We start from the raw sequence: 63,595 nt of genomic DNA on the forward strand, positions 1-63,595 counted from the left end.
GGGGGGAAGCATTTGGGCAGAGGAACAGCTGGTGCAAAGGCCCTGAGGTGGGAGCGTGCCTGGTGTGTTTGCTGAACATTGAAGCCCACGTGGCTGGAGCAAACAAGTGAGGGGAGCTCCAAGGGAGACCCTGACAGAGACCCTGTTTGTAAAAGGCTTAGGACAGGATCCTGTGCACAGTAGGCCCAGCACATAGTAGCCCTCGATGTCATTGTCACTGTTGCAATTTGGACCGAGAGATGACAGGCACACAAAGCCAGCCCCGCACCGGTCTCCACGCCTGTCTGACCCGCAAACCAGTGCTTTGCTGCAGGAGAGCTCCTACGGCCTGAATGAAGCTCCCCACCCTCTTCCCCCTGCAGCGTCCAAGCGGAGGATCCCGGTGTCCCAGCCCGGCATGGCCGACCCCCACCAGCTCTTCGATGACACGAGTTCGGCCCAGAGCCGGGGCTACGGGGCCCAGCGGGCACCCAGCGGCCTGGGCTACCCTGCAGCCTCCGCCTCCCCCCCGGCTGCCTTCCTGGCGGATCCCGTGTCCAACATGGCCATGGCCTATGGCAGCAGCCTGGCCGCACAGGGCAAGGAGCTGGTGGATAAGAACGTGAGTGGGCGGGGCTGCTGGGTGTGTGGGGAAGGCGGGGCGCAAGGCCAGGGCTTCAGGCTTGGGCGCTGCCTCCCCCCAGATTGATCGCTTCATCCCCGTCACCAAGCTCAAGTACTACTTCGCTGTGGACACCATGTATGTGGGCAAAAAGCTGGGCCTGCTTTTCTTCCCCTTCCTGCACCAGGTCAGCACCCCGCCCACTGAGGTGAACGCGGCCTCAGGAGGGGCAAAGTCCGGGGTGGTGGTGGAGGGTTGGGGGCAGAGGGTGAGTCAGAGGCCTGCGGTATGGGGGGGAGGGCAGGTCTGCCCCAAGAGAGGGACTGGATGCAATGTGGTTGGAGCACCCCCTGGGGGTCCTGCCCGCTCCCCTCACTCTCCCCCACAGGACTGGGAAGTGCAGTACCAGCAAGACACGCCGGTGGCCCCGCGCTTTGACGTCAACGCTCCTGACCTCTACATTCCAGGTTCTCCTCCCCGCCAGTGCCCTGCACCCTCCTCCCTCTGGCCCGGCGCGTCTAGGGCAGAGGCTTAGTGCCTAGTGGCCCAGGGTGGTCTGTCTTCCTCTGACCAGTGTCTGTGTGTCTGCCTCCCACAGCTATGGCTTTCATCACTTATGTCTTGGTGGCTGGCCTGGCGCTGGGGACCCAGGATAGGTAAGGGAGGCCTGGAGTAGGCAAGAGTGGGGTGAGGTTTGGGGGGCTGAGGGGCAGTCAGGAAGGTCTCTTGGATCTCCTGACTCGGAACAGCCCCACCGTGCTCCCAGTTGGCCCAGGACAGAGGCCTTGGGGTCACAGTCAGCGTCACCCTCACCTCTTCCCTTGCTTTCCACCCCCGTGCAGCCCATCACCACACCTGTGGCGGGTGACTCTTAACTCCATCCTTCTTCTTAGCCTCTACCACCAGATCCGGCTCATCCTCACTGCCTCCTAACCAGCTGCTTTGCTCACATACTCTCACCGATTCCAACAGCAGCCAGGAAGATCTGGTCTGAGATGTGGGTCTGGCACGTCCACCCTGCTCAGAAGCTGCCCATAGCTCTTCCGATCTCAGATCTAGCCCTGGCTCCTGAGTCTCGTGCACCACCCTGCCTCCGTGCAGCCTCTCTCTGCCCCTCCTCTTCACTCTGCTTCTCCACTCTAGGCCTCTTTCATCCTCCAGAGTGCCCGGTGCTGCCATCCCTACCCCAGGGCCTTTGCACATCCAATTCCCTCTGCTCAGGAGTATGTTCCTCCCCTGCATTACCTGCGGAGCACCTGCTCACCTGCAATGTCTCCATTCTGGTGTCACATACTCAGGGAAGCCTTCCCACCCCCCAACTGGGTCAAGCCCTCACATCTTGCTCCTCAGCCCCAGTTCATTCCTTTTGTGGCATTGAAAACTATTGTTGTTAGACTCAATTAATTTTTGAAGCACTGGGGATATGGCAGAGGCCGTCCGTGGTCCTTTGCCAGTCAGCTCCTTATTCCTTCAGGCCTCAGTTCAGATGTCTTTTCTTCTGGGGAGCCCTCTCTGACACTGTCTCCCGACTGGGTCAGGCACCTCCCCTGCCCTGTGCTTCCCTCATCCCAGCCCTGACCTCTTGGGGCTGTCACTGAGGACTGGTCTGCCTTTCCTGGCATGAGCTTTCCAGGAGGACAGGGTCCAGATCCATCTTGGTCACTATTGAGTCTCCAGCCCCACCCAACACAGGCTGTTCCCAGGTGGATGCTCTGGGAGGGGGTGGGCCGGCCATCGGAGTGACAGCTCGGTGCCGGCAGGTTCTCCCCAGACCTCCTCGGGCTGCAGGCAAGCTCCGCGTTGGCCTGGCTGACCTTGGAGGTGCTGGCCATCCTGCTCAGTCTCTACCTGGTCACTGTCAACACTGACCTCACCACTATCGATCTGGTGGCCTTCTTGGGCTACAAATACGTTGGGTGAGTACCCCCTCCCCCTCCCCCCTCCAGCCCCAGCCCCGAGGTCTCTTCCTCAGACCAGCCTTCCCCTCTCTTCCCAGGATGATTGGCGGGGTCCTTATGGGCCTGCTCTTTGGGAAGATTGGCTACTACCTGGTGCTGGGCTGGTGCTGCGTGTCTATCTTTGTGTTCATGGTGAGCTGGGGCTCGGGAGGATGAGGCTTGAGGGCACAAGCCCTCAGAATCGGGGTCCCTGGAGGCATCCAAGCAGAGGATGTCAGGGAAGGAGTTGAGGCGAGAGCCACATTGCTGAACTGAGGAGCCTTAAAGTGGCTGTCCCAGCCTGAGGGTCAGGAGGGCCTCCTGGAAGAGGGGGTGTCTAAGCTGGGGCTGGAAGGAAGAGAAGGAGCCTGCTGGGCTGTTAGGGTGGGCCCTCACCCTCACTCCACTCTTCCGTGGTGGGCTTTCCTGCCAGAATTTCTGTTAGGATGAAAAAAGGTTTGGTACCGCTGGAAGTAGCTTCTCTGGGTCCCCAGCAAATCCCTTGCTCTCTTTAAACCTGCTTCCCCTTTTGTAAAAAGGGGGATGATGATGAATGCACCTCAGGGCCCTGGGATGAGGCAGTGTGAGCATATGTGAGGAGCAGAGGGCAAAAACTGTGGCCAAATCTGACCCTCAGATAAACTTTGACTTAGATGTCGTTATTTTAAAGTTAAAAAAAAAAAAAAAAAAGCCTTTCTGGCTTATGTTGGAAATTGTCGTCCGGCCAACGTAAGCCACGGCTGAGCCTGCCACCCTCCTCAGGCAGGTATTCACCACGAAGCTCCGCATCTCACACTGGGCCTCGCCTGCCGCACGGGCTTGCAACCCGCACATCTGCTCCCAAGCCTGGGGGAGATGCAAGCCCTCAGCATCTATTAGAGGAGATGTGGGGGGAAACCTAGGCTTCCTGCGAGCAGAGACTGAGCCCAACCGCCCCGGTGGAGGGAGAGAGGCAGGGCTTGGAAGTACGTCCAGGCGCTCCGGCCCGGCCCGGGACTCAAGGGTGAACCCCCCTTCCCGCCCCAGATCCGGACGCTGCGGCTGAAGATCCTGGCGGAGGCAGCGGCCGAGGGCGTCCCGGTGCGCGGGGCCAGGAACCAGCTGCGCATGTACCTGACAATGGCCGTGGCGGCGGCGCAGCCCCTGCTCATGTACTGGCTCACNGTTCCGGAAACAATAAACCGTGATGGGCACGGCGTGGGCAGCCTCTCCTTGGCGCGGCCGCCCGGCAGGGGGCAGGCCGGGCCCGGGAAGCGGGGCGGGCGGGGTGGGGCGCGGCCGGTACCCTACTTCGCGACCAGAAGGCGACCCGAGAGCCGAGCAAAGGTTTAATGAGATTCGCCCGGGCCCGTCAGCGAGGAGCCTCCTTCTTCGCCTTCCCTTTCTTCTCCTTTTTCACCTTGGGCTTCTTCACCTTGCCCGGCGCGCTTTTGTGCCCTTCCGAGGCGGCAGCGTGAGGCTGTGGGCGGAGGGGACGGAAGGGGACAGCGAGGGTTCTCCCGCTTAAATGACTGCCGGGGACTCTCCCGCATCCGGGGCGCCTGCTTGCGGGGAGCCTTACCTTTGCTTCCACGTCGGAGTCGCTGGAGCTGCTGCTGCTGGAGTCCGAGGAGCTGCGGTGACCGCGGCCCTGCTAGTTGGAGGCGGGGCAGTGAGGCCCGGACCCCCGACCCAGCCCCCGCCCCCAAGTTGGAAGCCCCGGGGCTCGGCGGGGGCCCGGGTTCCAAGGCCTACCTCCCGCCCCCGGGAGGAATGTGCCTGGTCCTGAGGGGACTTACCCTCATTTTATCAGCGGCCCCCGCCTCTGACGCGCCCTGCACCTTGGAGGGGCTGTGTTTGTGGTCTCCCACCTGGCCCGTCCCCTGGGGCTTCTTGGAGTCCAGGGCTGTGGAGAGAAGTTGGGTGGGTTGGTGCCGGTGCAGCGCATGCGCCTTTGGAGGTGGGTACTGGGTTTTCGCCTGGCCCCCTGCACCTCAAATGCCCCACTTCCCAGGAGCGCACCTGCGGCCAGGTCGAACTCCGTGGTGGTGAGAGGAGGTCTGTGGGAAGGGCCGAGAGTGCCCGGAGGGCAGGGGGGAAGGGCGTGCCCAAGGATTTCTGAGGAGCCCCACCCAACCTGGCTCAGAGTCCTTAGCCTTGACTCATAGCCCCTCCCCAGCACCACCCAACTTTTCTTCTGTGGGAAATAGGGTGGGTGGACAGGTGATTGCTAAATTTCCACCCGGTGAGGCTTGGCAAGTGAGGGGGGACTGTGTGGGCAGCTGTAGATTTCTGGGGAGAGGGCTGGAGCTGTCATCCGCTTCCCCCAAAAGGGTCAGATGCCTGCGTTTTTTTTTTTAACTGAGGTATAATGGACATGTTACACATATTATATTAGTTTCAGGCGTAAAACATGATTCAACATTTGTATGTGTTATAAATGATCATCACAGTAAGTCTAGTTAACATCCATCACCATACATAGTTACAATGTTTTTTTCTTGTGGTAGGATCTTTTTTTTAAAGATTTTATTTGTCAGAGAGACAGAGAGCGAGCACTAGCAGGGGGAGCAGCAGAGGGAGAGGAAGCAGCAGACTCCTGGCTGAGCAAGGAGCCCAATGCGGGACTCGATCCCAGGACTGTGGGATCATGACATGAGCTGAAGGCAGACGCTTCACCAACTGAGCCACCCAGGTGTCCCAGATGCCTGTTTTGAAGAAATGAGGGTGGGTGCCTCCCTGTGCACTATGTACCATCATAACGCTGACACTGTGTATACTTACTGCGGGCCAGGCACTGTTCCAAGGGCTTCATGCACATGAACTCACTTTAACAACCCTTGACTGGCTGCATGAGAAGCTAAGTCTGAAGGGGTGAAGAGCATGAACTTGGAATCAGCCTCCTGAATTTGAAGACCTACCGTATCACTCAGTAGTGGGGTGAGCTGAGGAAAGTCACTTTGCCTCTTTGTGACTCAGTTTTTTTCATCTGTACATGGCAGCCACCATATGGGATTGTTGTCATGGATTAGTTTCCTAGAACTGTGCCTGGCACAGACTAATTGCTTATAAGATAATGTTTTGGCTTCTTAAATTTGAAGGTGGGTATTGTTACTATCCCTGTTTTACAGATGAGAAAACTGAGGGACCAAACAAGATGACGGGGGGGGGGGGGGGGGGAAAGAGGAGCAATGTAGTATGAATGGCTAGAGCTGGGATTCACACCCAGAGGGTGTGGATCAAGTCTAAGGCCCCTGTGGCTCTCCTGGGAGGGTGCTCCCCATGCTGGGCTGGGCCAGTCAGGCCATGGGGGGTAAGGGGAGGCCTGAGCCATCTGCTCCTTTTGCTGTGAGGTCAAGTTTCCTTGCAAGTCCCTCCCTGGCTAGCCCTGCCACCAGCAGCTGGCTCACCACACCTGCAGGAGCAGGCAGGCAGGCAGGAGTGATGGCTAGGGTCTGGGGATGATGAACGCGTGCACTCAGGTCTCTGCTCTAACGCACATTCCTCAGAGAGGTGTGCCCTGACTGCTGGCTCCACACTGCCGGTCACTGCGACCTCTTTTCCCTGCTTGGGGAAGGGCTAGCTTACCCCTTAAGGATAATAAAAAGTTATCTTTATCAGCAATTCCTTCAGCATATATTTGTTGAGTACCTACTATGTGCCCGGCACAGTTCAGGTGCTGGGAATACAGAGGTTAGCAAAACCAGCAAAAATGCCAGCCTCGAGGGACTGATGTTCTAGTGGGGGAAACAAGGTGTAAAATGTTCCATCCCATGAGATGGTAAATGGATAGACAAAATGTGAATGTGTAATGGGACACGACTCTGCCATACAAAGGAATGGATACTGCATCGTGCACGAACATCAGCATCACTGTGCTGGGTCAAGGCCTGACCCATAGACTACATAGTGTAGGGTAGCATCCATCTCAAGCGTTCAGACGAGGGTTATTGCAACAGCAGGTTAGGGGCTGCTGGGAGCTGCGTGGGGAGTGGGAATTAATTGTAATTGAGCATGAGAAATCTAATTGTGGGGGATGAAAACACATTCTAAAACTGATTTGTGGTGTTAATTGCACCACTTGGTAAAAATTATTATAAATGGAGGCGCCTGGGTGGCACAGTCGGTTAAGCATCCCACTCTTGGTTTTGGCTCAGGTTGTGATCTTTGTGTGGTGGGATCGGGCGCCGTGTTGGGCTCAGCACTCAGTGAGCAGTCTGCTTAAGATTCTCTCTCCCTCTGCCCCTCCCCCCAACCTCTCTAAAAATAAGCAAATTTTTTAAAAAAATTATTAAAAACCCCTGAAGTGTACATTTGAAATGGGTTTTATGTAACTTACACCTCAGTAAAAGCTGATTTTAAAAAGTAGTATGTGCTAAGAGAAATACAGCAAGAAGGGGGCTAGGTAATAACTACGTGGTATGTTGGGGAGAGGTTGGATTTTAGGTAAAAGTTACCAGGGAAAGCTTCACTCAAGTCTTTTTTGAATAAGATCTGAAGATGAGGGGTGCCTGGGTGCCTCAGTCAGTTGGGTGTCTGCCTTTGGCTCTGGCTGTGATCCCAGAGTCCCGGAATCCCCATGTCAGGCTCCCTGCTCAGCTGGGAGTCAGCTTCTCCCTCTCTGTATGCCCCTCCCCCCACTTATGCGTGCTCTCTCTCTCCCTCTCAAGTAAATACAATCTTTAAAAAAACAAAAAAAGACCTGAAGATGAGATAAACCATGCAAACACATGGAGGAAGTGTTCTAGGCAGTGGGAATAGCAAGTGCAAAGGTCCCGAGGCAGGAATGTACCTGAGTGAAGAAGAACTGCGAGCACTTCAGAGTGGCAGTGAGAATGGAGGGAAAGACATAGGAGAGGAGGAGGGATGGTAGGGGTGAAGGGTTGGGGACTTGTACATCGAAGACCTTTGATCTTTACTCCGAGTGAGAAGAGTGGTGAATGATTGTGGCTTTACCCACAACTGGATCCAGGATATGAGGAAAAGTGTTTTTCCAAGCAAAACAAGTTCCGTGAGGGTTAGGGACCTTGTCTGCTTTGCTCAGCACCCAGAACAGTGTGACTCAGAATTTGGTGCTATCATCTGGTGAATTAGTGAGGTTACCTGATGCCAGGCCCTCTGCTAATGTAATGGTGGGGTAGAGCAAGCACAGAGTGGTCAAGACTTTGGGTTGTGGAGGTAAGTCTGCTCACAGGTGACTCCCGCCTCTACCTCTTACTGTTCTATGGATAAATAAATCAACCAGTCTGCACCTCAGTTTTGTCCTCTGTAAAATGGAAGACATACCTCATAAAGTGACAGTTGTGTCTGGAGCCTGCCTGGCACACGGTCAATGTGAGTTTTTATTACTCACGAACACCATCTCATATGATTACCTGTGAAACTGGCAGTAGGATCCCATGTTCTGTATGAGGCAGCTGAGCTTCAAGATGGTTTCGTGCTCAAGGACACTGGGCTAGTAGATGCAGATCCGTAGCGGGAGACCTTCCAGACCCAAGACGAAGTAGCTCTTTACTACTTTGCTAAGATTGTGGGGAGGGTGAATGGGCCTGGGGAAGAGCACGGCCTGATCCTCCAAATTCCCCTCTATTCACTCCTGTATCATAGTTAGGATGTGGCGGCTTTCAAAGAAACCAGAAAGAGCCGTAACAAGATAGCTTCACTTTTTTTGTCCCATAAAATCATCCAGGGACCTGAGATCCTAACTCTGGTTTCTCAGCATCCTTCCTGGGTGTTGCCCTGAACATAGAGGGAGGCTGGCCTCCACCATCGGATTCTTGGGAAGGAAAAGGGCAAGTAGAGGGCACAACAATTCCTTTTAAGGGCTGCACCTGGAAGCAGCATCCTTCTGGCCAGGTCAGACACATGGTCACATCTATCTGCAGGGGAAGCTAGAAGACCACAGCTCTGAGCTGGGCAACCGTGTACCTAGCAAAAACCTGGGGACTTCTTTACTGAAAGGAAGAAAGGGAAAATGGACATGGGAGCCTGTTGGTCACTACTTCCTCTTGGCGGCGTGAATATACCCTCATGCCCTTGCTCTAACCCAAAAGACTTACAAATGGAGGCCAGATTAAAGCTGGGAAGGTGACCCCAAATGCTTGATGCAAACCAGGTGTGAGGGCCTAAAATGAGCACGTCCAGCCTTCTGCTTTTCGGAAAATACCCCTCCATTCAGTACTCACCTAGCCTGCTAAAAGGTGCAGGGACAGTAGCTTATATCCCTCCCCAGGCCTGGCCTGCCCCTGCCCTCTAACGGCTCTGCCCTCCTCTGCTTGTTTCCTCATTATTTCTGCCTAACGTAACTCAGTCCTAAGGGTATAAGCAATGCCTCCTCCTTTGAAGGAAAAAGGGACTTATGTTCCCAACTGGCCTGTGATGCTGCCATTCACTACTGGATCAGCTTCCCCTTTCTCTAGCATTTCACCAGTGGACACTCTTTGGAGGTTCACCCCAACCCTGAAGTTTGTACTAAATCCTGAAATTTAGGAAGAGATTGCTGGACGCCAACTTCAGTGGCCAGGGAAGCCAATGTGGGGTAGGACCAAGGAATGGGTCGCTGGGACACAGTCCTGCACAGCTGAGGGCTGACACGGCTCCCTGGAAAAGCAAATTGCACAAAGCCTGCTTTTGTCTCTTTCCTGAAGTTTACATGAATGGAGTGCCCTGGTCCTATAAACATAATCCCGGTACTGGAATGTTTTCTTTGAACTTGACCACATCCTAGGAGATGGATGGCTTTTAAGCACACAGTAGGTAGGGACTCAGTTTCCTTTCCCACAAGACCAAAGTGCTGCCCTGGCCCTGGACATTCTGGAACACTAAAGATCAGAACATCTTGAAAGACCACCCCTTGGGATGGGCCAAGGGGCGGACAGCACGGCTGGGGAAAGCCAAGCTTGGCCACCACCCAGCTGACGGCTGTGTCTGGGATTTGCTTTTCTCTATTTGCAAGCTGACAAGTTAGCCGGTAACTGCTTCCAAAATGCTGGCAGAGGCCTGGAGATTCCTGGGTCAGAGACAAAAGCTTTACTACTCGCACCAAGCAGCTTCGGCATCAGCGTGTTGGACTCCTTGGCTCCGTGGGGGCAGTGGGTGGTATTCCAGGAGCGGGACCGGAGCTGGCGGAACCCGCCACTTGCTGGCGAGCAGCAGGCAAGCCTGCTCTTTGTCCTAGAGGGAGCCATTCCCTCGTCCCTCAAGGTGCTCGCTGCAGACCCAGCCCTGAGAAACGGCCAGATAAACAGCTGTCAGGGTCACACACTCTTGGCACGCCCAGGAAGCCTTGTAATAGTGTGAGGCAGACCCTCCTGGAGGCCTGTCTCTGCCAACAATCCCCCCCCCCGCCTCCTGCCTCCTGAATTTTCACACGGGTAGGCCACTCTGATTAATCTAACAGAGCCCGAGAGCGAATTCATTCAGTTTCTCTCACACATTTAATTAAAGCAACCTAGGAACAGGACTCCAAGAAGCAGCAAGTCCTGCAGATCGGCCAACCTGCCGTTCAGGGTCCCGGAGGTTTCCGGCCGTGAAGGAGCCAGGATGTAGTCGGAGACTCGTCTATCATCCATTAGGACGCACACAAGGGACTTCAGACTGACCTGCAGCTCTTTGGTGTCATTACCAATAATTACAAGGCCCCAAACACCCCTCATGCCCAATGGGGAGACACTGTGCCTCATTCTTTCCCACGTGCAAACACAGAATGCTGGGGCGCAGGGTTGAGGATCTGTTAAGCCTGACTTGGACCACCACAGGGCAGTGCCACTGAACAGTTGCAGCCCCAACCACCATCCGTGGCATAGCCTGGGGCTGCTTAGGCATCAGAAGTGTGATTTTGTTATCAGTCAATTTGGAACAAGGCTGTGCAGGTCCACGAGCTTGTCAATGTCTAGGCTGCCGCTGATGGTGCCAGGCTCAGTGGACTAGGTGACTGGCAGGTTGTGGTGTTGGATCTAGAGGATAGAGCACTGATTGCACTTCCTACCGTCCCGGATCTGAGGGGCTCCCCCTATCTCCGAGGACTTCCCATCCCAGTAGGTAGAGCTGCACCTCTTCTATCACCTACCAACCGCACCCCCCACCCAGACCTTTTGTTTGGAAGGGTCATGTGTGAATGCAACTGGCTGTTTACGAAGCTCCACACACCATGCGGACCACTGGAGGGAGACTCGGCAAGCAGGTCAGTCACTGTCTTCGTGATGCAGGACCAGTCAGTCCAAGGAAGAATCCAGGCAGATTCTTCAAAATTAACTTCAATCCCTGAGCCTCCCCCCCCCCCCCCCCCCCCCCCNCCCCCCCCCCGCCATCGGCGGCCACCCAGAACGTGCACCAACCAGGAGGGCCTGGGCTTGACGCTGGAGGGGAGAAAGATGCATCATACGCAGGAATGCAGAGGAAAGAATCCCAAATTTTCAAAATAGTCTATGTAGCTCCCAACCCCTTTGACCTGATCTTTATCCCAGACATGGCCTAGAAATAACCCCTTTCTAGGGACAGCCACAGTCAGTGAACAAACTCCTTACTGAAGTGTATGGAACAGGAGAGGACAGTAACAGGTCTTTGTTGAGGTGATTTTTTAAAACTCCATTCCACCTCTTAGTGAAATGGCCATTGAAGACCTTGGCTATTGGCCCACTGCTGGGCAGTCTTTCCAACAAGAGCACCACTGTTAGCCTGTAAATGGTCCAGAAAGCCCCAAACAGGCAGTTTAGTTTCAAGGGCCACGGTGGCGTGGCAGGAGTTGGCTGCCCAGACAGGAACAGCAGCCCCACCGCCTGAAAAAGCACAGTGGTGAGATGCCACTGGCCGGCCAAGCAGGGGCCACAGGTCCCATGTAGTCCATCAGCCAGGAGCAAGTGGACCACAGGGCCTGCAAACCCGTGAGACAAACAGGACATGTGTTGGCAGAAGTGAGTTGGCATGATGGCTTTCTGCATCGGAAACATGAAAGGACTCTGTGTGAAAACCCTAAAAGTTCCACTGATCTTGATGGTGTAAGATACTTCACTTGATGATCTTCCTACTGCAGAATTACTTTAGGCGATTCCCAACAGTTTCTTCTAAAATCCAAACACCGGGGCGCCTGGCTCAGTCACTGGAGCGTGGGACTCTTGATTTTGGGGTTGAGTTCGAGACCCACATTGGGTGTAGAGATTAAAAATAAAATATTTAAAAATAAATAGGGGCTCCTGGGTGGCTCAGTTGGCTAAGTGTCTGCCTTCAGCTCAGGTCATGATCCCAGGTCCTGGATTGAGCCCCATGTCAGGGCTCTCTGCTCAGCGGGGAATCTGCTTCTCCCTCTCCCTCTGTCCCCTGCCTTGTGGTCTCTCTCTCACTCTGCTCTCTCAAATATAGTCTTTAAAAAATAAATACAAATAAAATCCACTTTTTATCTTTGACATGACTAAGTTATGGAGAGACAGGTCTTGCTTGAGTAGGTGGAGAAAGGCCCCCTGCTCAGCCAGAGGCATCACTGGGCTCAAGGTCCCCTGGAGGGAGTTTGAGGGTGGCCATGGGGTGGCAGGATGGGTGTACAGGAGAGCTGCCAGCTACTGAGGAGGAATAAGGAAACAGGCAGGTAGGCAGAGGGGGATGCAGCCCCCTGAAGGAGGCTCCCTTGCTGAGCGCTTCCCTTGGGCAACCTAATGCCTATGATCTCACGTAACCCTCACACCCACCCAGAGTCCAGGTGAGGAAACCGGAGGTTCAAAGGAGCTGAGTGACCTGCTCACTGCTGTACACCTGGCATGGTGGGTGGAGTCTCCTCCCAATGCCTCTGTCTCTGGACCACAGGCTCTCCCAGAGCGGGGGCCTGATCTCTCTGGGATGCGGCCGCAGGTTTCATCGACACACCATCATCTCTGAGGCTAGGCTGCCAGGCTGCCTAGAAGGCTTGGCAGGGAGAGGGCCAGAATCCCCGAGTAATGACTCCACAAAGGAGGAAGGCTGCAAAGGAGGACATGAGGTATTTGCCCAAGTTGCCTCTGGCATAGATTTCTAAGCCCTATTGGGTGCAAGTCTCTCCCCCAATGCACAGAATGTGACCTTTTTGGTGTGAGGGGATTTCTAAGAAGGGTGAAGGGAAGGAGGCCTGGCCCAGCTTCCTGAGTACCTATGCAAGTGGAGACCCCAGGCCGCCTGCCTGACCCCATGGGTTCCCCCAGTGCTCTTCCACACTCAGGACTACATGTGTGGATGACAGAGAGGAAGAAAAGAAGAGCCTCCAGAGTCTAGAGGCAGGAAGGGAACACCCACAGGTAGGCAGCAGAATTGGGGCCAAGCCCGGAGACCGAATTCAGGCAGGTGGTACCCTGTTCCCATTTCACTGCAGAGGCACGTGGGAGACCAAGAAAGATTGCAGAGCTGCGGGGAAAGATGAAAATCATGGATGCCAAAGTGATTCTGGTCCAAGTCACCCCAGTCTCAGGAAGGTCTCGGTCTTCCCCTGGACAGGGTGCATCCTCCTGTGCCCTCAAAGGCAGTGTTTCAATGTGTGGATTAGTCCATAGTGGGTCATTATTTAAGCAGCAGCAGCAACAACAACAACAAAACAAAACAAAGCAAAAGCCAACTGAGTGGGGTATGGCTAGAATTTTTCAAAAGTGACACAGAAGAAGAAAATGCCAGAGGTTAGCACAGGTGTAAGACTAAGTGTTGTTTGGTGAAACTTTATGGGCATGCACTTGCAATGTATTTCACTCAAAAAGATTGGAAAGATGAGATTTTTTAAAGGAGTCCATGTCTAGAATAGGACATCTCACATAGTGTCTGTCCTGTGTTAATTTTGTAGTGTTTAAATCAGCGACCCCATAAAGAAAGAAAGCACTTGCTTAAATTTATTTTAAAAGGGAAGGCCCTTTTTATTAAACTTGTACATTTTCTTCTCTTCCTTTCAGAATCCTAGTAAAAAAAAAAACCTTTTGTTTCTGCTTACTAAAAAAAAAAAACAACAACAACAACAAAAACACACAAATCAAACAAGGAAACTATTAAGACATTACTTTTGTGATGGGAAAGGATGCTACAGGATTCACCATAAGCCAAAAAAAACTAAGACCTGGAGCAAAGAACTAAGCTGAAGAGCAGCCGACTCTGATCTGGGGCCAGGGCACTTGCAGGGTGAGGCAGAGCCCTCCTCCGAGCGGATTCCCAAAGCAGACCCAGCCGGGAGAGCAGGAAGCAACCCTCTTACCTTCTGCAGTAACAAACAGACCTGAAGCCCTAATGATCGCACAAGTACAAACCAATCACTCTATTTTAAAAAGCACACACGCATGCTACACTTGTGTCCCCTCCCTTCCCAGGTTCTCATCATCAGCAGGGAGGCCTAAGGAAGGGCGGCCTCTGGCTGGTAGGGCCTTCACAGGACGTAGGTGTTCTTCACCAGGTGCTCCTTGTCGTCCCCAGAGCTCCAAACTGTGCGGAGGGTGCGCTCCTGGTTCTTCCGGGCCACCCGGATCAGGCAGACCACGGAGGCGCCCAGCAAGACGATCAGGACCATCACAAAGAGCCCCACCAGGACCACCACTGGGGAGGAGAGAAAGGCTTCAGAAGCAGAAGGGCGAGGAGCAGCAGAGCCAGCGCACAGCCGCACAGGGCTCACGAAGGACATATGCACGTGGGCTCAGGGCGAGGACCTCCCCCGGCCTCAGCCTGGGAGGGTCTGGAGAACAGACACCACCGGCCGGGGAGATCATCGAGCAGTCTACAGTCCCCCAAAGCAGGCTACTGAGAAAGGGAGGTGCCGCACTGTGTGCACAGTGGCTATTTGTGTTCCCTCTTTTTGAACAAAAAGAATCCCTCTTCACACTGTATTTCCACCTCTCAGGGGCAACCCATGCAGGAGTCCCAAGCCACCAAATGGGTACCAGGATGTAAAAAGCACACCCCTCTGGCTCATGTGTAAACATAAACCCCCAACGTTTTGTGTTCACACAGCACTCTGACCAGCTAGAGAAGGATGTGGCCGGCAGTGGCCATGTGGCTGCCTGTGGAATGAAGTAAGGGCGGAGGCAAGGGTGTGCTTGGAGCAGCACCGGGAGGGGACACTTGTGCTCCTAACTGCCCAGGTAAACTGAACAGTGGTTGGCCCACCGCCGTCTCACTGGTTAGCTAAGATGCTTTCCTTCAGGTGGGGCTCCAGCTAAAGAACGTGGCCTCCTGTGGCAACTACCTGGCTTCCTCTTCTCATGTGGCTACAGAATGGGCAGGGGCGGTTCCTTCTCCACCCGCAACCCTCCATACCTGGGCTGCTTTCTGCCCCGTGCCTGGCAAACCAGATTCTAGCTTTGCTCCTCTAAAACAGAGCAGACATGCAGGCCAGGTCTGGGCTCCTGAACAGGAAGATAGGCGGAAAGAGGCCAAACCAGTGTGGCCGGTCCTTTGTGCAAACACTATCATCCATGACTCAGGCTCGGAATCAGAAAACAAAAGCGAGAGGAGGCCCGGGGTCTTGTCAGACCAGCCTGCTTAGGGACAACAGCACTGGCCCTGCCTCACTCTGCCCACACACAGCAAGGGCTCTCCAACTTCCTGTCACCCATGACCAACTGAGCACACCCCACAGCAGCAAAGTTCCCTCCAAACCTGGAGCCAGTGTGCAGCAGACCCCACAAGCCTAATGGCAGAACTCATCCTCCAGTCACCCCAGAGCTGCCCGGGTGGAGACTGCCTCCCTCCAGCACACATGATTATACTATCTGGTGGGACAAACATCCACCATATGTTCCAAGCTGTCTGACCATCCGCGTGCAGAAACATGACTTTCATCCCAAAAGATGTTTACGGGAAAGGAGTATGTGTCAGAGACAATATGTGCCTGCAAACACACAGCTGAGCTTCGTCAGGGAAGGCAGGTGGAGGAGGGCCAGAGGCCTCTTACCTTTAGAGCCATGGGGCAGGACAGGATACAACTGCTTGCCTGGAACAGAACACACAACCCTAAGGTCAGCTCATGGCCCTCCTGCCCTCTGGAGCTGCCACCAGCGAGGTTTCACAGGAGGCTCTTTCTGAGGGACTTCTTCCAGATCTTTGGAGGGTTCTGAGGCCTTGCCACCCCAGTGGGGACCTAGGACATGTTTGTGCAACAGCCGGGCCCAAAGCCCACCTCTTCCCCACAAGGGAGCCAGAGAATGGTAGTGTCCTAATGACAGCATTGCCAAGCTCTTCATTTTAGGGACGGGGAAATGGACCCGTGTCCTCTCAAGAGGCCTCATCCACCCACCATTGTTTCTTGCATTTAGGAATCAGGCAGGCTCACCAAAGCAGCTGTGCATGCACTCCTCCTTAGAGAGATAGCTGTTTTTATTGCCCTGGCACCCTCCATAGATGAAGCTGTCACAAGAGTTCTTCTCTGCATCAAAGTACCAGCGTGAGAAGGACGCACGGCAAGGCCCAGTGACTGCTTTGGCAGTGCAATATTCTGGGAATGACACAACCCAAGGAGTACAAATCAGCAGGGCTCAGAAGTGAAATGGAACTGGAAACAGCTCTCTGCTAAAGGAACTTGTAAATTACAGACGTGGCCAGTCTGGCCCACTTGACAGTCCTCCATGTTTCTGGGTATCTTTCTCTTTACAGCCAGACTCCATTGGTAAGGAGATCACTCCATGTCAGGCACTGTTCTAGGCACTTTACATGTATTAACCTGGTCTCTAAGGGATCTGTCCTAAGACCCTCATTTCACACTTGGGAGGCAGAGACACAGTAACCTGCCCACAGCCACACAGCTGGTGAGAGGCAGAGCCAGCACACTGTACTGCCTTTCCAAAGTAAAGCTGCTCTGCCTGCGTCTGGGGCATGTCCACTTCCTGCAGCCCTGGGGCATTCTCATGAGATCTACCACCTGAGAAAGGTCAGGAGGCTCTGCTCTACACCTTCCTTAATGGAAAGACTCAAGTGTGTCTCAATTCCCAACTAAGGAAGAAAACATATTTTTCCCATACATAAGTATTTTTAAAAAGTTATACCTTCATAGTCGAAAACATCACTGGAGAGGTCATCAGAATCGTGCCTTCTGGAAACTAAAGCACAAACATCCACGTCAGGGAGGCTGGGATGGACACAGTACATGTAGCCTGGCTGGGGCTGAGACTAACAGGGCCCACTGAGGGAGCGTGGACTCTGGCACCTAGGAGTGGAGGCCCCTCCATGGGTAGGCTTGTCACCTCCCAGTCCTCACGGGCTCTATCATACACACTGGAATAAATGCTGGATGGGGAGGCCTGCCTGTCACCTCAGGGGTTACTATGGAAACTCATCCCAGCCACAATTTCTGGGGTAATGAGGAAGATGGTCTTGTTCGTTCTCTGACATAGTGAGGAGGCCCCTCACTCTCCTGGAGATATTTTCTTCTAGAACAGGATGGAAACTAGAGATATCATGTCAGTGCCTGAGGGTTCTCGATGACCTTGGAGGCCAGCTTGGGAATAAAGAGTGAACCCAGGCAAAGCAATGGTCAGGATAGTCACAGGATTCCTGGCCTAGCAAAAGTGGAAAGTGATTCTAACAAGCCAGCCAACCACTGAACTAATAAATACTCACTCTCACGTGAGCACTGATGTCAGAACCAGAGGACCAAAGCCAAGGCTACAATTGGTGCAGAGCCACTGGCCAACTGGGGAGCTGCCCTCCAATGGGAATGGGGGCAGATTCCCTCCCTCCATAGCGGGTCTTGCCCAGCAGAGCCCATGGGAACTGTCCTTCAAGAAAGCTGGGCTGGACTTGCCAGTGCACCTGGACCACTCACCCCAGGCTCCTGATGCAGGCAGAGTCCTTTACGCATAAAGGAGGAATGGGGCAGCTGCTGTCAGCACTACAAAGCAAGCTAACATAAAGCTCGGGATCAAGGACTGCAGTGGGAACAGAGGCGGGGGTGGCAGAAGACAGAGGACTTGGCACAGGGAGGCAGACGGCAAGGACAACCGAGAATAAAGGAGACAGAAGAGGCAAAGAGAAGTGGGGTGGGGCAGTGAAGACAGCACAGCAGGCAGAGGCCAGGGGACTTGAGGCCAGCCCAGAGAGAAGGAAGGGGCCTGAGCAGAAGGCAGCGGCAACATCCACAATCCCTTGTCTCCCAGGAGGAAGCAGAGGCGAGCCTGGAAGCACTGTAGCATCCCTCGGCCCTCTTGTCCGCTGGACAATGTGAACTCCCCGGTGTAAGGACGCCAGCGAGGAGTTAGAAGCTGGCGGCCTTGGCAGAACCCGTCTGTCCATTTGGGATACACAGACCAGGAGGTGGAAGCCCTTACATTACTCCCAAATTACAAATGTCCTTTCGTGGTCCAGATGGCCCTCATTCCATCCTCGGTTGTTTTAAGAACCTACTACTTGGGACAGAGGAATCTGCTCCATTCCTGCTGGTGGCCAGATCATCAACGGGGCTCTCTACAAGGGGACGGATGGCACAGCCAGAAAGAGCACCTCAAGAACGCCCTGTGACACAGAACAAGTGCAGTCCCTGAGCAGCCACAGTGCCACGTGCGTGCCTCGCACGGTGACTCCCGCTTCTCCTTTACGTGGGCCCTTCAATGTACATGCCGGACCACAAGCCTGCTGGAACTTGGAAATCAGGAACCAAGACAGCCCTTGTGGGTTAAACTTTAAGATCACTTGCTGGTAATCAGAGCAAAGATGCATGAAATGACTTTAAAAAGAAAGAATGGCTTCCAAGGCCAAATAATCCGTTTAACTGTATTAATTCACCCAACAAATTAAAAAAGTTAGGTATGCAGTAGTCTGAATATACTTCATGCCGCCGAATTGTGGGAAATCGGTAAATTTTACAGTATGTATATTTTATCTCACACATACACACAAAGTGATGGGGTGGGGTGGAGAGTCCAGGAATACAAAAAAGGAAGCACTGGCAGAGTCCAGGAAGGACAGGACCTGGCTCCACTGCCTCCCTGCTGGTCCCAGCAGGGCCGGCATCACCTGATGCCATTAAACGTTCATATCACAAACCAGCGTCCCTTGTTCTGCGCCTCTCCTCAGCAAGAAATCTCCTGGGAATTTGGCTGAGAGGCTTGCCTACATGGACTAAATGTACAGCAGGCTCAGAGATCCAAGTGTTTGTCCCCTGGGTGGTTCCGGTTCTCATTATAAATTAATAAACTGACATTCTCATTCGGCTTCCCACAGAGGGTGCCTGCTGGGGGAGAATATGCTGGCGAAAGACTCCAGCAACTAGCTGCTTGGCAGTTCTAGCTCTCCTCCCAGACTCGTGCGAAAACACTTCAACAAGACGCACAGCCAGGCCACGCTCGAGTGCCAACAAATGAGCTTTCTGGGCCTGGAGACTCTGGACCACCTCGAGGGAGACAGCTGTCTGCCTTCTCCCAGCAAAATACAACCCGTGACCCTTTGTAGCAACATCCTGTCTGAATGCCCACTGTTCACTGCTTGTGTTCTTAAAATTTCAACCGTTTTCCTGAAAAATAAGGAGAAACTAAAACAGACAGGTACATTTGCTACAGCTGACTCTTAATGGGGAAAGGACAGAAAAGGTAGCAAAAAAATAATTCCCTTTAATTCCTGCTCCCATACCAGATCACAGCAGACAACAAAAAATACAATAAATGGTGTTTTCCTCAGTCACCATCTGGTAAGGTTCCCAGCTGTCCCCCAAAAGGAGAGGAACTTGCCTACATGATCCCAAAACAATACCCAGCCTACCTCAGCTCTCCAAATACTTATTGAATGTCTGCTGGGCGGTGCAACACAAAGATCAGCGAAACGTTCCTTGAGGTGCTCCCTCACTGTGGGCTTGTGTGCTCCAGCACCATTTTGAACCTCAGGACACAGCCAAGGCCACTGTTGTTTCCCCCTCTTTATGTACAACTTTAATAAGCATATCTGATTTCTGAATGCAGAATTCAAAGCCAAGGGAGATTATAGCCAGTGTGTGAGGAGACATAAAACCCAACAAGGATGCAGGGCTCGTCTCTGGAGCGGGGCACACAGGCTGGCAGCATGTGGTGAACACTGAGGACCCCAGTGAATCATAATCCAGAGCTGGAACACTGATGCCAAGCCATCAAGAAACGATGCAAAAAGCCACGTAACAATGTTAGGGAGATCACCAATGAAATTGTTTGGCCAGCCAAATCCTTGGGTCTCTAGAACACACTTGGAAGTAATCAAACCCCAGAGGACCAACATCTCATTGCTGTAAACTCTGAAGGAGGCCCTCACGGCTCAGCTCAGAGCCAGCCCACACTGTTATGGGACTTTAGGTTCTTATTTAAACTATGAGGCTCTCTGGGGGCACCTGGGTGGCTCAGTTGGTTAAGTGGCTGCCTTCGGCTCAGGTCATGATCTCAGGGTGCTGGGATCGAGTCGTACACTGAGCTCCCTACTCGGCGGAGATCCTGCTTCTCCCTCCCCACCACTTGTGCTCTCTACCGTTTTCTCTCTCTCTCAAATAATAAATAAATAAATCTTAAAAAAAAAAAAAAAAAGAGCTTTAAACTATGAGGCTCTCAAAGTCAAAGTCAACACTATCTTGACTCCGCTGATCCCTCGCTGGTGAGGGCTAGGAGAAGGACAGATTCCAGAAAGCATGTTCTAGTTTTTTTTTTGTTTTTTTGTTTTTAAGATTTTATTTACTTGAGAGAGACAGAGCGAGAGAACATGAGCAGGGGGAGGGGCAGAGGTAGAAGCATACTCTTCACTGAGTGGGGAACCCGACGTGGGGCTCAATCCCAGGACCCCAGGATCATGATCTGAGCTGAAAGCAGACTCTTAACCAACTGAGCCACCCAGGCACCCTAAGTATGTCCCAGTTTTAATTTGACTCATACCTTGGCTGGCTGGGTGAGCTCAAGTCATTTGTCCCAGAGGTAAAAATAACCCAAATGCCCAGGGAGCAGGAAAGGCAGCCTGTCTGAGTGGCCTGGCGGACTCTCCTTTGCAAGGCCTGGCAGGGAACTTGCACTCAGCAGTGGGAGAAAGGAAGTCAAGAAGAAGAGGCAGTCAAGTCCCCCTCCCCCAGCTCCAGCCTGTGGCCTACTGTCCTTTCTGGGAAGAGGAGAGGACCGCTGTGAAACCACTATGTGGGCGACCTTCAAACTGCGCCTGTTTCTTCTGCTTTTTAAAAACATCCCCCAGGTTCAGCCGTGAAGAATGAGCACAATGCAAAAGGCATCACATCCCAGTTAATAAACTAAGTTATACCATTTCCCCAGGGACCACTGTCTTACCTGTGACACCAGCACATTTCTCAAGACACTCCTCCTTGGTCAGGTAATTATTTTTGTTCCCTTCACAGCCACCATACACAAACTGCTGGCAGGATCCATCAGTGGCATTGTACCACCACCTAGGGAAGGAGGCCCGGCATCTTCCCACTATCTTCGGAACTCGACAAAAGTCTAAAACACAAAGCAGAGACCAGTTGGCTTGGCAGGGCAATCCTGCCAACAGAGAAGACGCACAGACCTACAGGAGGGGTGCAGTTTTCCAGAGCCCCGACATCCAGCACAGCTTCTCTGAGCCATTTCTAAAGTGCGGCCACCAGGCTTAGTGACTCCTTCCTTGTACAGGAAAGAAACACATCATCTAACAAAGATACCAACCCACCCAACTTAACTACATTTCAGTTGCATGTTGATCCTGTCCCTGCGCCCATTTATTAAAGACACACAACATCCAGTGTAGAAACATGGCTTTCAAAGGCAAAAACCACACCAGACGCCAAGGGGGAACTTCGAACTGAAGGATGTGTCTTAACCTCCTTATCCACTATTTGACCAGGTCAAACACTTCACACTCAGATTTCTGCAAGAGCCTCAGAAAGAAGCTCCTAACTCTAGGCCTCCCACCTTCCAAGGCAGCTGAGGGCACTCCTCTGCTCCAGTACCTGCAATGGCTCCCATCTGAATATTCCAAGAGGGGCCTGGGTTTCAAGGTACCCCCAAATCTGACCCCACTCTGGTACAAGGGAAACAAGCAAAAATGTTATAAAATTCCAGCCAGCTGCATTTGCCTCAAATGGCCTAGATAGATGCTCTCTCTTAAAAAGGTAGAGATAAGCAAGTGCTGGGGGTACCACCTGCGCCAAAATAAGACCCTGTCCTGGAGGGATCAGGAGGATGGAAAGCAAGCTGAAAAGGGAGTGACCTGACAATGTGACTCAATGTCTGCCCAGTAGCACCCTACCATCTTCTGGGATCATGAGTCCACATCACCTCTCCTACTCCCTTGGCCTCCACCCATCCCCGGCTTCTGGCATAAAGGCGTTCCAAGCTGAGCAGGGCGCTCAACAAACATCTCAAACAAAAGTACCCAGGCCTAACACTTGCTTACATGTGGTCATTTACTCCTAATTATTTTCATGGTTTTTAGGTCTACTTCACTAACTAGGGGACAGCTTTCAAAAGCAGAGAGCAAGATCTCCTTTCCCTTAAAGTATGTCACAATAATGGGCATGAAACCAAATGTTCCACAAAACATCAACTTATGGACAAAAAAGGTTGTAGTACTGAGCAAAACCTCAAGGAACTTTCACACACACCGATAAATCACAGATAACTAGTACAGCGGAAAAAGCATATTCTGAAGTAAATTTTCTGTTAATTTGAAAGCAACCATCCTTTAAATCACCAATTAAAAAGTACCTATCTGGATACTTCATATGAACAGAATCATTTAATATGTCCAGAAAAGGCAAATCAAGAGAGAGAGGAAGTAGATTAGTGCTTGCCTGGTGCTGGGGGGTTAGGGGATGGTGAGGACTGCAAATGGGCACAGGGATCTTTTGGGGATGATGGAAATATTCTAAATTTAGATTGTGGGGATGGCTGTACAACTCTGTAGATATACTAAAAATCACTGGATTGTATGCTTCAAACAACTGATTTTATGGTATGTAAATACTTTAATAAAGCTATTTAAGAAAAAACAGGGGCACCTCCTCTCCATAAAACATTAACCAGTATCAGCTGGGTGTGCACCTGGAGCAGATACTTTTGACAACGTGCTAAAGGTCACAAAACATACACAATCAACAAGGCCCAAGGAAAACACTGTAGGAAAAGAATTCTCTGGTGTATGATTTGCTCAATCCCGGCTGTCATACTCTGAGGCAGCACTGCTATTAACAAGACAAGATGGAGAAGAGCCACAAAGGAATCCACATATGACCCACAAGTGAAAACGACCTCAAGGCGGGGAGGACCCAACTGCTACAGAGGTGAACAGCCTCTCCAATGCCCTGCCAAGCTGAGCGCCCTGAAAATCACTCAGACTGCTTGGTGTCCTCGCTTCTTGAGCAGTTTCAGGGACAGTCTTTCAGACAAAAATCTGAGAGAGGAACTGCACACTTTAAATGGGTGAACTGGGGGCGTGTGGGTGGCTCAGTTGTTAAGCGTCTCCCTTTGGCTCAGGGTGTGATCCCAGGGTCCTGGGATTGAGGCCCGCATCGGGCTCCCTGCTCGGCGGGAAGCCTGCTTCTCCCTCTGTCTGCCACTTCCCCTGCTGGTGTTCCCTCTCTCGCTGGCTGTCTCTCTGTCAAATAAATAAAATTAAAAACAAACAAACAAACAATAAATAAATGGGTGAACTGTATCATAGGTGAATTACATCTCAATTAAAACAAAAACCCGAGGGGCGCCTGGGTGGCTCAGTCATTAAGCGTCTGCCTTCAGCTCAGGGCATGATCCTGGTGTTCTGGGATCGAGCCCCACATCGGGCTCCTCCACTGGGAGCCTGCTTCTTCCTCTCCCACTCTCCCTGCTTGTGTTCCCTCTCTTGCTGGCTATCTCTCTCTGTCAAATAAATAAATAAAATCTTAAACAAAACAAAACAAAACAAAAAAAACCTGAGAGAATGCCAACCAAAGCTGAAAGCAGCTAGGTGGGAACCACCAGACACCACAGCAGGGAATTCGACAGGTTGACCACCTACCTTATCAAGGGTGGAAATTTGGTAGCTTTTCCTAAGCAAGGATGCCGGGAACACGCTCTGTGCAGGTGAAGAAGGCTGACGGTATATAAAGAAGAGAAAAAAACCCTATCTAGGGCTGGAGAGCAGTTATTTTAGTGAAGTCACACTGCCCAGAATTTGGCCCTCGTCTCTGTCAGTTCAGACACTTACTCATGGTGCCCCGGCTGACGAGATGCAGGGATGTGGACACCTGCTGACAGAGAGCACAGGAGGCTGCCAAGAAACAACTGTCAAGCAGGTTGGAGGTACACATCAACCCACACACCACCTCAGAAAGCAGCCTGAAACAGAGCAGGTCGCTTGAAGTCATAATGGGGAAAAGTCGGCTGCAAGATTCCCATGAACATTCTGCTCCATCAGGCTCTACCCAGCAGGCTGGAGCAGGCCGGAGGCACAGCAGACAACTCAGGACACACCTCGGTCAAGATACCACAGTCAAGGGGCGCCTGGGTGGCGCAGTCGTTAAGCGTCTGCCTTCGGCTCAGGGCGTGATCCCAGCGTTCTGGGATCGAGCCCCACATCAGGCTTCTCCGCTGGGAGCCTGCTTCTTCCTCTACCACTCCCCCTGCTTGTGTTCCCTCTCTCACTGGCTGTCTCTCTCTCTCTGTCAAATAAATAAATAAAATCTTAAAAAAAAAAGATACCACAGTCAAGGTGTGCCTCTGGGACACTTCCTTTCCTGACTGATGCCGCCTCCTGACTGGAACATTCTTCCTTGTAGAGGTGATGGTCTCTTCACAACAAATCCTGTGGACCTGGGAGGCCACTATGTCCCAGAGAGCGGCTCTCATCTGCTCTTAATGACAACACATGGACTTCACAGTTTAAGTTTCAGAAAAGACTTATTTTTAAGGTTCCCTAGATAGGGTAGGAGGGGACTGGGGGGAAGGGGGATTTCACTTTTGTTGCAGGGGAATTTAGAAATGTCTTTTTTTTTTAAATAGGCGCCACACCCAACATGGGGCCCAACACGGGGCTTGAATTCACAACCCAGAGATCAAGACCTGAGTTGAGACTGGATGCTTAACTGACTGAGCCACCCAGGCGCCCCTAGAAATGTCTCTTCGTTAAGAAAAAACTTAGACAAAAAACATAGTATGCCTGTAAAGACAGAATGTTGACAGTTGCTGAAGCTGACTGATGGTCCATGTGGGCTCACAGAACTGCATGTACATTTGAAAATTTCTGTAATAAAAAGAGAAAAAGCTTATCTTTTTTTTTTTTTTTACACAAATTTGATTACAGTAAAAGTAAAAGCTCCAAGTAGCAGAATAATTGGCTGAAGCTAGGTTCCATCAAGGTGAAATTTAACCATGCTCTTACTGTGTCAAGGCAGAGTCCTTTCTGTGAGTCTGGAAGCTCCCTGTCAAATGGAGAAAATTCTCATTTTGTCATATGCTTTTACTAACTAAACTGCTTTTAAGCCTCTATGATAGAACTTTTTACTGTCTAGACTTAAGAAGTGAACTCATGAAAAATAATTTGGTTTTTGTTTGCTTATTCATTGTAAAGGAGACAGTGTACTTTCGGATGCGCAGGCCACATATTCTTCACCCCCACCCCAAAGAGCATCAGTGCACTCTCTTTCACTGTTCTCCAAATGGCTTGTACAAAAAGCCAGAAATACTTTAGTATGTAACATGGCTTCCATGACTTCTCATCTTCCTTAAAGTGTTTCTTTTGATTAAAGCACTGTACTTTGGTAAATCCAGTTTTAAAAAAATGAAAAAAAATGGGGGTGCCTGGCTGGCGCGGTCGGTAGAGCTTGTGACTCTTGATCTCGGGGCTGTGACGTCAAGCCCCAAGTTTAGTGTAGGATTACTTTAAAATAAATTCTTAAAAAAAAAAGAAGAAGAAGAAGAACCAAAATGCTCAGCATTACTTATTTCTTTTTTTTTTTTTTTTAAAGATTTTATTTATTTATTTGACAGAGATAGAGACAGCCAGCGAGAGAGGGAACACAAGCAGGGGGAGTGGGAGAAGAAGAAGCAGGCTCCTAGCAGAGGAGCCTGATGTGGGGGCTCGATCCCATAACGCCGGGATCACGCCCTGAGCCGAAGGCAGACGCCCAACCGCTGTGCCACCCAGGCGCCCCAGCATTACTTATTTCTTGAAAGCCCTTCTGCTACCTTCACTGAAGCATTATGCTAAGCACATTATGTGCACTATTTCTAAGTCACAATAAAACAACGGGTCAGGTAGTAACACGCTCACTTTACAAATGAGGGCACTGAGGCTTGGGGTGGTTAAGCTAACCAGAAGCAGAGCTGAATCCGAATTCACATTGGTCTGATTAGAGCCAGGCATTAACATAACACCCCCCCCCCGTCTCAGACAGACCGACAGACAGACAGAAAAAGCCAGTATAGTAACAGGCAGTGGGAAAAACATGAAACTGAAGATGCTTAAAAGCCAAAACATTCCTCAGGATCCTCAACACAATCCAAGGGCTCAACAGGCCAAAGCCTCTGCTTGTGTCCAATGACAGGGTCATGGACAGCACCACACCAACTGGCCAAGGCTGAGGGGAACTTGGTAGGACAAATTTTCAGGTTATTCCTTAATAAATAATTCTATTACTATTAAGAGATGACAAAACGATATACTGGTCTTAGAATAGCATTAGAAAACAATCATGATGGGGCGCCTGGGTAGTGCAGTCGTTAAGCGTCTGCCTTCGGCTCAGGACGTGATCCCAACGCTCCGGGATCGAGTCCCACATCAGGCTCCTCCGCTGTGAGCCTGCTTCTTCCTCTCCCACTCCCCTGCTGTGTTCCCTCGCTGGCTGGCTGTCTCTCTGTCGCATAAATAAATAAAAAAAATCTTTAAAAAAAAAAAAAGAAAGAAAACAATCATGAAAAATATGTCTCAAGTCCTATTTGAATGCTCACAAATGCTAGTGCAAAATGAAATACATCCCGTAAGTTTTCAAAATGCAGAGGAGAAATGGAGAAAAGCTGAGGAGCTCCAAATTTGGAAATACTAGCTTCAGAATATGTAAAAAAGCAAATTCCTGTCTTTAGGAAACAGTAACATTCTTTTGGAAAAGCATCGTAAATGGTTAAAAATCACACACTGTGTGAAATACGAACATAATTACAAAACCCTGGCAGGCATTTTGAACATTAGCTACTATAAAATTGCCAAGCAGCCTGGTCTTCGTCATGGAAAACAGGTTCCTCTGGTTCTAAAGTCACTAGAGCTTTTTTTTTTTTTTTTAAAGATTTTATTTATTTATTTGACAGAGACAGAGACAGCCAGTGAGAGAAGGAACACAAGCAAGGGGAGTGGGAGAGGAAGAAGCAGGCTCATAGCGGAGGAGCCTGATGTGGGGCTCGATCCCACAACGCCGGGACCATGCCCTGAGCCGAAGGCAGACGCCTAACCGCTGTGCCACCCAGGCGCCCCTAAAGTCACTAGAGCTTTAACCAAGACAACAAGCCAATGGCTCAGACACCTTCACTCCATGTGCAATCAGCTGGAATAATCTGTTGTCACCTGCTAACAAGGACATCACAGGAATTTTAGGCTCCCAGGCACTACCAATCCAATTTAACTCTACAGGCTTAAGAAGACAGTATCTAACGCAATATTGCAGTACCTACTCTAAAAAATTATCTTAATAAACTATTTCAAATATTCTGAAAAGCACAGAAAATACTGTAATACAAGTGTATTTACTTCTCAGCTTTATCAAATTTCAACCCTTTGTATACCCCTTACTTCAATCCTACCTGCCCTCTCCCCTGAATTAACCACCCTGAACTTGTTCTTTTGTGTTTTTTAAAAAAGATTTTACTTATTTGAGATAGAGAGTGAGAGAGCACGAGCAAGGGGGAGCAGCAAGCAGAGGGACAGGGAGAGGGAGAAGCGGGCTTCCCGCTGAGCAAGGAGCCCAACATGGGGGCTCGATCCCAGGACCCCAGGATCACAACCTGAGCCGAAGGCAGACACTTAACCGACTGAGCCACGCAGGTGTCCCAGAATTAAGTTTACTTCTACAACAAGTAAAAAGAACTTTCCTAGGAGTCTAGCCCTTGATATACTTTTTACTCCCATGGGTGCTACACACTGAAGAAACCTGACTTCTTGCCTCACTGTCTGCCTAATAAAAGAAAGCCTGGGATCATCTCACCAGCCTGAAGTCACTCATGAAATGGTCCTCTTCCTCCCATCCGTTTTTCTAGAGCAAAGCTCAGTAAACATTTTTTATGGTGGGTCAGTGAACACAGGCAGTACTTGCTTTGCACGATAGTGTGGAAAGCAACAAGAAAATTTGTAACTTCCAAGTCCTCTAAATTTGTCAAAACATTAAAAACTGTGGGTTATAAATATATAGAATGAAAAATAGTAAAATTAGTTTTTACCTAGTACAATGTGGCTAAAATATTAGAAACTTGAGAATTAAAGTGTTTAAATTTCTTTGTAAAAAAAAAAAAATTACCAAGAGTAGCTTGAACAATGCTTGCGATGGTCTTTAGCCGTATAACTTCTGATATTAAGCAAGCATTATTTTCAATTCATCTTAGTGAATTGTCCTACATCTTTCTAGGTTTGGATCAGCGTCCAACATTCTATCCTTTGCTATTTCAATGTCACAATTGCTCTGAGAGTTGCTTTACTTTTTGCGGAGGTTTTCACCGCCGTTCTTTCCACTGGGAAATCATCCTTTTTGTCACCACTTTCCTCATTTCTGTTGATGAGTGGACCCTTACTTGGGCTCTTGGGGCTGTCTATCCGGTCTCCCCAATCAAGGCAGTGTCAATATTCCTGCAGTGGGCGAAGAAGGCTTCTATCACTCCACTGCCGTTCCACTGGAATTGTGCCCAAGCACTACCACTTTTTCTCTTTGCTGCACTTTTCATCTTTTTTGGCCAATCCCCTCTATCAATTAAGCATTTTTATAAACTGTAACACAGGATGATCACTGGGGAACAAGGAGGCAACTCAACCACGTGCTTTGCTGTGTGTGCAAATGGGAGTCACAGACGTGCAGTGACCGATCACCACGCTGTATATGTCATTTACATAGTGATTTGTGGCTGAAGAGCTATTAGCTGAAACTTGTACTTGACCCAAGTACCCAGAGTTAATATACTGTGGTAACTGAAATTCGTGCATGTCGAAAACCACACCAACAAGGTCCGCCTTTATTCAGGCTTTGTGGGTCATAGTCTAACTTCTCAACTGTGTCACTATAGCATGGAGGCAGCCTTAAGACAAATATGTAAATGAATGAGCATGGCTGTCATTTCAGTCAAACCTTACTTATTGACACTAAAATTTTATTTCCTGTGATTTTTATGTGTCTTAAAATACTGATTTTTTCAAACATTGAAAAATGTAAAAACCATACTTAGCTTGCAGGCCATATGCAGACAGCAGCCACGACCTACAGTTTAGTCTCTTGAGTGTTTATAAAAACACTGTGTTCAGATTTTCCGCCCCTGTCATTATAGAACTCAGCAAGTCTTATATGTGGAGTCAGAAGCTATCAAGTAGACTCACAGAGTTCACGTTTCTTGTAACAACACTGACCATGCATTCCTTGTGTTTATCCTTTGCCAAGAACTCTGTAGCACACCCTTCCATCACTAAAAACAGCACTACTCTTTCCATTAAAGCAGCTTAGAATTCTAAGGACAATGGCCAAAGAGAAATTCTGTTATAATATTCCTCAGACATTCGAAAATCTTACCTACACACAAAAAAATAAGAGTACAGTTCACTCCTCAGTATCAAAAAGCAAAGAAAACAATAAAGAGTCATGTAATCCAAGTGTTTTAAAGAACGGGGGCAATGATTACCACATCCACAAAGGGCTTGGTGTTCACAGACCTGTAACAGCTGAAAATTCACCATCATGACATCATGTTTGCGCTGGTTAATAACTTGTGAGACATGCATACAATGGAATACTCAGCACTGTTCAAAACAGGCAAAGGTATGTGTGCCGGTATAGAAAATGTCTTAAGGGGTGCCTGGGTGGCACAGCGGTTAAGCGTCTGCCTTTGGCTCAGGGCGTGATCCCGGCGTTATGGGATCGAGCCCCACATCAGGCTCCTCTGCTATGAGCCTGCTTCTTCCTCTCCCACTCCCCCTGCTTGTGTTCCCTCTCTCGCTGGCTATCTCTGTCGAATAAATAAAAATAAAAATCTTTAAAAAAAAAAAAAAAAGAAAGAAAATGTCTTAAGACTAAGAGGGGGGAAAAGCAGAATGGTTTACGTATTATAATTCCTTTCTAAACTTTTAATTTAGATGCGTGTATGAATGTACCTTTAAAGAAAGGGCCTGAGGGCGGGAGAGGCTTTTCCATAGCTTTTCTTTTCCATCTGTATCTTTCAGTACAGTGAGTATTCTACTCTTGCGAATGCATTCATTACTTTTGTTTTTTAAGGGTCAGCAGTGGTTTTATCAGGATAGTGAATTATGGCCCCTTCTGTTTAAAATTTTCAGTTAAAAAACTTTACAGGATAAATAAAATTGAATGTGCTAAATTCCTTAGTATCTTGAGCAGTACTAAGCAACAAGTGTTCGAATAGCTATTATATGTAAATAGGGTCACCATACGGTGTTCCCTCTGGATCAGGACAGTTTTCAGAATGAAAGCGGGTGTTCTTAAGAGTCACTCTGTGACATATGGTGATAAATTGGAATCTTCCAAGGTAGACTGGGCTGAGTAGCCATCCTATATAGAACGCACTCACTGGGGATGTGGTCTTTTGCCCTCCAGGGGTTTACAAGTAGGACAAGACTCACTTGGGCAGAAAAACAAAACAAAACATATCACACAAGGTAAAATCTTTCAATCACATCTGAAATTCAAAGAGCTTGTAAGCCAACATAAGGTACAAAAGAAATGACCAAAGGCTCTGGTATAGGGAGTGACACATACGAAGAGTCATTTGGAAAAGCATGTAAGACGATCCCCGTTCTGTGTGCAGGAATCCCTGGCTGCCTCTTACCCTTACCTATGCCCCGCTATCTTACCTAGAGGGAGTTCTAACCTTCCTGCGCCTACTTCCTCACTCATAACATGGGAACAACACTACATGCAACAAATGCATACTAACCTAGCAGCAAAGCCAGAAAATATATAAACTCCATATTCTTTAATTCAGCAAGCCACATCGTCACTAATTTAGGCCTGGCTGCTTTAAAAAAAAAAATGCAGATTTCAGAGGCTTGGAGTATGTAAACAGGAAGAATCTTGGGAGGATCAGGAAGATCAGGCAAAGCTCTGATCATGGATTCAGCCTATCTATGACACAGTAAGATATATTTGGTCACCGCCCACAGCACCTCCCCGGTGGTTTCTGAAGTGCTAGGAGCACCTTTATTCTATAAATTATTTTTTAAGATTTTATTTATTTATTAGACAGAGATAGAGACAGCCAGCGAGAGAGGGAGCACAAGTAGGGGGAGTGGGAGAGGAAGAAGCAGGCTCCCAGCGGAGGAGCCTGATGTGGGGCTCGACTCCAGAACGCCGGGATCAAGCCCTGAGCCGAAGGCAGATGCTTAACCGCTGTGCCACCCAGGCGCCCCTTGGAGCACCTTTATTCTAATAATTGGTCTTTGACCTGGGTTCCTGACACAAGAGCTAAAAGCCTGGGAATCTCTGGAGTAACAATGTGATGACTGGTGGCTGGGGGACCCCTAGATAGCTTCAGGATGGGGGCTGGTTGCCAAAGACAGGGGAAAGATTGACAGGTTGGAACTTTCAGCCCCACCCCCATTCTCCAGAAAGGGGTGGGGGATGGGAGTTTGAGTTAATAATCAATCATGCTTATATGATGAAGCTTCCTAAAAAACCCTAACCAAAGGGGTTAGGAGAGATGGGTTGGTGAACACATCATGTACCAGGAGGCTGGCTCACCCCAAACTTCACAAGGGCAGAAGCTTCTATGCTGGGGACCCTCCCAGACTTCACTCCATGTCTTCATCTAGCTGTAACACACTGGTAAATGTTATCTCCCTGAGTTCTGTGGGCCATTCTAGCAAATTATAAAATCCGAGGGGGTTATGGGAACCCTTGATTTATAGCAGGTAGGCTGGAAGTACAGGTGACAACCTGGGACTTTCAACTGAAGGTGTGGGAGGGGCAGGTTTAGGACTGAGCTGGAAACCTGTGGGGTCTGGGCTAACTCCATGGAGTTGGTGTCAGAAGTGAGTTAAATGGGTGTCCACTAAGAAATGGAGAATTGCTTGATGTGGAAAAGTCCGTTCATCTGGTGTCCGAAATATTCTGTAGTAAACAGTTTTCTCTTTAAAATCCAATTGGTTTAGCAGTAAAAGCTGAGAATGTTAGCAAGAGACTATCTTGAGGACATTAGAACTCAACCCATGTTTAAATGAAGGACTCTCTGTGTGATGTATTATACATGTTCTGGATCTAGTTAGTATAAAAGTGTTTTCTGGCCAAGTTTGTTAGCAAAAAGTCCCCTTCTGTGACATCTAGACTTATGGTGCCTGCTTTGGAATGCACTACTTATTAATCTTGAGGCTGTCCCGACAATGGCTTGTCTGGGAAAGAGCACTTGAATTCAGTGTGGAGTAATAAAGCAAGAAGACTCAGCTTTTCCTCCATAGTCCCTGGTGAGATAAATTCTGGGGGCATGCACAGATGCGTTTCTTTTCTTTTCTTTTTTTTTTTTAAGATTTTATTTATTTGTCAGAGAGAGATCGAGCACAAGCAGGGGGAGTGGCAGGCAGAGGGAGAAACAGGCTCCCCGCGGAGCAGGGAGCCCAACGCAGAACTTGATCCCAGGACCCAGGACCCCAGGCAACCCCACAGATGCATTTCTTAAAAACAACTCAAATGGAAGGGATGTCTTTGACACACAGACCAATAACATAAAAATGTTGTGGGGGCGCCTGGGTGGCACAGCGGTTAAGCATCTGCCTTCGGCTCAGGGCGTGATCCTGGCGTTATGGGATCGAGCCCCACATCAGGCTCCTCCACTATGAGCCTGCTTCTTCCTCTCCCACTCCTCCTGCTTGTGTTCCCTCTCTCGCTGGCTGTCTCTCTCTCTGTCAAATAAATAAATAAAATCTTTAAAAAAAAAACAAAACATAAAAATGTTGTGAAGATTAAAGGAGTTTTGTATTCCATTCTAAGCCCTTAAAACAGAGGTACCTGTTTAGCGCCTGCCTTCAGCTCAGGTCATGATCCCAGGGTCCTGGGATGGAGTCCCACATAGGGCTCCCTGCTAAGCAGAGAGTCTGTTTCTCCCTTTCTCTCTTCTTCTCTCTCTCCCCTTGCTCCTGCTCTCTCTCATACAAGAAAAAAAATTTTTTTTTCTAAAGCCCTTAAAACATTTAGCACAAAGCTTTGAATAAATAGTAGATAATATATTTTTATGAGGCCAGACTAATATAGGGACAGTGGGAATGAAGATAAGAAAAGGATGACACAATTCACTACTTAAGTCCAACTGAATACGGCGGCTGACAGGACACAAGGGATAAGGAAATCCACAAGTACAACCTCAAGCCAGAGTTGATCAAACCAACCTAACCATCACTCCTCCCTTTGTTTTTCTGCTGTGTGACCATTTACCGCACCTGAAGTGATACCTTTCCTTATCCTCAACCAGAGTAAGACAATGGCGAACTATCACACAGATCAAAGTCCAGCAACCCCACATTATCCTGAGATTAAGAGTTCAGAGCGTAGGGAAAATAAGAAAAAATATGCCCTCATTACCCATTTGGACCTTCCAGTATCTCTTAAAAGAATGAGAGAATCTTTAAAAGTTCTGTGTAAGTGAAGAGGTACTGAATATCAGAGAGGTACTCATGGCTCTTTTAATTCCACTGTGCCAAATTCCACAGTTGACATTTATTTTACGATCAGTTTTATCTCAAAGTGATCTAGAAGTTCACCTATTTTGGTTAGCTGGGTAGGTCCTACATACTTGTGTGCTTCTGTTTTCAGTAAAGAAAGCTACTAACTACCCATCTCTTCTAGCTTTGGGTGCCTGGAAGTTGTCATTATTAGGATAAATAATTCAGAAACTTTAAATAACCCTTAGGTATTTATGAGGAAAGAACATTTACAATGACAAATCCAACTTACATTATTAGACTCGTAATATCTTGTTTTAGATATAAAACCTTGGCATTTTAGATATAAAAGTTTACATTTTATAAACCATCGACACCATGCAAACCACCACTCCTACCCACTGTCACCTCATATTTATCACTCAAACAAGACTATAAATTCTACCCTTACCTAAATCTATAACTAGAATCACAGTAGCCCATCTGAATAACTTGGAAGGAAACAGTTTCAGTGTCTTTCATGGGACTGCCTGCTAATTTATTCAGGGATTCTTAACATTTTCTGAATCATGGACCATTTTCATAAATTGATGAAAGCTAACGAGCCCTCTTCCTTGAACAGCACTTCTCAAACTTTTTTTTCATTATCATCACCCTAAGGAACCTTTTTAGACATGTTTTTTGATTATGTCCCATTAAATTTCAATACCACATGCATACTGTTTATATGCAGTGGTCCTTTGAAAGGTCACACACTATGATAATAACTAATACTTTTCACCCCCTTAAGAGCATGTCCTAGACTCTAATGACAGACCCAGGGACACACATAAAATATGACACATGAACTCAAGGACTTCAGAAGCCACGGACCCAGGACCCTGTTGGGTGAGATCCATCTCAAACTCTAGTGTGTAAAACAATTGCTAAATTTTTTGCCCTCATTTCTAAAATGGATTTCCAATCATGAAAAATATACTTCAAATACATTCCAAGTAACTGAACTCTAAAGTTACTGGGCCTCAGCATCCATGTTCCAGCATCCCTTTTTTAGTTTTCAAAAAGATCTTGTCAGAAACAATACATGAAATGACACCTGTGACCAGGACTGCACAAAGACACCCATAATCCACACGCTAATGCCTCTGGAGTCACTGTGAAAAATGCACTAGTCATGTGACCAGTGGGCCACCAAGTCTTCCTGGGGTCCATGAAGTCATTTCAGTGTGACCCCTTCAGGGTTCTCTCCCCTCTCACATGACTCTTCAGGCTACCTCATTACTTACTTGGCCTCAGCACATGGCCAACTACCTCAAGACAAGTGGGAGAATTGCAAATGCCTCTGGAGACAGGAAAAATGAGAAGTGCGAGGAGAGCTGCGTGAAAGAGGAGAAAGAAGTCTGCTTTCTCTATCATGGCTGAGCTCTCAAATGCTGACCAGGCAAAGAATGTTTCAGTGGACCTGAAAGTGAGGCCCTCAATGTTCTTTAGGGACTGTCACCATCTGCGGTTCAAAGGCCATGTTTTCAGTACTAAGCACACCAAACCTTACCTTACTTTTCTTATGGTACTCATCACCAGATACATATTCATTGCTCATTTTATTATTGTACTGTCTTCCTTTCATTACAAGGTAGCTGCCATGCATCAGGAGGTCATTTGTTTTGTTCAGTGCTATTTCCTGCATCTTAAACTGTACCTGGCATGTGGTGGGTGCTCAATGAACATGCTGAATAGGAGCACCTGGGTGGCTCAGTTGGTTAAGCATCTACCTTCGGTTCAGGTAGTGATCCCAGGGTCCTGGGAAAGAGCCCCACGTGGGGCTCCCTGCTCAGCGGAGAGCCTACTTCTCCCTCTCCCTCTGTCTGCAGCTCCCCCAGCTTGTGCTCTATCAAACAAATAAAATCTTAAAAAAAAAACCTACGTGTTGAATAAATCAGTGAATAAATATTTCAAAATATCCTGGAACCAAACTGCCTTGACTGCAAGCAAAACAAGTGCTTCTTCTGTGAAGGGCAGGAATACTAGAAGATGCCAGGGGCTCCTGGGTGGCTCAGCTAGTTGAGCGCCAGACTCTTGGTTTCCACTCAGGTCATGATCTCATGGGTAGTGGGATCAAGCCCTGTAGCATCAGGGCTCCACGCTCAGCAGGGGAGCCTGCTTGAAGATTCTCTCCCTCTGCCCCCCCCCACTCACGGGGGTGGGTTCGCTCACTCTCAAAATAAATCTTAAAAAAAAAACCTCAAGGTGCTACTTTGTTAAACCCTCACTCAGCTGATCACCAATACCCACTGCACTTTAGCTCTTTGTCATGTAACTGACCACTCAGTTACAACCATCAATGGGTGAAGGGAAGACAAAGGAGTGGTGACTAAGAACATGCTTACTGGGGAAGTGCTGGCAAGTTTGTCCTTTCGGTCAAAGTTCTGGGGAAACTGTAATTAACCCAAGAGGTTGATGGAAACTGAAGATCACTTGAAAGTACAGTAGAGGCTCTCAAATGAAGGCCGCTGCACTTTTCTCCAGTAGAAAGTCCCAAGAACAATCAACAAAAGACCATGAGCCCAGTACCCATTAACGCCAAGCTCTGATGCCCAAGGTCAGGCATAAAGTTACGGGCAGCAGGAACTACACTTAAACTTCCCAAAGCAATTTTTGAGGTTTTATTCTGAAAAGGAATACACAGTTGACCTTTCTCTTGATGGTTTTCTTAGTAACATTTTCTTTTCTCTAGCTTACTTTATTGTAAGAATACAGCATTGAATACATGCAACACAAAATACGTGTTAATTGACTTGTTTATGTCATTGGTAAGGCTTCCGGGGGTTATTAGTAGGTTAAGTTTTTGGAGAATCAAAAGTTACGTGTGGATTTTCAACAGCACGAGGTGCCCCTAACCCCCGCGGTGTTCAAGGGCCAACTGTTATGATCTGTCCTTGAATTGAGTGAAATTAAAATTACATATTTTGGGACACTCGAAATAAGAGGACTTATCACCTGGGGAAGAGATTAGGGAAAAGAAAAAATCACAAACATCTGCGGCCACCTGATAAGGGCTTTTCCCTCCCTAACAGCAATGATACACACACACACCCGCACTACACAATTTATAAGGAGCTGTTATGTTTTCTCTACCTCCATTTACTAAATGGAGCATATTCTTAAGACTGGGGGGCGTGGTCACAACACAAATGCTAGAGATATGGTGGCAGGCCAACTACATGAAGACTGAGGGAGAGTAGCATATGTCCTTTCCAAACAGAGCACTATGGGTGCTATGCGGGAACACTGACCTGGTGCCACTGATCTTCACATTTTTCAGGCAGAGCCCCAGCCAAATTTTTCCATAAAAAATTCCCAACTCTAGAAATTGTACAAGTCACATAAAGCCTGTTTGAGGCCTCTTGGGAATGGCCAGTTTATAATCTTTGCGCACTTTCCATGGCAGACTGGTATTCTCCCTGAATGCTAGAAACACCCAGAGCAGCATCAGCTTTCCCCCACCTCCATCTGCAGGCGTCGAGATTCAGGACACCCTTTGTCCAGACTACAAGTGCCCACACCCCTTCCTATCTGCCCTCAACGTTGTCAGCCTTGAAACCACATGGCACTCCTATCACTTGCTTACCACCACATCAGCCCCAGACTCCTGAATTTACCCCCTCAACCCCATACATCCAATTTTGTTCCCAACTCTCTTCCCCCTAACTTCTGGGGCTTGGGAACTTAGCAACTACCTTAAGCAAAATCTTTCATTTTCTCAATCTCCTCTCTGAACATTCTCATTACATTCCTACTCTAACCAAAACCTGCTCTCCCTTGAGGACATGCCCAAGAGGGTAGGTCTCCTTGCTCCTGGTGCTGCTTCTATACCATTCTCCTTCTGCCCTCTCAAAACTCCAGCTATCAATCTCATCATCAAAGTAGATTGTACCCCACCTTGGTTTTGTTTTTTTTTAAGATTTTATTTATTTATTTGACAGAGAGACAACCAGCGAGAGAGGGAGCACAAGCAGGGGGAGTGGGAGAGGAAGAAGCAGGCTCCCAGCGGAGGAGCCTGATGCGGGGCTCGATCCCAGGACTTTGGGATCACGCCCTGAGCCGAAGGCAGACGCTTAACTGCTGTGCCACCCAGGCGCCCCTGTACCCCACCTTGTGCATCATCTGCTAGCCCAGATCACTACTTCTCATTCCGTGACTTTAGCTCCTGGCTCACTGTTTCTCAAGTTGCCTCTCTCATCATTCTCAGGGATTTCCATATCCAGGTGGTTGATCCTCAGACCACCCTGGCCTCTTGGTTCCTAGACCTCTTCTCCAGCAATCTTGTGCTCCCCTCAGCCTCACCCCACAATGGTTATGCCTAGACCTTGTCTCAGTAACCACAGCTTCTTGGAACCTCAGCTTCAAGCATCTCGCTCACTGCCCATTGTATCCTGTCTTTCTAGCTCATTTTCCCCAAAACCTCAACTCCAATAATTCATTTTTCCTCTACTCCTCAGCCCCCTCATGTCTTCACACAGTTCAAATTCATGACCAACCATGACGATCCCCCCCCACACACATTCACTACACACCTCCCCACCTCACCATACTCATCTAGTGGTACCTATGCAGTTGCAAGTAGCTGGAGAAACTTATCACTCTTAGTGGAAGACCCTGCTTCCTGAAAAAAATCAAAGCAATCAGAAGGGGGGAAAAATCAAAACTACCTCCTGCCTCAAATTAAACTACTGAAAGCTCTCAAACAAACAGAACTGCAGATAAGGAAGGTCATTAGTTTACCCAACCAGACAGGAGTACTTCTGAAAGGTCAGGAGGTCCAGTCAGCTATAGCAGCCAGAAAGGCCACTAGGAAAAGAGAAGGCCTCAGAAGCCAGACTTGACTGTCAATTACTACTGTGTGACCTTAGGCAAGACCTGTAACTTCACCACCGCACCAGGCTGTTTCAAGGATTAAACAACACATTAGAGCTCAGAGTAAGCAGTAGAGGTTAACCCTAAACTCAGTTTTGATAAAGTCCCAGGCCAGGTAACTGGAAGGTACATCCTAAGATAATTACACCATTGAAAAAAGTACAGAAGAGCTGTCAAATTCTAGTTCAGACTGCAAGAATGTTCAACACCTACATTCTTTGTTTGTTTTCAATGAGTTTTTTTTTTTAAAGATTTATTTATCTGAGAAAGTGAGCAAGAGAGAGCACAAGCAGGGGGAGGGGCAGAGGAAGTGGGAGCAGACTCCCTGCTGAGATGCTCCATCCCAGGACCCTGGGATCAAGACCTGAGCCAAAGGCTGATGCTTAACCTGCTGAGCCACCCACATGCCCAACACCTGCATTCTTGATTCCTTGACCTACAGAGGTGATTCTCTCCCCACCGACCCTTGACATCCCCATTAGCTCATTTTCTCCTCTCTGCCTCTGGCGTGGGGAAACTAAGAGCTTTCGGAAAACACCACAGGTGATGACTTAGTGTACAGACACCCTGCTTTCTCTCTTTCCACCCAAAATGCTGGCCTACGAAGCCACCTGGCTCCTGCTTACTTCTCCCACCTCCTCCAATTCTCTCCCCACCCCCACTCCTACTCCAGCTAGGATGGTTCTCTCTCTTTTCCTTGAATACCACCAGGCTTGCTCCAACCTCGAGGCCTCTGTTCTCCATTTACCTCCAATCGGACTCTCATCCACCAGGTCTTTGTGTTAGGGCTCAAGACGTCACCCTCCTCAGAGAGACACCTCCCCTGACCACTTGAGCTAAAGCAGCCCCACCATCTTACATCACGTTGTTTGTGTACTTCAACTTGTTCATTTACTTCTTAGTAATTTAATACTGTGGTGACTGCTCTTTATCTAAATGTTTACTCACTGTCTCTGTCTCTCCCACTAAAATACAAGCTCTTTAAGTGCAGGGACCTGGCTTGTCTGAGTCACAACTATTATCACCGGTGCCAGCATCATCCCTGACACATAGCATGGGCTCAATAAGCTTTGCTGAATCAATGAATTCTTTTTTGAAAAGAGGGTTTTTTCCAAAGCCTGGCTGTGCTTGTCTGAAGCAGTTGAGATGATGACACCACTTGTGCAAAAAGACCTTCCCAGGCCAAACTTTCTGGAGAATGTAGATTTAAATTGGGCCTTGTTCTCCAGCAACCTGTTAAGGACCAGCTCCACGAACCCTACCCCAGCGTCTCAATGCCAATACTCTTCTTATACCAAGGGGTCCCCACTCTTGCACCTTGGCAAAGCTTCTCCATTCCAACACTTTTGCTCTTCTTCTCCTTCCTTTGGATATCACTGAGAAACACCTTTCTTTTCGGAGGCGTTCTACTGCAACTGAACCAGGTAAGATTTCTCGGGACGCTGTGGTCCAATATGTGAAGAGGTGGGCGTGGGGGCTTCTTCCCAGGGCTAAAACCGCCACTACGTCACCTAATCCAAGCCCCACCCTCTCAGGCCTGGCCCCCCAGGGCTCTCCTGGGCCCTAGAACTTTCCTCTGCGAGGAGGAGGCTGGTGTTCTGTTGGGCCTCTCACCCCCTTCCTGCCACAGGAAGGGCCAAGGCCACTCCTTCTTGGCCAATAGTCCTAAGCCTCCTCCCTAACCCGCAAAAAACTTTCCCAACCCTGGCTCCGCCGCCTGTCCTCACTCCCAGGGGCACCCAAACCTCTTCCCCAGGCTCAATCTCCCCAAGCCCGCTCCACCACACCCCCTGAGCTTCACCAGGTTGTCCCCAATTTCCTCTCCCGCCTATTCGCCCTGTTCAGACCCTGCCCAAGGCCCCTCGCACCCGAACTTAGCCCCCGGACCCTAACGCCCCGCCCTCGGCCTCTCGGCCTTCAGTCCTCCCAGGAGACCCGCCCCGGCCCTCACCGTGGACGCCACGTTCTCCGTTGGCCGCCTCAGCCCGGAAGAGGAGCAGCGAGGCCAGCAGGGCGAGGAGCGCCCCGCACCGCCTCGGCCCACACAGCTGCGCCATGACGGGCTCCACCCGGCAGCGCAGGAGAAGCCTCGAGCCGCTGGCCGTTAGGGTCTCGCGATCAGGTGCGGGAAGACCCTTGCCGCGCACGCGCGCTGGACAGCCTCGTGTTCAGGTGCGGGCGCTCCCAGAGGGTCTGCGAGGTGCTGCGCCGGCGCCCCTGCCGAAGTCTCCTGGGAGAGTCCCCCTCGTCGGACCTTCGGTGTGCGGACACTCTGCCTCCTACGCCCACGATGCTTCTGTCCGCCCCTCACTCGCCCCTTGCCCCCGGCGACACTCAGCGACTCTCTCACGGTTCAGAACCCCACCACACTTCCAAACACTCGGTGGGCGCTGGAGCCAATGGCGGCCTCCTCCGAGCAGCTAACGAAGGTGGCCGGTCAGGGAGGGGGCGGGGCGCACCTGGCGAGGCGGAGCGCGCAGAGCGCAGGCGCAGGGAGCAGGCACCTGAGCGGCGATCCACCTCCCTCGGCGCACCTGGGCTGGCCGCAGGATTGGGGAGGTGGAGCGGTGGGGGGTTGGGCGGTGGGGCTTGCTTGGTGCGCCTGGGGTAGGACCTAGCCCGTGGGGAGGCGCAAACCTGCTGAGCCCTGGGGCTCCTGCCTCCCTGCTCCGGAGCTTGGTGACGTCCTAGTACCTTCACCCTTGGGCTGGGCCTCGGGGTGGGAGAAGACGGTGCAGAATGGTCTTCCTGTAAGTCTGTGGTTCCTGAAAATGTGGCGATGAAGCTCGCCTCATTTCTGCCCTCCTTTGAGGGTGAGGGATTTATTCCTTCCTAAATTGAATGTTCACTGAACTCCTACTAGGCGCGTTACTGGGAATCCAGCGATGACCACGCCAGACTAGTCCCTTCCTCACCAGACAGGAACAACCAAGAGTAGTGACGACAAAAGCATAGGACAAGAGTGATTAGAATGATTGGGGATGTGACAGAGAAGCACAGACTGAATGATCAGGGACTGAGGTTGTGGAAGTGAGAAGGTGGCTGTGATAATGAACCCTGAAGGATCAGAAGGGCTGATGGACAAACATTCCAAGCATCTGGAACGCAAATGCAAAAGCCCTGAGGCAAGGAAGGCAACAGTGCCTTACAGGATCCAGGGCCACCTCCCACTATTCAGCCTCCCTCCTGGCATAATAATATGTAAAGAGCCTTAACTGGGTTATCAAAACAGTGTTTACCTGAACCAGTTAAAGTTTTGTGTCCATTTTTTTTTTTAAGATTTTATTTTTAAGTAATCTCTACACCCAAGGTGGGACAGGAACTCAACAAACTCAAGATCAAGAGTCTTGTGCTGTACGAACTGAGCCAACAGGGGCCTTCACCAATTTTTTTTTAATTTAAAAAATATTTTTTTGCCCACAATCTTCTTTAATCTTGCAGTGAGGTCCAAGGACTCAAGGTCAAGAGTCTCAGTGTGAGGACAAAGATCTCTCCAGCACCCGAAACCCCCAGCCCACCCCAGCCCACCCCATAATCCCAAGCCGGGGTGAGAGCTGTGGTGAGAGCTGAGGCTGGAGAGGAGTCACAGGTCCATTCATTCATTCATTCATTCACACATCTGATCATTTGGCATATTCACTGAGCACCCACTATGAGCCAGGTATTGTTGTAAATGCTGGAGAAGATACAACAGTGAACAAAGCGAAATTCCTGCCCTATTGGGACTCATTTTGTAATATTGGGAACAGTGGGAGAACTAGCATATCTGACACCTGGAGGGGATAACTTTTTTATACTTCCTCCTCTCTACCAGAAAATTATTTTCAATAACATCATGTAAGAATCATTAATTTGGACTAACATAATAAAAAAAGAATCATTAATTTGTTCTTTAGTCTTAAAATTAATAATTGAAAATGAATAAATTTCAATTTCAAAGCCATTACTCAATTCAGTCAAATATTTCATGTGTAATGAAAATTTTCACTTACCAAAAAAAGAAAAAAAAAAAAGTACAGCTTACAGCTCATTCAGTATTCACTGATTCACTATTTTAAACAAAAAATTCCAAAAGAATATGTAGGATGACAGGATAGATTCTTCATCTTTACAATAATTGTGCTATCATTTTAATTTCTTTTTTTTTAAGATTTATTTATTCATTTGACAGAGAGAGAGACAGCCAGCGAGAGAGGGAACACAAGCAGGGGGAGTGGGAGAGGAAGAAGCAGGCTCCCAGCGGAGGAGCCTGATGTGGGGCTCGATCCCAGAACGCCGGGATCATGCCCTGAGCCGAAGGCAGACGCTTGACGACTGAGCCACCCAGGTGCCCCCTAATTTCTAATCTATTATTTAAATGCAAGAATATGTAGAATCATAGAGATTGGAGACTCAAACTGCACAAGCCCAAATGATACCAAATTGTTATGAACTTACTTTCAAAATGAACACATACAGCTGAGTCTTCATATGTCAGAGGTCAACTGTATACCTGGGAGTTCTCTATATTAACTTCGCTAGAATTTTGTGGTAAACAGACGTTGGGTAGCCCCCATGCTCATGGCTTGTGTATTCCCCTCCCCTCAAGTGTGAGCAGGACCTAGGACTTCCTTCTCATCAATAGAATATGGTAAAGGAGGTTTGTGTTTACATTACATTATATAAGACTCCTTCTTAGTGGGCTGGGGAGAGAGACTCCATTGCTGGTTTTGAAACAAATAAGCTGCCACATAGTAGGAAGACTTTTGGAGAAGGCTACACGGCAAGGAGATGGCCATTAGGGGCTGAAAGCAGCCCCTACTGACAACCAGCGAGAAACTAAAGACCTCATCCTTGCAAGGTCAAGCAGCTGGAAGCAGATCTTTCTCCAGTTGAGCCTCGGATGAGATGGCAGCCGTGGCTGACACCTGGATTATAGCTCAGTGCAGCCCTGGAGCAGAGGGCCCAGCTAAACCAAGTTTGGCCTGGATCTGGAAACCATGAGATAATAAGTTTTAAGCCACAAAGTTTGTGGTAATTTATTCTGTAGCAATAGCAAACTAATACAAATACAATGTTTACTAAAGGATACAGTAATAAAAATAACTAACTGGAAGCCTATTATTAAAACTCAACAGGGGAGGGGAGTGCCTGGATGCCTCAGTCCCTTAAGTGGCTGCCTTCAGCTTAGGTCATGATCTTGGGGTCCTGTGATTGAGCCCTGCATCAGGCTCCCTGCACGCTCTCTTTCAAATAAATAAATCTTTAAAAAAAAAAATAAATTCAACAGTAATTGCATCAATTGTTTATAAGCAGACCAACGAAAGATTTGGGATTAATTTGGAGGATTATTTTATTACTGATACTGCTTAGAATTTGTCAGTGCATGGTATAATAAAAACTGGGCCAACTTTTGGTCAGTTTTATTTATTTATTTTTAAAATTCTCTACAGACAGTGCACCCCCTTTTTGCCTGTACTGCTGTAGACCACTCCTATTGTGCATCACTAGTTGGAAAACAGACAATAAATAAAATGAGTAAATTCTATATTGAAAGGCAATGTTATGGATAAAACATAGAATCAGGTAAGGGCATGGGACTGACAATATGAGTGAGGTAGGGTGTTCAGAGAAGACCCCACTGCGCAGGTGACATTTGAGGGAAATGAAGGAATGAGGCCTGCTGATACCACTCTCAGGAAGAGCCTCCCTGACAGAACTATTAGGGCAAAACACCATGCTTTGTAGAGGCTACTTTGAGACAACAGGCATGAGCAATGGACCGGCACAAGGGCCCACAGTGACCCCCTGGCTGAATCCACACACCCCCAGCAGGCGACCCACCTCAAAATATCCACAGGCCCTAACTGACCAATGGGCTCCTTAGAACCAGACACAGTTACCAAAGAAGGGAGAATCCCACCCGTCCCATACTTCCTCACCTTCCTGTTTTAAATAGAGCCCCCACCCCCCTCAGTGGGGAGTGTGCTTCTCCCTCTCCCTCTGCACCCCCCTTGTGCTCTCTCTCTTTCAAATAAATAAAATTTTAAAAAATAAAGTAAAAAAAAATAAAATACAGCCCCCACCCACTGCCTCCTCGCAGACACCCTCTCCCCTGCCACCTGCCTGGCTCCCTCTTATGGTGTATTCAATAAACTTTTTCCTTTGTTCTGCCTTGGGTGAATCCTTTCACCTCCTGTGCCACTGGCCCCCACTCCACCTGCTTATAGCCCCGTACTCGCCCCCCCCAACCAATTGAGAGAGACACTGTAGGCTTGGCAGAGCTTTGAACGCCCCAGGACAATGGCGAGCAATGGACAGTTGTTGTTGTTGTTTTTAATATAACAGCTTTATTGGAATATAAGCCACATACCATATAATTTACCCTTTTAAAATGTACAATTCAATGGTTTTTAGTTTTGGGGTTTTTGATGGTTTTTAGTATATTAATAAAGCTATGCAACCATCGCACTACAATTTAGAAAATTGCATCATCCTCAAAAGAAATCCTGTACTTGAGCGCCTGGGGGGCTCAGTTGGTTAAGCGGCTGCGTTTGGCGCAGGTCATGATCCCTGGGTCCTGAAATCGAGTCCACCATTGTTCTCTCTGCTCAGAAGGGAGCCTGCTTCTCCCTCTGCCTGCCACTCCCCTTGCTTGGGCTCTCCCTCCCTCCCTCTCTCCTTCTTTCTCTCTCTCTCTCTCTGGGTCAAATAAAGTCTTAAAAAAAAAAAAAAAAGAAAAGAAACCCCATACTGGTCAGCAGTCACTCCCCTTCCCCCCAGTTGTCTCAGCCCCAGGCAACCACTAATCTAATTTCTGTCTATGGATTTGCCTATTCTGGACATTTCATATAACTAGAACCATACAGCGTGTGACCTTTTGAGTCTGGCCTCTCTCACTTAGCATGCTTTCAAGGTTCATCTATGGTGTAGCATGTATCAGTACTTAATTTCTTTTTATTGCCGAGTAACAGTCCATTATATGGACGTACCACATTTTATTTATCCAGTCATCAGTTGATGTGCTGCGTTGTTTCTACCTTTTGGTTATTATGAACAATGCTGCGACGAACATTCACACACAAGCTTTTGTGTGAACATATGCTTTCAGTTCTCTAGTATATTCCTAGGAGTAGAATTGCTGAGTCATATGGTAACTCTAAGTTTAACCTTTTGAGGAACTGCCAGACTGTTTTCCAAAGTGGCTGCACCATTTTACATTCCCAACATCAATGTATAAAGGTTGTGATTTCTCCACAGCCTTGCCAACACTTGGTATTTTCCATTTAAAAGAAATTAGGGGCGCCTGGGTGGCAGAGCGGTTAAGCGTCTGCCTTCGGCTCAGGGCGTGATCCTGGCGTTATGGGAGCTGTCTGGGGCACCTGGCTGGCAAAGCCTGCAACTCTTGATCTGGGGGGTTGTGAGTTCAAGCCCCACATTGGGTGTACAGCTACTATAGAAAATAAATAAACATTAAAAAAGAAATAAAAGAAATTATAACCATCCTACTGGATGTGAAGTGGTATCTCCTCATGGTTTTGATTTCCATTTTCCTGATAATTAACATGGTGAGCATCTTTTCATATGCTTATTGGCCTTTGTATATCTTTTTAATTTTTTATTTATTTAACTTTTTAAAAAATTTATTTATTTATTTGAGAGAGAAAGAGAGTGAGCGAGAGAGAATGCACATGAGCCAGGGGAGAAGCAGAGAAGCAGACCCTCTGCTAATCAGGGAGCCTGCCGTGGGACTTGATCCCAGAACCCTGAGATCATGACCTGAGCGGAAGACAGATGCTTAACTGACTGAGTCACCCACGTGCCCAGTATATCTTTTTTAGAGAAATGTCTATCTGGAGGCTTTGTCCATTTTTTCATTAGGTTATTTATCTTGTTATTACTATTGAGTTCCACCACTTCTTTATTTTAATTACAAGTACCTTATTGGGGGTGCCTGGGTGGCTTGGTTGGTTGGGCACCCAACTTGTGGTTTCAACTCCAGTTGTGGTCTCGGGGTCGTGGGATTGAGCCCTTTGTGGCACTCTTCACTCAGTGCAGAGTCTGCCTGGGATTCTCTCTCTGCCTCTCCCCCCCTCAAATAAATAGGGGTACATGGGTGGCTCAGTCGGTAAAGCATCGGCCTTCAGCTGGGCTCAAATCCCACATCCGGCTCCTTGCTTCTCCCTCTCCCTCTCCCCCTGCTCATGTGCGCTCTCTCTCTCTCACTCTCTCTCTCAAATAAATAAATAAAATAAAAATCTAACCCCCCAAAACAAGTACCTTATCAGATATATGATTTGCAACTCTTTCCCCATTCTGTGGGTTGTCTCTTTACTTTCTTGATGATGTCCTTTGAAACACAAAACTTTTTTTTTTAAGTAAGCTCTCTGCCCAACGTGGGGCTTGAACTCACGACCCCAAGATCAAGAGTTGCAAGCTCCACAGACTGAGACAGCCAGATGCCCCTGAAACACAAAACTTTTTAATTTTGAAGTCCAATTTATCTATTTTTTCTCTTGTTGATTTTGCTTTTGGTGTCATATCTAAGAAACCATTGCCTACTTACAGATAGTTTTAAGCAGGGATCAGACATGGCCAAATTTAAGTTTTAAAGTATCATTCTTGCTGCTTGTAATTAGAAGTGGAAAGACTGGTGAGGTAAGGGACTTCTGTGATCACCCTTGCTCAAATTGCAACCCCTCCCTCCCTCACTTCATTTCTCCTTTCTGCTTCATATTTCTCCATAGAACTTATCATATTCTAATAAGCTGTATAATAGTGCTTACTATTATTGACTGTCTCCAGCACAAGAATGTCGACTCCCTGAGGACTGGGCTTGTCTGTTCCCTGTTCTATCTCTAGTGCCTAGAACAGTGCCTGGTGTGTGTGTGTGTGTATGCAATATGTATATATATGTGTGTGTATGTATGTGTGTATATATATATATATATGATATATATATATATATGCGTCATTGATATTTTCAGAAAGCTGAAAGGATTGAAGAGAGCAGGTGCCATCTCCCCCTGCACAGGTCACTAAGAAACGCATTGGGAAGGAAGTCAGGCAGGAGGGGCCTGGTAATAACCAGAGGCAGAGAGGACCGTCTGGATGCTACCCTGCTTGAGGAGTCTGATATAAGAGAGAGGCTAACAGATGTCGTGATGTCAAACGAATACATATTTGTTGAATAGAGTGAGTGAATAAATGAAAAAGTCTACGTGGATGAGTGAATTAATGAAAGAACGAGCAAATGATGTACTGTGAATACTCCTGCTGGATCTTCCCTTGCAGAGAAAGGTGGCACGGGGGCTCCTGCACTGTCCCTTACAGCCGCCAGGGGGCGCAGACAGGCCCGGTCCCCAAGAGCCTGTCCCGGGACCCCGCCCCCCGGGATCCAGGCCCCGGGAGCCCCAGCCGCCCGGCCCCGGCCTGGGACTCCCCGACCGCGCGCAGACCTGGACTGGGCACCGCTGCGGGCTTTAGGCTGTGCAGCGACGAGTCCCTGCGCTGCCGGCGGGGAAACTGAGGCCTGGGCGCTTGGGGCGGAGCTGGCCCCGGGGCGAGCCCGAGCCCCCGCCCCCGGCCGGCCCCGCCCCGGCCCGTAAGAGGCCCCCTGGGCTCGCGGCAAAGCAGCACAGCGCGGCGCGGGGGCCGGGACCGGGATCGCGATGGCAGCTCAGCGGCTGGGCAAGCGGGTGCTGAGCAAGCTGCAGTCTCCGTCTCGGGCTCGCGGCCCGGGGGGCAGCCCCGGGGGGCTACAGAAACGACACGCGCGTGTCACCGTCAAGTACGACCGGCGGGAGCTGCAGCGGCGGCTGGACGTGGAGAAGTGGATCGACGGGCGCCTGGAGGAGCTGTACCGCGGCAGGGTGAGGCAGGGAGGGGTACGGGGGAGAAAGGGGGGGTCTCGGACCGACAGACCCCGGGCCCGGACACCCTGCGCCCTTGGGGTCTCTGGTTGCTTGTGCTGGCCTCAGTCACCCAAGAGAACGTGCGCCCCGGGACCAGGCATTCGTAGGACTCGTTGGCCCTTGCCGACTCCCCTCCATGGCTCTTCGCTTGTGGACCCAGACACACACTTGGGTCTCCCGAGATGGTTGTGCATAGCGGTTGGGCATATGGGGGGCTCGGAGGCACAACAACTGGGAAGCTTGAGCGGCAGTATCTGGACAGAGGTTGGGGGAGGGGCATGTCTTAAAGCCAAACTTAGATACGGTGAAGTGACCGGGAAGATAGTGAGACCCAGAGACGCACAGCAAAGGAAGCAACAGCATTCCCAGATGTGCACAGCGAATGGTCAGAGCCACTGCGACACAGGCTGTGGTCACCTACACACCAGCAGCCCCAGACACAATAGCTCAGGCCACAGCCCTATGCAGACACCCGGCACAACGGCACCCACACAAAAGGACTCCGGTTGCAGCTCCTCAGAGACACGCAGTGGAGCAAGGCACACACCGCGCGAGCTGCAACTCCCCTGGGACACGGAATGATTCACATAACAGCCGTCCGTTGCCTCCTAAAAGCAAAAGCAAGAACCACATGCAAACACAATGACAGAAACTACCCCGGCTCACAGAAAAAACAAATGCTAGCTACACGCAGACAGCAAGCCGCACAAGCCGTAGGGACACACAGGCCTCGCGTGGCAGAGACTACAGCCGTCTGTGGGCACACAGGGCATGAGCACAGCCTCGCGTGGGGACGCAGAGGCCATGGACACACATTTCACACCTTCCGCTTGAGTCTTCTTGAAGTCACACTGCACCACACACGAAACACAATCCAGGGATGTGGTGGTGGTGTCATCGGATGGACAGGATGCACAAATGCTCCTGGGCACAACTCGAAGGTGACAGAAGGCCGGGCGCCTCACGGCAACACAAGGCCCCGCTGTTGTCAGGCACACGGGGAGGCTCCAATAGGTGGAGAAAGAAGTCCAGTAGCCATTGGTAGGTGGCATCCTCTAAGGTCGTCCTCCGCTGGTGGGCATTATAGCTGCCATGACACATGACAGTGGGACAGACACAGCTAAACCAGAGCCACACGCCTTGCAGTCCTCCGAATGTAGGCCACCGTGCCGTCCACGCCCATGACGCCCCATACCTCTGCACTCTCATGCTGGCCCTGGCCCCTTGGCCTCGGCCTCTGGCTCACACGCAGAGCCTCACACAGGCGTGTGACCCACTTAGAGACTCTCCATGCCTTTGCTGAACCCCCTTCTCCGCACCCAAAGCCGAGACCACCCAGCCCTGAGGCCCACAATGAAGTCAGAAAGGACTTTGGGTGGGGGAGGAAAAAAAATCTTTAACCTCAGGGACCTCTTGATTTGACAGCTGGATTCTGTCCCCCGCAGGGATAATGAGCCAGCCTGCATTTGGCTTTTTGCCCCAACAGGCTATACGAGGAATCCCCCTCTGGGCCACGCAAAGTTGGGCTCCTGGCTCATCCCACCCACCCACTCCCCGGGGCGTTGGTGGTCATCTCTCTGGATGACCAGGGTGCACTCTTGGCCCTGGGGGCGGGCCTGAGCCCTACCCTCCCTTCTGGTCCTTCTAGGCAAGGGGCCTCCACCAGCAGGCTCTGGCCGGCCTGCACCCTTCCCCCACACCTAGTGCTTAGACTTTTCCTTGAAAGGGCAGAGCCAGCCCCTCTCCTGAATCTCAGAATCTGACATTCCAAGACTCGACAAGGCCTGTTTCCCTCTATGGGAACTGGGGCCAAGGAGAGAGACCTGTGCCAGCCCCAAGGCTCTCGGGGCTTTGGGGCCCCCCCAGCATCTGAGCTGGTACAAGCCCCTGGGCCTGTGTCAACCCATCTGTCACCCCTCCCCCCAACACCCAGATGTCCCGCCTTGGCGGTGCTGTCCCTGACTGCCACATTGTTGCTCCAGAACCCGCCAGCTGGGCCCTGGTGCTGGTGGGGCTTCTCCAGAGGCCTGGACAAAGGCGAGGGAGGGACGGGCAAGGGACCCTGACCACCCCTCCCTCCCTGCCTTAGGAGGCAGACATGCCTGATGAGGTCAACATTGACGAATTGTTGGAATTAGAGAGCGAAGAGGACAGAAGCCGGAAAATCCAGGTAGGTGAAAGGGAAAGCTGCCCTCCCCCCACCTTGCACCTTCCTAAAAATCACAATAGTCAACATGTTGATTGAGCACTTACTATGTGCCAGGCACTGTTTCACTTGCTTTCCACTTAACTCATTTAATCCTCACAAATTCTATGAAGGGTTTATGCTCTCCACCTTCCAGATGAGGAAAATGATTTAATCACTGTCCCTGGGTCACAGCTCAGAAGGAGCAGCTCTGGGAGTCAAAGCCAGGCAGGCTGACTCCCTGTGTCCTTGCTGTTAGGGCCTGTGGACTCCCAGAGGCAGGAAATGCTGAGTGACCTTCTGGCCCTCTCTGGACTTAGAGCTAATCCTGGTGCTGAGTTTCTTGACTCCACCCTCCCCCCAGTTGCTCTGTAAGACCCTCGGGCCATGTTTTTCCCTGGTGATCAGATGGGAAGTCCACCCTGGAGACTAACTTCCTTTTGTCTTGTTGCCTTGGGGCTTTGTTGGGAAAGAGAAGGGGCTGGAGGGGCCTAGGGGCTAGTTGTTTACTAGTTTCTTTTTTTGTGGCGGGGGCGGGGGGTTTAGGGACTCCTGAAGTCGTGCAGGAACCCCACAGAGGTGAGTTTTTCCTCCCTGCTCTGGGCCCCTGCATCCTGGTGGAGAAGGGGGTTCTTGGGGAGGAGGGAAGAAGCTGCCTGGCCCAGGGGCGGCAGAAGGAACTCTGGGGGAGCCCTCTGAGTTTCTCAGCCCCTTTCTTGTCTCCAGTGGTGTCTTTGTCTTCCTCAACCTAGCTCTTCTCTCCCCATCTGCCACTAGGGCCCGTCACCTCCTCCCACTGAGACGCTCCCCATCTGTGTCCGGCTTCTGCTGGTCCCTCTGCTGTCCTCCCCTTTGGGCGGCCCTTCCTGGGGCCCAGCCTCTCCCCAGCTCTCCCCCCTTCGGCTGCTTCTGCCACCCCGGGATTCCCTTCCCCACCTCTGCCCACCCCCCCCATATCCCTCTAGGCCCTGAAGCCCAGCGGCCCAACCCCTCCCACTTCCTTCCCTGCTTTAAAAGGGAAAAATATTCATGTTTCTCTAACCAGCTCTGGGCTGCCTGAGGGACAAACGTCATTGTGTGTCTGTCTGCCGCTGGAGCTAAGGCCTCTGTCCCTGGGGACCATCCTGGCGATCTCCTGGCCTGAGAAACATCTTGTTGTCTCTCTGTGGTTGTTTCTTTCTCTGTCCTTTTGTCTCTCCCTTTGTCTCTCCCCCTGCATCTGTCTCTGTGCCTCTGTCTTGGCCCCTCCCTGTCTGTGGCTCTCTCTCTCCCTGTGTCTCTGTTTCTTTCTCTCCTTCTCTCCATCTCTCTCCCTTTCTCTGTCTGTCCCACCACCCTCTTTCCCCATCTCTGCCTTTTGATCCCCCTCCCTAACTGCCTCCAGGCCCTCTCACTGCCCAGAGGGGAGGCGGGAGCAGTAGGGGCCCAGGTCAGAGGGGTTGGGCTGGGCAGGGGCAGCCCCTCCCCTCCCCCTGTTCTCAGGACCCCTGCCCCGTCCTCAGGACTTCGTCCAGGAGCTGCTGGGGAAGCTACGAGGCCTCCACAAGCAGCCCGGCCTCCGCCCGCCCAGCCCCTCCGGGAACCACAGCCTGAGCCCCATCCAGGACTCGGCCAGGACCGCACCACCCTGACCTTGCCTCCGTGGCCCCCTCCCTTCTCCCCTACCCTCCACACCGTCCTGGTTTGTTTGTAAGTTGTATGTAATGGTTCTGTAACAACACGGTGTGCCTGTGTTTCCTCTCCCTGATTACCGTGGACTTTCCCGAGCTCCCCACACACACCTCCCTCTGTCCTGCTGCATCTCCCCTGCTCCTGGCACCCGCAGCTGGTCTGACAGATGGAGAATCACTCCTCAGCCAGAGAGCATGAGAACAGGCTCTGCTGACCTTGCTCCCCCCCACCCCTCCCGGGACTCATCTTGTCCTCACTTCCCCCTTAGCCTTGGCCCAGTGCAAGACAGCAGGGCCCCAGTGGGTGTCATTCAGAGCTCCTGTGGGAGTGATGGCCTGTGGTCCTTGTACCACGGGAGATGCGCAAAACCAAATGTGCCCAGTGTCGCCACAACACATCATGAACAAACCAAGGGGGCTTCCTGAAGAAAGTGACACTGAGGCATGGCTTTGAAGGATGCATAGGGGTTTGTGGGAAATGGGTACCCAGAGCTGAGGACTCTGAACCTTGTGGGTGGAGGGATTGACATTGAGGCTAAGCCGGGAAGATACCAAAGATTGGCAGGGCCATCCACCCATCGGGATGGGTAAGTTCCCCAGAGCTGGATAAGGGAGGCCCCTGGGCTGGGCGCTAGGGAGGCCTGAAGGGCTCCAGGGGAGGGGGTAGGGCGTCAGAAGTGGGTGGCAGCTATTCATCCCAAACTGTGGGAGTATTTCAGTATTTTTTTTAAAGATTATGTATTTGACAAAGAGGGCACAAGTAGGCAGAGCGGCAGGCAGAGGGAGAGGGAGAAGCAAGCTCCCCGCCCAGCGGAAAGCCAGATGTGGGGCTCAATCCCAGGACCTTGGGATCATGACCTGAGCCGAGGGAAGACGCTTAACCGACTTAGCCACCCAGGCGCCCCAGTATGTCAGTAACAGCAGGTCTAATTGTAGCAGTGGTCCTGCCTGGGTCCACTCAGGAGATGGGGGTGCAGGGGAGCTGTGCCGGGCTAAGGACTGGGGCAGGGCCAGAGCTAGAGCACCCCCCCACCCCCGCCACCAGGACAAAGTACACCTCACATCTTCCCTCTACCAACTGACATTGGGGCCCCGGCCTCATCCGTACCCTGTGCCACCCAGCAGCCCAGCTGGGATCGGGCAGCCATCCCAAGGAGTCTGAGCTCCAGTCTGGCAGGGAGAACTCCTGTCTGTCCAGCCCTGCAGGTGGCTTTGCTGTCCCTGTGCAGGCAGACCTCAGGCTTCCAGGGTCTGCTTCCCTCCACCCAAGTGTACAAAGAACAAATGGACATAGCCCTCCCGGCATCCAGTCACCTGCGTGCATCTCCCAGAACATCCTCTTGGGCCTACGGAACTCTGACTTCCCTCTCCCAGAACCTGTTTTTGGTTCCTCATTCTGCAGTGGTGATTATGTGCTCAAAACCCAGGTCCTAAGGTCCTGGGTGTGCCATGTGTTGAGCTTCTCAGTTTCCTCAGCTGGAAAATGGGGGCTTTACAGATGAGGAAACTGAGGCCCAGTTTAGTAATATCAGTTGCCCAAAGTCACACACAGCAAGTGGCACTGGGCTTCAGTCCCAGGAATATGACTCCAGAGCCCAACTACTGAGCTACACTACACTTTGCGGTGATTGGTACACATTAGTGTCGGGGTGGGGGGTTTAACTTATTCATACTAAAGTGTTAGTGACTGCTCACACTCCTGAGATAGCCTATCCAAAGGGCCATACAACTTGACTGAGAACGAGGCTACAACGAAAGCACTGGGAAGCAGCATACCATAGTGGGTAGGAGCTTGGACTCGGGTTCTTGCCTGGATTCAAATGCCATCTGTCCCCCTCCCTAGTTGTGTCATCTTGAACAAGTCACTTAACCTTTCTGTGCCTCCGTTTCCACATCTGTGAAATGAGGAGGATATGAACAGTACCTACCCCCGGCGTTGCTGGGAGATTTAAATGTAGAGATCACAGACTAGTGCCGGGCACGTAATAAACATCGTTATCAACCTTATCATTGTAGGGAGGAGCTGGACCATTAGCTCCTCCAGCCATCATCCCTGGCCAGCAGAGATGTGCCTTGGGAACACTGATTTTCAGGCCCTCTAATGTGGCAAAGCCCCAAGGGACACAGTGTACCCGACCTGCCAGCCTTGCATTGTTGCCCCCCAACTTGCCTGGTCACCAGGCTCCCTGCCTCCCAGGGTCTGTGCTGTTTCCCCCTTGGCAGCCGCAGGACGTCTTTCCCTCTCACCTTTGTCTCCATCCACTCCGTTCCCTCTCCTTCCTCCAATTCATCATTTTAAAACATCAATTTCTCGGTATTGTTCTAGGATTTTTTTTTTTTTTTAGATTTTATTTATTTGAGACAGTGAGAGCACAAGCAGGGGGAGCCGCAAAGGGAGAGGGAGAAGCAGACTCCCCACTGAGTAGGGGCTGAATGCCAGGACCCTGGGATCATGAGCCCAAGGCAGACGCTTAACTGACTGAGCCACCCAGGCGTCCGAGAGAGAGAGAGAGAGAGAGAGAGAGAGAGAGAGAGAATCTTAAGCTGATTCTGCCCTGAGTGCGGAGTCCAATGGGGGGGGGGTTCATCCCGAGATCACCACCCGAAGCAAAACCAAGAGTCGGACTTGCAACCGAATGCGCACCCCAGGCGCCCCAACCCTGATACAATGTTAGTTTATTTTATTGTCTGTCTACACTCCCCGACTTTCAGCATATTAGTTCCTTGCCTGCCTTGAGCATGGCAATTCTAAGATCTAAAACAGCGATTGGCCCACAGTAGGTGCTTGCCCCAAAGAGTGCCCCCTGGTGGCCACATTCTCTCCACCCCATGAGTCTCCCCGTATCTAAGTGAGTCCTCAGTGCCCCCTCGTGGCTATGTGAGTTGGTTTAAAACTGCACCCCAGAGGTTGGTTACGCAGGCAGCGGGAGGGTTGTCAGCTGGATTTTAATTAAAAGAGCAGGCTACAAAGGCAGCCGCTACGAGGCACTCATCCATCTCTGATCAACAGTAGGGGCTTTGCTAATTAGAATGACAGATATTAGAAATGGGCTTTCATCAATTATATGACTGGTATTCACAACTGAGGCGGGAGGGCCCTTAGCAAAGAGATTAATCATGGCTGATATACAAAAATCAGTATCATCTCAGTAACACTGTAATAACCAACTAAGACATAACTTTAGGGGCGCCTGGCTGGCTTAGTCGGTAGAGCATGCAACTCTTGATCTCAGTGAGTTCGAGCCCCACATTTGGCAGAGATTACTTTTAAAAAATTAAAAATAAAAAGTAAAATGTCAATAAAGGATATAGAAGGTAATCTGAAAAAATGAAACCATCCATGTCCTTGGATAGGACATCTTAATATTATCTACATGTCAGTTCTCTCGAAATTAACCGATACACTTAAACAATCTTAATAAAAATTCCAGATTTTTTTAAGTTCTTGATAAACCAATTCTCAAATTTATATGGAGGAATAAAAGTATACAGATAGCTAAGTCAACACTGAAAAGGAAAGGGGGGTCGTGCTTTACCAAATATTAAGACAAACGGCAAAGCCATAGTTACAAAAATAGTGTGTTGCAAGAACAGACGACTGCACCGAAGGAACAGAACAGGCTCACAGGCAGACCCAGGCATGTATAGGGACATAAAATGATGGATGTGGCACTTGCATTCGGTGGGGGAAAGGATGGATTTATTGTTCATTGTCACTTTAGGAAAACTGACTCACTATATGGAGAGGGAAAAAAATGGATCCTTACCTCACACCACATACAAGGATAGACTCCAGATGAAGTCAAGACCTAAATGTGAAGAATGAATGTATGGAGTGAATGGCGGTGCCAGACAGGCTCAGTTGGTGGAGCGTGCAACCCTTGATCTTGGGGTTGTGAGTTTGAGCCCCACATTGGGTGTAGAGATTACTTAAAAACAAACAAAAAAGAAATGCATTTTCTCACAGTTCTCAAGGTTGGGAAATCTGAGATCAGGATGCCAGCATGGTTGGGCTCTGGCAAGGACCGGCTCCCTAGCTTGCAGATGGCTGCCTTCCTGCTGTGTCCTCACACTCAGAAAGAAAGAGAACAAGCTCTCTGGTGTGTCTTCTTAAGAGGACACTAGTTCCATCAAACCTCATCTAACCCTAATTGCCTCCCAAAGCCCCATCTCCAAGCACCATCACACTGGGGCTTAGGGATTCAACATACGAATTTGGGGGGGACACACAAGCATTCAGTTCATAACAGTGACTTCTTTTTTTTGAAGATTTTATTTATTTATTTATTTATTTATTTGAGAGAGTGTGCATGCATTGGGGGGGCACCCATGGGGGGCAGAAGCAGGCTCCCTGCTGAGCATGGAAGCCTGACGTAGGGCTCGATCCCAGGACCCTGGGATCATAACCTGAGCAGAAGGCAGACGCTTAACCAACTGAGCCACCCAGGTGCCCTATAACAGTGACTTCAGAGGCTAGGTCAGAAAAAGCTTCAGCTGGATTCTCTTGGTATGCCTGGTCCTGGAAGCCAGCTGCCATGTTGTGAGGAGGCCACACAGAGACATGGAGGGGTTTTGTGTTCAGACAGCCAGAAAACAAAACAAAAACAAACAAACAAAAAACCCCACATGTGTGAAGAAGCCTGGAGAGAGAGGACCCCAGTCCTAGATGCCATCTGGCTGCAATGGCATGAGAGGCCCCAAGTGAGAAGTGCTCAGCTGAGCCCTGTCACTCCCAGAACCATGAGAAATAAATGTAATAAACAATGCTGTTTTATGCCACTAAATGTGGCAGAGTTGGTTAAACAGCCAGTGATCACAGGAACAGTGACCTATGGGGTGGGGGGGGTGCGCGGCAGGACGGGAAGGACTTCTGAAACAAAACTTCAAGACGATAAACCGTAAGGTGAAAGAATTTGATGAATTTGATCATGTCAAAATTAAGAGTTCTGTGCAAGGAACAGCCTCATAGATGAAGCAAATGTTTAATGGGCAGAATGAGGGATGATATTTACAACATCTACAACTGATGAATGATGACAGTTCAGAAGCTACAGGGAACTCTTGCGAATCAGCGCCAAAAGATAACACCCCTTACGCTGATCTTGATGAGCACTGACTAAGGTACAGAATTGTTGAATCACTAGATTATAGCCTGAAAGTACCATAACACTGTATGTTAACTATACTGGAATTAAAATTAAAAACTTAATTGGGGGGCGCCTGGGTGGCTTAGTCGGTCTGCTTTTGTCTCAGGTCATGATCTCAGGGTCCTGGGACTGAGCCCCTTGTCGGGCTCCACACTCAGTGGGGAATCTGGGAATCCGTTTGTCCCTCCCCCCTCCTCCCTGCTCTTGCTCTCTCTCTCTCATAAATAAATCAAACTTACAGAAACCCGTCATTTATTCATTTTTTAAAAAGATTTTATTTATTTATTTGACAGAGATAGAGACAGCCAGCGAGAGAGGGAACACAAGCAGGGGGAGTGGGAGAGGAAGAAGCAGGCTCATAGCAGAGGAGCCTGATGTGGGGCTCGATCCCATAATGCCGGGATCACGCCCTGAGCCGAAGGCAGATGCTTAACCGCTGTGCCACCCAGGCGCCCCTGTTCATTTTTTAAAAGATTATTTATTTACTTATTTGACCGAGAGAGGGAGCACACAAGCAGGAGGAGCAGCAGAGGGAGAGGGAGAAGCAGGCTTCCTGCTGAGCAGGGAGCCCAATGCGGGACTTGATCCCACGACCCTGGGATCGTGACCTGAGCCAAAGGTAGACGCTTAACTGACTGAGCCACCCAGGGGCCCCAAAACCCCTTAATTAATTTATTTTATTAATTTTTAAAAAGATTTTATTTATTTATTTGACACAGAGAGAGAGCCAGCCAGAGAGAGAGGAAACACAAGCAGGGGGAGTGGGAGAGGAAGAAGCAGGCTCCCAGCGGAGGAGCCGGATGCGGGGCTTGATCCCACAACGCCAGGATCATGCCTTGAGCCGAAGGCAGACGCTTAACGACTGAGCCACCCAGGCGTCCCCAAAAACCCTTAATTTAAAAAAAAAAGGGATTAAGAGTACACATGTCTAAGTACTGAGAGATGTATAGAATTGTTGAATCATTACGTTGTATACTTGAAACTAATATAACACTGTATGTTAATTATACTTGAATTAAAAAAAAAAGTTCACACCAAAAACAAACAGAACAAAAACATCCCGGGTAGGAAAATATGCAAGGAATTATCAATAGTAATCTGAAAGAAGCAAATTAAAACAACACCGAGAGGGGAGCCTGGCTGGCTCAGTCAGCAGAATGGTGTTGTCAGTTTGAGCCCCATGTTGGGGGCAGAGATTACTTAAAAATAAAAATCTTAAAAAAATAAAACAGAACAACAGTGAGATATCAGCTAACACCTATTCATGAGGCAGAAGTTAGAAAGCTGGATGATGACAAGTGTTGGCAGGAGTAGCAGTGGCATTGACCAACAGAACGGACCAGAAAGCATGGATGAAGTATGTGGTAATGCATGGTAAGTGAACTGGATAAACTGGGTAGCCTAGGCCTGGGGAAATAGGGCCCCCATGCACCACAGGTGGGAGTGGATCAGGGGCCAGGCTTCTGGAGAGTAATCCATTCATTCAGTCACAGAAATTTCTGAGCACCTGCTCTACGGCTGTCACTGTTCCAGGGACCAGGTTACATCAGGAGCTTAATCAGGGCATAACAGGCAATAAACAATATCATAAATAAGTGAATTATATATTAGAAGGTGATAAGGATAATGGGGAAAATTTTTTCAGATTTTTTTAAGGATTTTTATTTTTAAGTAATCTCCACACCCAGCGTGGGGCTAGAACTCACAACCCCAAGATCAAGAGTCGCATGCTCTACTGACTGAGGCAGCCAGGTGCCCCAAGAATTATGGGAAAAATTAAACAGAGAAAAAATTAAATATAGCAAAGAGACTGGAAGTGCTAGGAAGGGGGAAGATTGCCATTTTCAATAGGGTAGTGTGGTAGACAGGAAAATGGCCCCCAAAATGTCTGTGTTCTAATCCCCAGAACCTGGGACTATGTTACCTTACATGGCAGAAGGGACTTTGCTAATGTGATTAAGGGTCTTAAGGTGGGGAAGATTCTGCTGGAATGTCCAATGTAATTATAAGGGTCCTTATAAGAGAGAAGAAGAGAGGGCGCTCGGGTGGCTCAGTCAGTTGAGCAACTGCCTTCGGCTCAGGTCATGATCTCAGGGTCCTGGGATGGAGCCCCAAGTTGGGCTCCCTGCTCAGCGGGAAGCCTGCTTCTCCTCTTCCTCTGCAGCTCTCCCTGTTGTGTTCTCTCTCTCTCTCAAATGAATGAATAAAATCTTAAAAAAATAAAAATTTTAAAAGAGAGGGAGAGAGGCAGAGAGAAATTTGACACACACACAGATGACAAAGTGATGTGAAGACGAGCAGAGAAAGATTTGAAGATGCCGGCCTTGAAGGCTGGAGAGCGGGCAGTCACAAGCCAAGGAAAGCGGTCAGCCACCAGACGCTGGGAGAGGCGCAGACCCGATGCTCTCCCAGCGCCTCCAGAAGGAGGGGGCCCTGTCCACACCTTGATTTCACCCCCAGTGATACTGATTTCAGACTTCTGGCCTCCAGGAGTGTAGGAGAAGACATTTCTGTCATCTTTAGCTACTGAGTCTGTAGTCATTTGTCACAGTGGCCACGTTCTGTCGCTTCTCATCCCCTCCTCACCCCTGCTCTGCCCCCTCCTCCCACCGGAGCCACCGTGGCCTCCCCATTATCTGTGCTCCTGCCCCCCGAAACCATGGGGATCTTTCTAGGACAGTGTTAGATCGTGCTTAGAATGTACCACTGGCTTCCTCACCCCAGGGTTTTAAGGCCCCACCTGATGTGGTCTGACCTTGTCCTCAGTCTCAGGATTGTTGTGAGGGTCACATGACTGGGCACGGGCAGGGGGAAGACTGCTCAGTGACCACGACTCCCCCCATAGCCAGCCTGTCCGGGCAGCACACAGGTTGCTTTGGGGTCGGCACACCCAAGTTCAAGTCCTGGCTTTGGGATTTATTTGTGATCCCCCACCAGAGACCACCCCCTGGGGGTGGGGAGGGGATGGAATCATGCCCATCCCACTAGGCTGTTGGGATTATATATGTAAAACCTTCAGCCCAGGTGATGTGCACGGTCAGTGTTCAGCCACAGGCATTTACAATGTAAGGATCACATTTATCACGTGCTAAAGTGTGCCAGGCGCTGTTCTAAGTGCTTCACATGGACCCACAGCATCCTCCCCACACACCTGGGAAGTTGGAACTATTACACCTGTTTTGCAGATGAGAAAACAAAAGTTCCGGAAAGATGAAGAAGGTTCCTGCAGAGCCACAGGGAACACAGGACATTGGCCCACAGAGCCCACGCCATCCACTCTTGGCTCTGTGGCTTGTGATATGACCCCCACTCCCCCACCCCACTGCACCCCAGTGCTTGGTAACATTCCCTTCAACAGCATTTTGTTTCTTCTTTCTGTGTTTGTCCTCAAACACTAACCCAGTGGTTCTCATACCTTGAGGTCATTAGAAAGGTGTGGGGACTTGCTAAGGATAGATTCTGGGGTCTGTTTTCAGAGACCCCGAATCCCTAGGACCAGGGTGTTGTGGGGGGGTGGAATTTTCGCAGAAGACCTGAGTGGATTCTGACCCGGGAAGTGAGTAAGCTCCCTCTCAGAGTAGCACAGGGTGGAAAGGTGAGGTTAGCTTCTCAGTCAGACCTGGGTTCAAACGCTAGCTCTCCCTGCCCTGATGGGGCTCTTGGTGAAGGTATTTTCCCTCTGAGCCTCAGTTGGCTGTCGTGCTGAGGACCAGTCCTGCCTCTTAAGGGTGGGCAGTATGATTCAGGGATATGGAACCTAAAAAGTCCAGTCCAGGTCCTGACACACAGGAAGCACTACACCAATGGGACCGTATGTATCACTGTTGTTATTCTTATTAATCATCATTGTTGTTGCCGTGGTATTGCGTGACTCCCGACCTCACCCCCTTTGTCCTTCAATATCCCCATCTGGTCAGACTTCGGAAGGTCATGTGTGAACATCCCAAGGGAGGCTTAGGGGAGGGCTGTATACTCTGAAGATTAGTGGTGAAGAGAGGGATGTGGGGTGGGAGGTTAGCAAAGGTGTCTCCCTTAGAGGCCCAGGTGAAGCCCCCAGGGGTCTGGAACAGAGGGTGTCCTAGCGATTCTACAGAACTTCTGGGATAGGGTGTCAGACACCAGTGGCCAGGTGCCGGACAGGGTCTGAGCCCAGGGTGGGTGGACCAGTGTCTCCACTAGTGGCCCCACTGCCAGCAGGGAATCTGTCTAGGTCTGAGGGTTCAGAACTGCCTGTGTGGACAAAGACTGGGGCCACAGCGCCCTCTACTGGCCATATCCTTGGGCTCCAGGTTTAGGAGAAGTGACCAAAGGCTGGGACTTCCAGGATCAGTGTTCGTTCCCAACACTTGGGTGACAGCAAGATCGGGCATCAGGCCCCCAAGATGTCAGAACAGACAATTGCCCATGTCTGGAGAGGGTAAGGGGTCAGGACTCGAAAGGATTCCCCTGGAATCTCCTCCAAAAAGCCCCTCCCTGACTCACGGCCTAGGGCAGGAGCCTCCTCTGGGCTCCCACTGTTCCTGTGCTTCCCTGTCCCAGCCTTGGCCCTTCTGCTTGTGCTTCGTCCACTCTTGGCTGTCATTGTGTGCGGATGGGTTTGTTAGTCCACCGGGCTGTGCGCTTACGAGCCCAGGGCAGAGCCAGCACTGCTGTGTCAAGCATGCCTGCACAGAGCTGGGGACCGTAATACTCAAGAAAGGAGTGAAGGTGCCTGTGAACCTCTCCTTCTCTTTGTCTTTGGCTCCAGCCCTCTGCTCGGGTGGGGGGCGGAGTCTCCTTAATACAGCATCCCCTTCAGGGTGTGCAAGTGTCTGTGTGTGGAAGGGCACAGTCTGGAGCCCACCTTACTCTCTGTTCTGCTGGTTGCATGGCTCAGAGCTAGACGGTGGGGAGAGACACGGAGCATAATGTCTGGTTGATCCACTCATTTATTCAACAAATAATTACTGAGTACCTACCACTTTTCAGGCCCTGTTCTAGGCACTGGGAAGACAGCAGTGGACAGGGCAACAATGCCTGCCCTCACAGAGCTTATATTCTAATGGGTGGAGACAGACAATAAGTCAAACAACTAAATAGATCTATTACACAATGACAAACTATGATACGTGTTGGAAGAAAAGGCGTTTGAGAGGACAGGGTTATGGGGGGTGCTATTTTAGCTGTGGTTGGATCTGAGGAGGTGACATTTAATCAGGAACCTGGATAAAGTGAGGGATGGAGCCATGTGGATATCTGGGGGAGGAACATTCTAGGCAGAGAGAAAAGTAAGTCCAAAGATCCTGTGGCTGACATGGGACTGGAATCTTCCAGGAACAGGGAGGAGGCCAGTGTGGCTGGAGAAAAGTCAGCCAAGGGAAGGAAAGACGGAGATGAGTTCGGAAATCTGATGAGGGTTGGGGAGGGGATCAAGCAGGGCCTCGAGGGCTGAGGGAGGATTTTGCATTTTATTCTAATTGTGAAAGAAGCCACTGGAGGTTTTGAGCCAGAGAGCATTGTGATGCCATGTGTTTTCGATAGCCCACTCTGGAGGCCGTGGGCAGAACAGACCTGGAGCTGTCCAGGCAGGAGACAATGCGAATGGTACCAGGTAGAGGCTGTGAAGGGAGAAGACTAGAGGCATCCTGGATCTGTTTTGTGAATGTAGAGATAATAGGATTTGCTGATGGGCTTGGTGTGTGTGTCTGTGTGTGTGTGTGTGTGTGTGTGTGTGTGTGTGTAAAAGAAGAGAGCCAATGATTAATTGCACTTAGAACAAAATCCATTTTCTTTCTAATGTCCTACAAGGCTCTACATGACCTGCGTCCTTGCTCTTTCCCCAACCTTGTCTCCCCCCTCACTCACTCTGCTCCAGTCACACCAGCTTTCTTACTGATCTTTGCACTTGTCAAAGCTCGCTCCCTCTCCCCTCCTATTGCCTGGCTGGAACTTCTCAGGTCTCAGCTCAAATGCCACCTCCTCAGAGAAGCCACTTTATAGCATTCATAATTCTCTAAAATGCTTTTGTCTATTTGCTTTCTTCTTTATCACCTATCAGTTTTTCTCCATGAAAATGTCAGCTCCTTGAGGGCAGCGACTTTGTTGGTCACTGCTGTATGCCACAGTATGCAGAAGAGTGCCTGGCACCTGGCAGGCACTGAATAAGTGAACAAAGGCAGTGATTAACCCCTGTGCTTGTTTATACGCTGGCTTACACAGAAGAGACACCCAGACCAGCAAGCATAGACAAGAATACACACAGATCCTGGGGTCATCCACATACCCTGGGGAGACCCATTGGCCAGGGACCACCTGCTGCCACGCCCGCGGTTCCTGAAGGATGGAGAGCCCGAGATGGGAATGGAGAACCCTCAGGGAGGAGGAAAGGATGCTCTGGGACGAGCCCAGCCCCGCCCTGTATCCTCAGCAGCCAATGGGCGCGTGGTCCTCCCGGCGCCCCCTGGGACGTGTAGTCCGGCCGGGGGCGCCCTCGGGCGCCGCCGCGCGCCCCTAGACTCCACGTCCCGTCGTGCGCCGGGAGGTGCGGGGATTGGCCGA

General features: G+C 49.8%; 3 protein-coding genes and 1 non-coding gene across 7 annotated transcripts in view; 2 read left to right on the forward strand and 2 right to left on the reverse strand.

The window, feature by feature from the left end:
• The window catches only part of YIF1B (Yip1 interacting factor homolog B, membrane trafficking protein), a 4,475-nt gene extending 298 nt beyond the window's left edge, over positions 1–4,177 (forward strand). The window contains exons 2-8 of one of the 2 annotated variants that reach the window (XM_034638699.1): positions 363–601; positions 684–788; positions 990–1,068; positions 1,200–1,257; positions 2,362–2,517; positions 2,598–2,691; positions 3,565–4,176. In XM_034638699.1, the coding sequence (XP_034494590.1) occupies positions 363–601; positions 684–788; positions 990–1,068; positions 1,200–1,257; positions 2,362–2,517; positions 2,598–2,691; positions 3,565–3,870 (1,037 nt within the window). In that variant the 3' untranslated portion in view covers positions 3,871–4,176. Of the gene's footprint in view, positions 1–362; positions 602–683; positions 789–989; positions 1,069–1,199; positions 1,258–2,361; positions 2,518–2,597; positions 2,692–3,564 lie in introns of both variants that reach the window. The other variant, XM_034638697.1, reaches the window with a different exon arrangement.
• Positions 3,849–4,914, reverse strand: LOC100472795. Its single transcript, XR_004619075.1, has 4 exons — positions 4,540–4,914; positions 4,317–4,423; positions 4,100–4,168; positions 3,849–3,997 (listed from the first exon to the last, which is right to left on the reverse strand). It is a non-coding gene; the product is annotated as an uncharacterized LOC100472795 (transcript).
• Positions 4,915–13,354: 8,440 nt separating this feature from the next.
• SPINT2 (serine peptidase inhibitor, Kunitz type 2) lies at positions 13,355–40,659 on the reverse strand. 2 transcript variants are annotated; one of them, XM_002925845.4, is made up of 6 exons: positions 40,115–40,646; positions 20,721–20,891; positions 16,488–16,541; positions 15,779–15,940; positions 15,401–15,439; positions 13,355–14,046 (listed from the first exon to the last, which is right to left on the reverse strand). In XM_002925845.4, exons 1-6 carry the CDS (start codon positions 40,218–40,220, stop codon positions 13,880–13,882), a joined length of 699 nt encoding a protein of 232 aa, XP_002925891.1. In that variant the 5' UTR covers positions 40,221–40,646; the 3' UTR covers positions 13,355–13,879. The 2 variants fall into 2 exon arrangements, with proteins under 2 accessions (XP_002925891.1, XP_019662118.1); XM_019806559.2 differs by lacking the exon at positions 15,779–15,940 and having other exon boundaries at positions 40,115–40,659.
• A 6,895-nt stretch (positions 40,660–47,554) lies between these two features.
• PPP1R14A (protein phosphatase 1 regulatory inhibitor subunit 14A) lies at positions 47,555–51,961 on the forward strand. 2 transcript variants are annotated; one of them, XM_034638789.1, is made up of 4 exons: positions 47,566–48,014; positions 50,146–50,226; positions 50,788–50,820; positions 51,744–51,961. In XM_034638789.1, exons 1-4 carry the CDS (start codon positions 47,814–47,816, stop codon positions 51,870–51,872), a joined length of 444 nt encoding a protein of 147 aa, XP_034494680.1. In that variant the 5' UTR covers positions 47,566–47,813; the 3' UTR covers positions 51,873–51,961. The 2 variants fall into 2 exon arrangements, with proteins under 2 accessions (XP_034494681.1, XP_034494680.1); XM_034638790.1 differs by lacking the exon at positions 50,788–50,820 and having other exon boundaries at positions 47,555–48,014.
• The last annotated feature ends 11,634 nt before the right edge of the window (positions 51,962–63,595 follow it).

Source organism: Ailuropoda melanoleuca, chromosome 12 (assembly GCF_002007445.2).
Source record: "Ailuropoda melanoleuca isolate Jingjing chromosome 12, ASM200744v2, whole genome shotgun sequence".
NCBI lineage: Eukaryota > Metazoa > Chordata > Mammalia > Carnivora > Ursidae > Ailuropoda > Ailuropoda melanoleuca.

Excerpts from the sequence above, each read along its gene's own strand:
- SPINT2 (XM_002925845.4), bottom strand. The coding sequence starts at position 40,220 with ATGGCGCAGCTGTGTGGGCCGAGGCGGTGCGGGGCGCTCCTCGCCCTG. Across the intron at positions 16,542-20,720 it reads GAAATGTGCTGGTGTCACAG|TTTCCAGAAGGCACGATTCT; the intron begins GTAAGACAGTGG and ends TTTGTGCTTTAG. Across the intron at positions 15,440-15,778 it reads GTGCATGCACAGCTGCTTTG|GCAAGCAGTTGTATCCTGTC; the intron begins GTGAGCCTGCCT and ends GTTCTGTTCCAG.
- PPP1R14A (XM_034638789.1), top strand. The coding sequence starts at position 47,814 with ATGGCAGCTCAGCGGCTGGGCAAGCGGGTGCTGAGCAAGCTGCAGTCT. Across the intron at positions 50,227-50,787 it reads ACAGAAGCCGGAAAATCCAG|GGACTCCTGAAGTCGTGCAG; the intron begins GTAGGTGAAAGG and ends CGGGGGGTTTAG. Across the intron at positions 50,821-51,743 it reads CGTGCAGGAACCCCACAGAG|GACTTCGTCCAGGAGCTGCT; the intron begins GTGAGTTTTTCC and ends CCCCGTCCTCAG.